The sequence below is a fragment of the Triticum urartu genome, chromosome 3A, assembly GCF_056163025.1.
Source record: "Triticum urartu cultivar PI428250 chromosome 3A, HENAU_Tu73, whole genome shotgun sequence".
Classification (NCBI taxonomy): domain Eukaryota; kingdom Viridiplantae; phylum Streptophyta; class Magnoliopsida; order Poales; family Poaceae; genus Triticum; species Triticum urartu.
In genome coordinates, this window is record NC_141875.1 from 274507673 (window position 1) to 274579761 (window position 72089).

Here is a 72089-nt window from a genome sequence, read left to right on the forward strand (position 1 = left end):
TAGGAGCCCTTCCAAGTAGTAGGAGTAGGAGAGAAGGAAGGAGGGGGTGCAGCCCTCCCCCCTAGTCCAATTCGGACTAGGCCTTGGGGGGCGCGCGGACTGCCTCTCTCTCTTTCCCCTAAAGCCCAATAAGGCCCACACACTCCTCGGCGAATTCCCATAACTCCCCGGTACTCCGATAAATACCCGAATCACTCGGAACCTTTCCGATGGCCGAATATAGTCGTCCAATATATCGATCTTTACGTCTCAACCATTTTGAGACTCCTCATCATGTCCCCGATCTCATGCGGGACTCCGAACTACCTTCGGTACATCAAAACACATAAACTTATAATTTTACCGTCATCGAACTTTAAGCGTGCGGACCCTACGGGTTCGAGAACTATGTAGACATGACAGAGACACGTCTCCGGTCAATAACCAATAGCAGAACCTGGATGTTCATATTGGCTCCTACATATTCTACAAAGATCTTTGTCGGTCAAACCGCATAACAACATACGTTGTTCCCTTTGTCATCGGTATATTACTTGCCCGAGATTCGACCGTCGGTATCTCAATACCTAGTTCAATCTCGTTACCGGCAAGTCTCTTTACTCGTTCTGTAATACATCATCCTGCAACTAACTCATTAGTTGCAATGCTTGCAAGGCTTAACTGATGTGCATTACTGAGAAGGCCCAGAGATACCTCTCCGACAATCCAAGTGTCAAATCCTAATCTCGAAATACGCCAACCCAACAAGTACCTTCGGAGACACCTTTAGAGCACCTTTATAATCACCCAGTTACGTTGTGATGTTTTGTAGCACACAAAGTGTTCCTCCGATAAACGGGAGTTGCATAATCTCATATTCATAGGAACATGTATAAGTCATGAAGAAAGCAATAGCAACATACTAAACGACCGAGTGCTAAGCTAACGGAATGGGTCAGGTCAATCACATCATCCTCCTAATGATGTGATCCCGTTAATCAAATGACAACTCATGTCAATGGCTAGGAAACATAACCATCTTTGATCAACGAGCTAGTCAAGTAGAGGCATACTAGTGACACTCTGTTTGTCTATGTATCCACACAAGTATTATGTTTCCGGTTAATACAATTCTAGCATGAATAATAAACATTTATCATGATATAAGGAAATAAATAATAACTTTATTATTGCCTCTAGGGCATATTTTCTTCAGTCTTCCACTTGCACTAGAGTCAATAATCTAGTTCACATCACCATGTGATTTAATACCAATAGTTCACATCACCATGTGATTAACACCCATAGTTCACATCGACATGTGACCAACACCCAAAGGGTTTACTAGAGTCAATAATCTAGTTCACATCACTATGTGATTAACACCCAAAGAGTACTATGGTGTGATCATGTTTTGCTTGTGAGAGAAGTTTAGTCAATGGGTCTGCCACATTCAGATCCGTAAGTATTTTGCAAATTTCTATGTCAAGAATGCTCTGCACGGAGCTACTCTAGCTAATTGCTACCACTTTCAATATGTATCCAGATTGAGATTTAGAGTCATCTGGATCAGTGTCAAAATTTGCATCGACGTAACCCTTTACAACGAACCTTTTTTTTCACCTCCATAATCGAGAAAAATATCCTTATTCCACTAAGGATAATTTTGACCGCTGTCCAGTGATCTACTCCTAGATCACTATTGTACTCCCTTGCCAAAAATAGTGTAGGGTATACAATAGATCTGGTACACAGCATGGCATATTTTATAGAACCTATGGCCAAGGCATAGGGAATGACTTTCATTCTCTTTCTATCTTCTGCCATGGTCGGGCTTTGAGTCTTACTCAGTTTCACACCTTGTAACACATGCAAGAACTCTTTCTTTGACTGTTCCATTTTTAACTACTTCAAAATCTTGTCAAGATATGTACTCATTGAAAAAACTTATCAAGCGTCTTGATCTATCTCTATAGATCTTGATGCTCAATATGTGAGCAGCTTCACTGAGGTCTTTCTTTTTAAAAACTCCTTTCAAACACTCCTTTATGCTTTGCAAAATAATTCTACATTATCTCTGATCAACAATATGCCATTCACATATACTTATCAGAAATGTTGTAGTGCTCCCACTCACTTTCTTGTAAATATAGGCTTCACCGCAAGTCTGTATAAAACTATATGCTTTGATCAACTTATCAAAGCGTATATTCCAACTCCGAGATGCTTGCACCAGTCCATAGATGGATCACTGGAGCTTGCATATTTTGTTAGCACCTTTAGGATTGACAAAGCTTTCTTGTTGCATCATATACAACTCTTCTTTAATAAATCCATTAAGGAATGTAGTTTTGTTTATCCATTTGACAGATTTCATAAAATGTGGCAATTGCTAACATGATTCGGACAGACTTAACCATAGATACGAGTGAGAAACTCTCATCGTAGTCAACACCTTGAACTTGTCGAAAACCTTTTGCAACAATTCTAGCTTTGTAGATAGTAACACTACTATCAGCGTCTGTCTTCCTCTTGAAGATCCATTTATTTTCTATGGCTTGCCGATCATCGGGCAAGTCAACCAAAGTCCACACTTTGTTCTCATACATGGATCCCATCTCAGATTTCATGGCCTCGAGCCATTTCGCCGAATCTGGGCTCATCATCGCTTCCTCATAGTTCGTAGGTTCGTCATGGTCAATTAACATGACATCCAGAACAGGATTACCGTACCACTCTGGTGCGGATCTCACTCTGGTTGACCTACGAGGTTCGGTAGTAACTTGATCTCAAGTTACATGATCATCATCATTAGCTTCCTCACTAATTGGTGTAGGAGTCACAGAAACAGATTTTTGTGAACTACTTTCCAATAAGGGAGCAGGTACAGTTACCTCATCAAGTTCTACTTTCCTCCCACTCACTTCTTTCGAGAGAAACTCCATCTCCAGAATGGATCCATTCTCAGCAATAAATATCTTGCCTTCGGATCTGTGATAGAAGGTGTACCCAACAGTTACTTTTGGATATCCTATGAAGATGCACTTCTTCGACTTGGGTTTGAGCTTATCAAGATGAAACTTTTTCACATAAGCATTGCAACCCCAAACTTTAAGAAATGACAGCTTAGGTTTCTTGCTAAACCACAGTTCATACGGTGTCATCTCAACGGGTTTAGATGGTGCCCCTTTTTAATGTGAATGCAGCTGTCTCTAATGCATAACCCCAAAATGATAGTGCTAAATCAGTAAGAGACATCATAGATCGCACCATATCTAGTAAAGTACGGTTACGATGTTCGGACACACCATTACGCTGTGGTGTTCCAGGTGGCATGAGTTTTTGAAACTATTCCACATTGTTTTAATTGAAGACCAAACTCGTAACTCAAATATTTGCCTCTGCGATCAGATCATAGGAACTTTATTTTCTTATTACGATGATTTTCCACTTCACTCTGGAATTCTTTGAACTTTTCAAATGTTTCAGACGTATGTTTCATCAAGTAGATATACCCATATCTGCTCAAATCATCTGTGAAGGTCAGAAAATAACGATACCGGCCGTGAGCCTCAACACTCATTGGACTGCATACATCAGTATGTATTATTTCCAACAAGTTTGTTGCTTGCTCCATTGTTCCGGAGAACAGAGTCTTAGTCATCTTGCCCATGAAGCATGGTTCGCAAGCATCAACTGATTCATAATCAAGTGATTTCAAAAGCCCATCAGCATAGAGTTTTTTCATGCGCTTTATACCAATATGACCCAAATGGCAGTGCCACAAATAAGTTGCACTATCATTATTAAATTTGCATCTTTTGGCTTCAATATTATGAATATGTGTATCACTACGATCGAGATCCAACAAACCAATTTCATTGGGTGTATAACCATTGTAGCGACCCGGCCTCAAACGGTCAAGCTTCTGTGTATCCGTGACATCCCTGGATCGGTATGCTGGCACACACAGTACATCAATGTATATATCAAAGTGCAATCACATGTATAAATAATGTAAAACTGATATATACCTCATAAGTCTCAGCGGAAACCAACATAAGGGTGTGGAGTCCATCAGCGCCAACGGCAAGTTGAGTGTAGACCGTAACCCTACAACGTAACTCTTACTCGTCGTAGAAAATTCCTGCAACATAAGACGTTGCAGCCCTGTAGGTCAGTACATTGAATGTACTGGCAAGTCACATCATAAGAATAACGAACCTATTTGTACATGTAATTTGGCTGGTGGAAAGCTCTAAGTTTAGTTTTTTGCATAAAGCTAGTTTTTTTCCCTAGAATAAAAGATATTATTTAACCACTACTGTATAGTATAGGATGAGTTGGCAAGCCCAACTCAATCCATTCCCAAAGTTTCAATTAAAACCCAACTGTTTAATTAAGAGTGATGAGATCTCCCAGCATTTCCAGTACGATGCTCAAGTTGCCCGTAACCGGGGACACAGCTAATCGATTAGGTTTTAACACTTTGCAGAGGTTTGCGCACTTTTCCCCACAAGACTCGATCGCCTCCCTTGAAGTTCTCGCACTGCCTGGCGTTTGAGAACAGGATGACCGAGACATAGTCTTTCGAAAATGTTCCCCCTTAACCCACGGATAGGCCGGTACACCTAAATCATTCTACATCTGCTAGCCCATCCTGGAAGGGGTCACACTAACTACTCAACTAAGCCAGAGCCCAAATTGGCTGGTGGCTGCACACGTAAGCTTCTAGACATGAGAATACGATTGATCTCTTTGAGCCTGGGCGGCCGACCACTAGTGGTGCACCACCATGGGTTAACCATGCATGCTCCCACTGTACTTCGCCGCCATTCAAACCAAATACCGCCCAGGTAGTTCATTTACAAGTCTTGGCCCGGATTACTACTTTGTCACTCATGTCTCGCCATGTTCGCTTCCCAAACCACGTCTACAATTAGCAAGGCAAAAATAAACTTACACGGTGGTGACAAGGATGTATAGATCAGACCTACCTCAAATGAACTACTAGGTAACGGCATAGCCATCTGACAACAATAAATCCTACCATGCAATCCTACCACAAAAGGACTAAGTGCATAATATAAACATAGGTAACTGGAAGAATGGTCAAATGTGAACTTGCCTAGTAATAGTTGATGAAGATTATATCGCTCTCAGAATTGTACTTAATAGAGCTATTCGTCACTCTCCGATGAAAATCTATAAGGTCAAACATTGCATTCACATAAGCAATCATTTAGGAGAACCAAATAAAATGCAACATGAAAAGACTCAGAAAATCCAAAGGAACACACGACACACTTAACTATCGAAAGTAAATACTAAGTGCAAAACAACATAGGGCATGGGTGCCAAAAATTGTGACGTAGACCATAGTGGCTACTAGGCATACGAGTAAAACTACTATGGACAGATCCTAATGTGTGAAAAAATATCGTGAGATAGGTCCGAGTGATAGGGTTTGGCAACGGTGACACGGTGCAAAAAGAATCACATCAATCGGAGCTACGGTTTAGGAGATATGGTCAATTGAATTTGAATTCAAATCTGAATAAAGTTCAAATTTGAATTTGGCCAAAAGTTTTCAAAGTTGGTTTTCTGGATAAAGCTATTCGAGACGAACATTTTGCCGCTGGTTTCGTCGAATTTGGAGTTACGGTTAAAAAGATACAACCATTTGAAGTTTAGGGGCTAAACTGAAATTTACAGGGACTTGACTGTGAAAGTTTTATTAGCGACTAGGTCCCTGGCCACGTGGTGGCTCAATACTGGCCGAGCAGCATTCGCTGCGGAAACTATTCAGCGAACGGTCGAACTTAGGTGAAACAGCGGCGACGGCTAGGAAAAAAAATTAAACCGGAGATCGGTTTGACTAAACCGAACGGTTTACTAAACCCCACGGTTAACCGATTTAACACACAAAAAAATGAACCAGGCTAACGGATGCTTACCGACGATGACCACGACAGGAGACGGCAGCGCGGGCGTCGGGCGGCAGACGGGCGGCGGCTCCGGCGGTCCTCGATGGCGGCGAAGAGGTCGGGGAGATCGGGCGTGGCATGGGCGGCGTGCTGGTGGGGTCGGCGGGCGACGGGATGGCAGCGACGAGCGGAGGGAGGAGGCGGAGCTCTGGTGCTCCAGCGAGAGCGCAGCGGCTCCGGTGACCTAGAAGCAAAATGACCATGTCAAAACGGAGTGCGCGGATGTGGCCTTTCAAGTGATGAAGAGAATGGGGGCCGGGGTGCACCACCGGCAACAGAATCGACGGTGAGATGGCTCGGCTCCGACGAGATCCGAATGGGTGGGACGGTGGCTACAGGCGATGTGGGGAGCAGAGGAGGGTTGGGATCGGACGAGGGCGTCCCGGGGCTTTTATAGGTGAAAGTAGGGCGTCGGGGAGCAGTGGCATAAGCTCATTCGAGCGGAAGGCGGCCGATGGTTTCGGGCAAGCGCGCTCGCGAGCTCATCCCGAGCGGATTGAGCGGGAGGTTGGGGCGACCCGGGGATGGGCCCCGCTGGTCAGCGGCAGCGGCGGGAAGCGAGCGAGGGGGAGGCGCGGGCGGTTGAGCGACATGAAGGCCTTCGGGCGTTGGGGCTCCGCGTCGGGCCGAATTTGGCCATGGGCCGGTTGGGTGCTCCTGGGCCGAACAGTGTTTCGGTCCAGGCGGTTTTTTTGTTTTTGTTTTTATAGAACAAAAACTACAACAGAGCAAAAATAATAATAAAAAAATTACATAGGCATATTATATACCAAAATGTTCAGAAAAATACCCCAAATAAGATGAACTATTTTACAAGTTCAACTAAATACCATGAAAATTCATAAAAGTCAAACACTGCTACTGTTGCATTCAAAATCAATAAAAATCATTTTTAATATAGCAAAATGATTTCAAATTTATTTTCTCCTCATTTTACATTGAAGGGAATCATTTTACCCTTATTTCCATTTATTTATTTTTAGGAGAAAAATAATTTGAATTAAAACTAAATAACTCCCAAAAGGATTTGAATTTGGAATTTCAAACAACTTCAAATGGAAAATGAGTTTCAAATAACTTCAAAGTGACTTCCAATTTATTTCTTTGAAATTTCCAACTCTCTTTCTTCAAATATGAAGAAGTCATTTTATCTTCCCTCATGAACTCATTGAGTTGCTTAAAGTTTCTAAATCTAAAATATTTCAAATGGAAATTCAAATCATTTTCGAACCCCTTTTCATTTCTTTAAATGGAAGAAGTCATATTATCTTCACTCTAGGGTTTTGTAATGAATTTGAACTAAGGGAGATCAAAATGCAAGATGAAAGTTTTGGGAAAGTCCTTTTATTCCCTCTCATTCGACTTTCAAAAAGTTTCAATTTCCACTCAGTTTCACACAATCAATCACACAAAAATCAAACAAACAATCACAATTATTTATTTAATATAACATTCCAAAATTTAGAATTTTGGGATGTTAAAAACTACCACCCTTAAAATGAATCTCGTCCTCGAGATTCAGAGAGGCTAGAAAGAAGGTTAGGTTTGGGGGGTCTCCTTGAAAATCCATTAATCAACACATGGTATGGGGTGCTACCACCCTTAGAAGTATGATCACGGTTCCAACAAAACTCATGTACTCCATCCTTGGTGTTAACGGTGTCGGTCTTCTCATATTCTTCGAGATAACTCCCTCACTTGTGTTCTTCTGGTAAGGGCATGGCCTTTTCCTAAAAATCAGGAGTCCTTTCATCAAAATAGGATCCTTATGAGACTTGACAGGTCTGGCGCCAATGCTAATCAACTATCGAAATCTCATGGTGGTCAACAAATTTTGGTTCCTCCCGCAGGAAATGGGTCTGGGTTGAATCTCACCGTAGAACCTACGATTGGCAACGATTGCTTGTAAATGGTTCCATCGTCCTAACATTCTATGGTTGTATGGCTTATCGCGCCGACACTCTTCAAAGGATTTCAAGTCTCTCTGATTTTCTATCAACATATGATAGCTCATGATATAAGTCTTCGGTATGGGGGCCAATCCATCCCGCACTTGAATCATTACCACATACGCAGATAGTGAATCACGTATTCTAACACTTGGGCATCCTCACAAGCATTGCAGAACTTCTCTTCTCCATGATCTGGGTTCGGATAAATCCATTTGTTCTGCAAGCCAAACATAATCTCTATCGCTTCTTCACAACTCTCAGGTTTTACGTAACCTCCAATGAAACGTATGATGATGAAATCATAGCTTCTTTCAGAATTATTTTCTTCCACAAGATTGTGCTTGTTTCCTTATCAAATCCTGGGTCCTGTGGGTTATGGCCCACTTCAACACTTGTATATCTTTAACTCATCCTTGGAGTTACTATTGCTCCATATTCCAACATTACATCTCCTTTAAATCCAATACTACTTCATTACTTCATACTCTTGGGGTAACCATCATAACTAAAACAAAACTCCAACTCATTTGTCCAAACTCCAACTTTATATGGAACAACATTTTCCTTACCATCGGTCAATTGTTCACACAGACAAGTGTCGCCAAAAAAATTGCACTGGTTCATCCATAATTCATATTCTCTTCATATCAAATCCCTTATTACATCCTTAACCACTACTCAAAACTCAAATTTCAAAAGTACTCTATTACAAAAGCTGCCATCCACATAGTTTGGTATGGTCAAGCATTACTTCCATTTTTATTCATTTGCCCTTCTTGAAGATGTTTTAGTCCCATCGAAATTGTGCGATGTGATCCTTGAAATCATCAACCTTCTGCTTCATCATGGTGGCCATGAGCTTCATCTCCATCATCTCTGCATGGACCTCTCTCAGGTATTCCTGAGTGTGATGGAGTCTTGCTTCTAGTATTTCTCCAATCTGACGTATGGCTTCCATAGCAGCTTCACGAACAGAGTCGAAGAATGTTGCTCGTGGTACTCGAGAAATAAAAAAGTATTGCCCCATAGTCTTTGGGCAAACTCCCCTCACACGGTGGAGGTGTACCTCCACATACCAAAGTTCAACTCCCTTCTCCATGAAAGGATAACCCTTGTAAACTGCATCTCCTTCAAGATGAATATGCTTCATCATGTCCTTCAGGATTTTTGGGTAATCTTGATCACTTGTCAGGGTCATGATCGTTTCCGGGCCCTTGAGAAAAGACTCGTAAAGGGTTGTCACCTGCAGGTATAAGATAGAAGGGGTACTCAGGATACTGTATGTATTTCCTTGGGTGAAATGTGATTGTTTTCTGGAAAAGGTTTGGGGTCAGCTTGTCCATGGGTTCAAGGTTTTAGTCTGGGTGAGATAATGAGAGAGGCACTCACATTCAACAAACAACTCATAACATTTCATATGAGATTCCAAACACCTCAAATTTTATTGCTTCATGAGCTATTACAATTTCCATTTCACAAGTCAACTCAACATCCCCAACGAAAATAAAAGTGTATTCCACATTTATTACATGCTTTATTCCAATATCAAGATCTCAACTACCCTGCTCAAGCTTTCCTCGGGTCTGAACATTCCCTGACAAAATGTCCTACTCCTTTGCAGCGTAAAAAGATGGCGTCAGACAAATCCAGGGGCTTCCTGGTGGTTATCTTGGCTCCTTGGGTTCTTGGCTTCCTTGCTGGGCATTTGCTAGCGTAATGACCTAAATCCTTGCACCTGTAACAAGTGATTTGACTCAGGTCCTTTTCTACAGAAATTGGGTTGTTCTGGGGATACATGCTCTTTCTCTTCCTGGACTTCTTCGTTCCGATCAATTCTTCTATCTCATGTGGATCAAAATCCACTTCTTCTGTCGGGAAGTCTCCCAGATACTCTTGGCTTTGCTTCGTGCAATACAATGAAAAATGTCCTTCTTCTCCACATGAATAGCAAGCGTTGGAGTAAAATCTGTTTAGGCTTTCTCCATCAGGGTCTTCAACATCTTCCTTCATCACATGTTCTTTCAAACTTTCCCTGTGGGCTTCTTTCATTACTGCCTTCTGCTACTTGGTAATTTATTGTACCTTGGGGTAAATATGACACTGGGCAGGGTAGTGCGTAATTCCTTCACACAAGAAACAAATAACCTGCCTAGTTGGGCATTCTTCAGCTTGGTGATTTCCTTCACAATGAGGGCACCCATCCTTGTGTTCTTCATGGGTATGTCCTATCTCACCACAAATCTTGCATGCACAAGGTTTCTTCATTTTATTTCCATATGGCTTTTGAATAAGACGAGACCTCAGTAGAGTCATCTTGAATTGCTCCCAAGTTTTTGCTCCGTTACATCCTTGTATGGCCTGATGCATTTTCCACCAGGTTGCGGCACTTTTTGTAAAGTACTGAAGAGCGTACTGAACCTCATACTTCCTTGCAACCAAATTGCTCCCGAAGTGATTCTCCATGTTTTGAATCCATAGCTCTGCCTCTAACTGAGTGATCGGTCCAGAGAATACAAGTCCATCTTCATTCATCATCTATTGGGCCCAAGTGTTTTGGGATGAGATAAGAGGGTTAGAGGGAGATACACACAATACAAACAATATAGTTTTGTAAATAAGTTTTATTTGTTGATGTCGGAAAACACACACCAAATATGACAGCTCACAAATCATCGCATCTAACGTGAGTATACAACAAGGGTTTGGTCTTCTAACGGTCATATAAATCTTGGAATTTGTCGGTGTCTTCAAATTCTTCAATTCTTCAAAGGCTTCGACTGTTGTAGCTTCAATTCTTCCAGTGTATGGTGAAGTCCAATATCTTGCCCTTCTCGGAGTGGTCTCATTAGTTGATCCTCCGTGTGGTCAAAGGGAAAAGGGGTATTGTCTAACTATTTGAGGTAAAAGGAAAGATTTGATAAGGCCCAGAAAAGAAGAGAGGTAAAGGATTTTTTTTAAAATAAAGTTTAAGAGAAATCCTTTCCTAAGGGCTTTCTAGTTTCTAGGGTCACGTCCTACAGTCAACATGTGCTCTGATACCATCTCTGTAGCGACCCGGCCTCGAACGGTCAAGCCTCTGTGTATCCGTGCCATCCCTGGATCGGTATGCTGGCACACACAGTACATCAATGTATATATCAAAGTGCAATCACATGTATAAATAACGTAAAACTGATATATACCTCATAAGTCTCAGCGAAAACCAACATAAGGGTGTGGAGTCCATCAACGCCAATGGCAAGTTGAGTGTAGACCGTAACCCTACAACGTAACTCTTACTCGTCGTAGAAAATTCCTGCAACAAGACGTTGCAGCCCTGTAGGTCAGTACATTGAATGTACTGGCAAGTCACCTCATAAGAATAAAGAACCTATTTGTACATGTAATTTGGCTGGTGGAAAGCTCAGTTTAGTTTTTTGCATAAAGCTAGTTTTTCCCTAGAATAAAATATATTATTCTACCACTACTGTATAGCATAGGATGAGTTGGCAAGCCCAACTCAATCCATTCCCAAAGTTTCAATTAAAACCCAACTGTTTAATTAAGAGTGATGAGATCTCCCAGCATTTCCACTACTAGATGCTCAAGTTGTCCGTAACCGGGGACACGACTAATCGATTAGGTTTTAACACTCTGCAGAGGTTTGCGCACTTTTCCCCACAAGATTCGATCGCCTCCCTTGAAGTTCTCGCATTACCTGGCGTTTGAGAACAGGATGACCGAGACATAGTCTTTCAAAAATGTTCCCCCTTAACCCATGGATAGGCTGGTACACCAACATCATTCTACATCTGCTAGCCCATCCCGGAAGGGGTCACACTAACTACTCAACTAAGCCAGAGCCCATATTGGCTTGTGGCTGCACACGTAAGCTTCTATACATGAGAATACGATTGATCGCTTTGAGCTTGGGCGGCCGACCACTAGTGGTGCACCACCATGGATTAACCATGCATGCTCCCACTGTACGTCACCGCCATTCAAACCAAATACCGCCCAGGTAGTTCATTTACATGTCTTGGTCCTGATTACTACTTTGTCACTCATGTCTCGCCATGTTCGCTTCCCAAACCACGTCTACATTTAGCCAGGCAAAAATAAAATTACACGATGGTGACAAGGATGTATAGATTAGACCTACCTCAAATGAACTACTAGGTAACGGCGTAGCCATCTGGCAACAATAAATCCTACCATGCAATCCTACCACAAAAGGACTAAGTGCATAATATAAACATAGGTAACTGGAAGAATGGTCAAATGTGAACTTGCCTAGTAATAGTTGATTATGATTATATCGCTCTCAGAATTTTACTTAATAGAGCTATTCGTCACTCTCCGATGAAAATCTATAAGGTCAAACATTGCATTCACATAAGCAATCATTTCGGAGAACCAAATCACAAGCAACATGAAAAGACTCGGAAAATCCAAAGGAACACACAACACACTTAACTATCGAAAGTAAATACTAAGTGCAAAACAACATTGGGCATGGGTGCCAAAACTTGTGAGGTGGACCACAGTGCCTACTAGGCATACGAGTAAAACTACTATGGACAGATCCTAATGTGTGAAAAAATATCGTGAGATAGGTCCAAGTGATAGGGTTTGGCAACGGTGACACGGTGCAAAAAGAATCACATCAATCGGAGCTACGGTTTAGGAGATATGGTCAATTGAAGTTTGAATTCAAATCTGAATAAAGTTCAAATTTTAATTTGGCCAAATGTTTTCAAAGTTAGTTTTCTGGATAAAGCTATTCGAGACGAACATTTTGCCGCTGGTTTCGTCGAATTTGGAGTTACGGTTAAAAAGATACAACCATTTGAAGTTTAGGGGCTAAACTGAAATTTACAGGGACTTGACTGTGAAAGTTTTATTAGAGACTAGGTCCCTGGACACGTGGCGGCTCACTACTGGCCGAGCAGCATTCGCTGCGGAAACTATTCAGCGAACGGTCGTAACGTAGGCAAAACAGCGACGACGCCTAGGAAAAAAATTAAACCGGAGATCGGTTTGACTAAACCGAACGGTTTACTAAAGCCCGCGGTTAACCGATTCAACACACAAAAAACGAACCGGGCTAACGGCTGCTTACCGACGATGATGACGACAGGAGACGGCGGCGCGGGCGTCGGGCGGCGGGCTGTAGATGGGCGGCGGCTCCGGTAGTCCTCGATGGCGGCGAAGAGGTCGGGGAGGTCGGGCGCGGCATGGGCGGCGTGCTGGTGGGGTCGGCGGGCGACGGGATGGGAGCGACGAGCGGAGGGAGGAGGCAAAGCTCCAGTGCTCCAGCGAGAGAGCGACGCGTAGGGGCGGCGGCTTCGGTGACCTAGAAGCAAAACGATCATGTCAAAACGGAGTGCGCGGATGTGGCCTTTCGAGTGATGAAGAGAATGGGGGCCGGGGTGCACCACCGGCAACGGAATCGACGGTGAGGTGGCTCGGCTCCGGCGAGATCCGAATGGGCGGGACGGTGGCTACAGGCGATGTGGGGAGCAGAGGAGGGTTGGGATCGGACGAGGGCGTCCCGGGGCTTTTATAGGCGAAGGTAGGGCATCGGGGAGCAGTGGGATAAGCTCATTCGAGCGGAAGGCGGCTGGCGGTTTCGGGCGAGCGCGCTCGCGAGCTCATCCCGAGCAGATTGAGCGGGAGGTTGGGGACGACCCGGGGATGGGCCCCGCTGGTCAGCTGCATTGGCGGGTAGCGAGCGAGGGGGAGGCGCGGGCGGTTGAGCGACGCGATGGCCTTCAGGCGTTGGCGCTCCGCGTCGGGCCGAATTTGGCCATGGGCCGGTTGGGTGCTCCTGGGCCGAACAGTGTTTCGGTCCAGGCGGTTTTTTTGTTTTTGTTTTTACAGAACATAAACTACAACAGAGCAAAAATAATAATAAAAAAATTACATAGGCATATTATATACCAAAATGTTCAGAAAAATACCCCAAATAAGATGAACTGTTTTACAAGTTCAACTAAATTCCATAAAAATTCATAAAAGTCAAACAGTGCTATTGTTGCATTCAAAATCAATAAAAATCATTTTTAAAATAGCAAAATGATTTCAATTTATTTTCTCCTAATTTTACATTGAAGGGAATCATTTTACCCTTATTTCCATTTATTTATTTTTAGGAGAAAAATAATTTGAATTAAAACTAAATAACTCCCAAAAGGATTTGAATTTGGAATTTCAAACAACTTCAACTAGAAAATGAGTTTCAAATAACTTCAAAGTGACTTCCAATTTATTTCTTTGAAATTTCCAACTCTCTTTCTTCAAATATGAAGAAGTCATTTTATCTTCCCTCATGAACTCATTGAGTTGCTTAAAGTTTCTAAATTTAAAATATTTCAAATGGAAATTCAAATCATTTTCGAACCCCTTTTAATTTCTTTAAATGGAAGAAGTCATATTATCTTCACTCTAGGGTTTTGTAATGAATTTGAACTCAGGGAGATCAAAATGCAAGATGAAAGTTTTGGGAAAGTCCTTTTATTCCCTCTCATTCGACTTTCAAAAAGTTTCAATTTCCACTCAGTTTCACACAATCAATCACACAAAAATCAAACAAACAATCACAATTATTTATTTAATATAACATTCCAAAATTTAGAATTTTGGGATGTTACAACGATAAAAGGTTTTATTCATGTAAACAGAACAACAATTATTCTCTGATTTTAAATGAATAACCGTATTGCCATAAACATGATCAAATCATATTCATGCTCAACGCAAACGCCAAATAACATTTATTTAGGTTTAGCACCAATCCCGAAATTATAGGGAGTGTACGATGATGATCATATCAATCTTGGAACCACTTCCAACACACATCATAACTTCAGCCTTAACTAGTCTCTATTTATTTTGTAAGTCCTGTTTCGAGTTACTAATTTTTAGCAACCGAACAAGTATCAAATACCAGGGGCTACTATAAATACTAGTAAGGTACACATCAATAACCTGTATATCAAATGTACCCTTGTTCACTTTGCCATCCTTCTTATCCACTAAATATTCAGGGCATTTTTGCTTCCAATGACCCAGTTCCTTTGCAGTAGAAGCACTTAGTCTCAGGCTTAGGTCCAGACTTGGCTTCTTCACTTGAGCAGCAACTTGCTTGCCGTTCTTCTTGAAGTTCCCTTTCTTTCCCTTTGCCCTATCCTTGAAACTGGTTGTCTTGTTAATCATCAACACTTGATGCTCTTTCTTGATTTCTACCTTCAACGATTTCATCATCATGAAAAGCTCGGGAATCATTTACGTCATCCCTTGCATACTATAGTTCATCACGAAGTTCTACTAACTTGGTGATTGTGACTAGAGAATTCTGTCAATCACTATTTTATCTAGAAGATTAACTCCCACTTGATTCAAGCGATTGTAGTACCCAGACAATCTGAGCACATGCTCACTGCTTGAGCTATTCTCCTCCATCTTTTAGCTATAGAACTTGTTGGAGACTTCATATCTCTCAACTCGGGTATTTTCTTGAAATATTAACTTCAACTCCTGGAACATCTCATATGGTCCATGACATTCAAAACGTCTTTGAAGTCCTGATTCTAAGCCGTTTAAGCATGGTGCACTAAACTATCAAGTAGTCATCATATTGAGCTAGCCAAACATTCATAACGTCTGCATCTGCTCCTGCAATAGGTCTGTCACCTAGCCGTGCATCAAGGACATAATTCTTCTATGCAGCAATGAGGATAAACCTCAGATCACGGATCCAATCTGCATCATTGCTACTAACATCTTTCAACACAATTTTCTCTAGGAACATATCAAAATAAACATATGAAAGCAACAACGCGAGCTATTGATCTACAACATAATTTGCAAAATATTACCAGGACTAAGTTCATGATAAATTAAAGTTCAATTAATCATATTACTTAAGAACTCCCACTTAGATAGACATCCCTCTAATCCTCTAAGTGATCACGTGATCCAAATCAACTAAACCATGTCTGAGCATCACGTGAGATGGAGTAGTTTCAATGGTGAACATCATTATGTTAATCATATCTACTATATGATTCACGCTCGACCTTTCGGTCTCTAGTGTTCCGAGGCCATATCTGCATATGCTAGGCTCGTCAAGTTTAACCCGAGTATTTCTGCGTGTGCAAAACTAGCTTGCACCCATTGTAGATGGACGTAGAGCTTATCACACCCGATCATCACATGGTGTCTGGGCACGACGAACTTTGGCAACGGTGCATACTAAGGGAGAACACTTTTATCTTGAAATTTAGTGAGAGATCATCTTATAATGCTACCGTCATAACTAAGCAAAGTAAGATGTATAAAAGATAAACATCAGATGCAATCAAAATATGTGACATGATATGGCCATCGTCATCTTGTGCCTTTGATCTCTATCTCCAAAGCATCGCCATGATCTCCATCGTCACTGGCATGACACCATGATCTCCATAATCTTGATCTATATCAATGTGTCGTCACATGGTTGTCTCGCCAACTATTGCTCTTGCAACTATTGCTATCGCATAGCGATAAAGTAAAGGAATTATTTGGCACTTGCATCTTATGCAATAAAGAGACAACCATAAGGCTTCTGCCAATTGCCGATAACTTCAACAAAACATGATAATCTCATACAACAACTTATATCTCATCACGTCTTGACCATATCACATCACAACATGCCCTGCAAAAACAAGTTAGACGTCCTCTACTTTGTTGTTGCAATTTTTGTGTGGCTGCTACGGGCTGAGCAAGAACCGTTCTTACCTACGCATCAAAACCACAACGATAGTTTGTCAAGTTGGTGCTATTTTAACCTTCGCAAGGACCGGGCGTAGCCACACTCGGTTCAACTAAAGTTGGAGAAACTGACACCCGCCAGCCACCTGTGTGCAAAGCACGTAGGTAGAACCAGTCTCGCGTAAGCATACACGTAATGTCGGTCCGGGCCGCTTCATCCAACAATACCGCCGAACCAAAGTATGACATGCTGGTAAGTAGTATGACTTATATCGCCCACAACTCACTTGTGTTCTACTCGTGCATATGACATCTACGCATAAAACCTGGCTGGGATGCCACTATTGGGGAACATAGTAATTTCAAAAATATACCTACGCACATGCAAGATCATGGTGATGCATAACAACGAGAGGGGAGAGTGTTGTCCACGTACCCTCGTAGACCGAAAGTGGAAGAGTTAGCCCAACGCGGTTGATGTAGTCATACGTCTTTACGGTCCAAACGATCAAGTACCGAACGCACGGCACCTCCGCAATGATCTCAAGGATACTATCTACCAGATTTGTGGGCGCCAAGATGAGCAATGGGAGATGATCAGCACCAGGAAGGATAGATCAATTGTCGCTTTCATCCAGGAGTTAAATCAGCACATTCGACGCCAGGAGAACCAGATGTGTGTAGGCATGATAGATCTAAAGAAGGTGATGACAAGAATAACAGAGCTGGAAGAAGAACTCAAGTCTATGCGCCATGGATATGAGGAGGAAATAGCAACACTGAAGAAGAAGCTAAAACTGTTCATGGGATTTCCCGCAACTGGAGGAGAAAATGATTGCACTTGCCTGGAGAACTACATCATCATCGACGACACCGACTCGGATCCAGATGACAGCTGTAACACCCTCGATGCGACTATAGCTCCCACGTGTCGAGGCACGACTTAGAGACATAATCGCATTGAAGGCATATGTCGCAAGTGAGGTAATCTTCACACAACCCATGTAATACATAAGGAAAAGGGATACATAGTTGGCTTACAATCGCCACTTCACACAATTACAGGAATAAACATTACATCAATCAAATACACTCATGGTCCGACTACGGAACCAAAATAAAAGAAGAACCCCAAATGCGACAAAGGTCCCCGATCGACCCCAACTGGGCTCCACTACTGATCAACTGGAAACGGAACAACACAAAGGACAAGATCTTCATTGAGCTCCTCCTGAGCTTGGTTGCATCATCTGCACGGACTCATCGGCACCTGCAAGCTGGTTTTGGAAGTATCTGTGAGCCACGGGGACTCAGCAATCTCTCGCCCTCGCGATCAAGACTATTTAAGCTCATGGGTAAGGTAAAGGTATGAGGTGGAGCTGCAGCAAGCGACTAGCATATATGGTGGCTAACATACGCAAATGAGAGCGAGAAGAGAAGGCAAAGCACGGTCGATAAAAGTATGATCAAGAAGTGATCCTGGACTACCTACGTCAAGCATAACTCCAACAACCGTGTTCACTTCCCGGACTCCGCCGGAAAGAGACCATCACGGTTACACACGCGGTTGATTCATTTTAATTAAGGTCGACTTCAGGTTTTCTACAACCGGACGTTAACAAATTCCCATCTGCCCATAACCGCGGGCACGGCTTTCGAAAGTTCAAATACCTGCAGGGGTGTCCCAACTTAGCCCATCACAAGCTCTCACGGTCAACGAAGGAATAGACCTCCTCCCGAGACGTTCCGATCAGAATCGGTATCCCGGTACAACAAGACATTTCGACAGGGTAAAACTAAACCAGTAACACCGCCCGAATGTGCCGACAAATCCCGATAGGAGCTGCACATATCTCTTTCTCAGGGCACACTCAGATTGTCTTAGGTACGGGTAGGCCAGCCCAGAGTTGCCCCTGGTGGTCACCGGCAGCTGACAGGTTGGACCAACACTCAGAGGAGCACTGGCCCGGGGGGGGGGGGGTGGTAAAATAATGATGACCCTTGAGTCCGCGAAACCCAAGGGAAAAAGAGGCTAGGTGGCGAATGGTAAAACCAATGTTGGGCATTGCTGGAAGAGCTTTACTTAAGGCGAAATGTCAAGGGGTTCCCATTATAGCCCAACCGCGTAAGGAACGCAAAATCCGGGAACATAACACCGATATGACGGAAACTAGGGCGGCAAGAGTGGAACAAAACACCAGGCATAGGGCCGAGCCTTCCACCCTTTGACCAAGTATATAGATGCATTAATTAAATCAGATATATAGTGATATCCCAACAAGTAAATAAATGTTCCAAATAAGGAACGGCCTCCAATCTTCACCTGCAACTAGCAACGCTATAAGAGGGGCTGAGCAAAGCGGTAACATAGCCATTCAACGGTTTGCTAGGACATGGTGGGTTAGAGGTTTACATGGCAATTTGGGAGGCTGACAAGCAAATGGTAGGCATCGTAGCATTGGCATAGCAAAAGAGCGAGCATCTAGCAAAGCAAAGATAGTAGTGATTTCGAGGGTATGATCATCTTGCCTTAAATCCCGCAAGGAAGAAGAACGAGTCCATGAAGAAGACAAACGGACGAAGTTGAACGGATCCTCACAAACTCGACGTTAACGGAACCAACCCGAAGAAGCAACACCGGAAAGAAGCAAACAAACATGGTAAACAACCTTCACATAATCATGGCAAGATGCACAACCAAGTATGATGCATGTCCGGTTTAATTATGCATGGCATGGCAAAGTGCACAAACAATACTACAAATTAAGTGGAGCTCAATATGCAACGAGTTGCATATTGACGGAACACCACATCAATTATTTAGTTCATCTTGGTTAGGTACTCAACAAAGTTAAATGTTGGTTAACATGGCAAGGGGTGAAGCAAATGAAAACTACCTATCTAGGCAAATTTAAATGAGGCCGGAAACAACGAACAACATTTCCGGAAACTCCTCATGTGCATATATTAGGTTTGGTACTGTTCTGCCCTAAACATAATTTTAGAGTTGTTAAGCATGCAAAATAAGGCCAACATGTTAAACTAGGCAAAATTCTACCCCATTTACATATAAAGTTTATTAAAATCGGAGTTACGGTTAATTAGTTATGAATTAAATCATTTTAGCATGGCATAGGAGCAAATTAATGCAAACAACATTTTAGACATTTCAAACATAGATGAAAGTTGGCTATTATTAATCTACACAAAATTCTGAGCAAGTTTCATATATAAATCATTTTAATCCGATGCACCATTTGTGAGTTATTAAATGCATGAACTAGGGGGACTATACTGCAAAACTGCTGTCTCAGGAATAATAGACAAATTCGCAGGACCCGAACAAAAACATATCGGGCCGAATCTGAGGCAAGCCCACAGCAGGAAGGGAAAAAAAACAGAGGCGGGCGCTGGGGTGTGGCTCATCCATTGGGCTCTTGGCCCGAACGTGGAGAGGAGGCAGGCCGAGGCGGGGGCGGCGCGATCTGGGCCTGGGAGGCGGTTGAGGCCTGGGCTCGTCCCGCTCCTCGATCCCGCCTGGATGAGCGAGGGGGTGCGGGGGCCGCGGTCAACGGTGGAAGAGGAGGCGGCCCAGGTGCGTGCGGCGGCGGATCCAGGCATGGGGAGAGGCGTGATGCAGGCGGGGCGGCGCTGCTTGGTCTCCGGCGGCGAAGGCAGTCACGGATCTGGTCGGCGACGGGGTCGAGGAAGCCTCGGGTGGTGGCGGTTCCCTACTGCGGCAAGTCACAGAGAGAGAGAGGCATGTGAGGGAAGGAGGAAAGGAGAAGGGGAAGAAGGAGGACAGGGGCGACGAGGGCGTCCTGCTAGTGCTCGTCTGAGTCGGCTCGCCAGCCAGCGCGGCGGTGCTCGGGCGGACGAGGGGCAAGCAGAGGAGGCGGGGTCGGCTGGGAGGCCTCGGGCATGAGGATGGATCGAGGAGCTCGGCTCCTAGACGAGGGGAGGTTGGAGAGGAAGGGCGCGGCTCTGCTGGAGGACGCCGACGGCTCGACGGGGATGGCTGGAGGCGTGAGCTGCGCTGGTCTCCGGCAAGGCCGGTCCGACGAGGCACGGTGGGCGAAGGCGGGGTGCACAGGAGGAGCTGCGTGGTTGGGTTGATCGATGGATTTGAGAATATGGTGGTGGCTGATTGGTGAATCGGGAGGAGGCTGCGGGATTGGTCCAGTGAAGAAAACGAGGGAGGTGGGTGGCGCTGCGGATGCACGGATTTGATGGGTGGCGGAGGCTGATCCGAGGAGGGAGGAGGCTGCAGGAAACAAGGTGGATCTGGATCAGGGAAGAACACGAGGAAGAAAGGTAGGTGGCGGCGCAATGGGACAAGAGGGCTAGAATTTAGGGTTGCTGCCTAGGGGATTGGTCTATATATAGAGCGCTGGATTTTTGGATAGGGGCATTTGGTCCCTCCGATCTTAAACGGACGGTCGCGAAATAAAAGCTTAGGGAAACCAAATGAGAAAACGGTGACGTTTTGCAGATGTTCGGGGATGATCCGGACACAACGGTAGCGACAGCCTGAGTCGGGTCCGGGACAGCTTTCGGACGTGCGCGAGGAGGGCCGCGGTCTGACGAGAGAGGTTAGGTTGGACCTGGCGGTAGGTAGTGAGTTGTGTAGACGGTCTCGAGCTGAGAGAAGAGAAGAGAGGGAAAACCCGACAACAGTTTCCGGAGACCGAAAACGTCCGACGTTAAACCGGCTACTATTGCCGCTATATTTAATCGTTGGGGCATCAAACGAACTCCGAATGCGATGAAATTTGACAGGTGGTCTATCTACACTATAATAAGACCACACGTCAAATCTCATCCCATTCCGAGAACATTTTCCGGCCACTTATAAAATAATATTTCGGACATGCCGCGGGCGCGTGCAAGTGTGGTTGGGCTCAGAACGGACAATAGAGAGAACGAGGAGACCGGAACAAATGCAAGTTTTAAAAACATGATGATGCAGTGCACACGATGACATGATATGCAATGCATGACACGCAAGCAATGACAAGGCAACAACAGCGAATAACTGGACGACACCTGGCACATCGGTCTTGGGGCGTTACAACAGCGATGATGACTATGTCGACGAAGCTGGAGCGGATATCATGGAGTCTTCATCGGAGCAGTTTTTCTAGTCGACCGCCATAACAGTAGTAGTGTTCCACCATGTATATAGCATAGTCCAAGCACTTTTATAACGATAGTTCTAGACCGATTGTATGCCCTTATTTGATTGAATGAAGTGATTTTGTGTGCATTGCCTCATGTGCATTTGGGTAGTGTTTTCCCATTAGACCTCATTCTATTATAATCTCTCCCATCTAAACCCATCAGATGCCTCTGAGACGTGACCCCGGATTTACCTTCCCACTGGAGCTCACTCAGTTGATCCAGCAGCAGAATACGTTGATGCAGTTGCTAGTCTAGAATCAGAATCAGGGGAACAACAACAACAACAACAACCCACCACTGCCACCACCTATTGATCACTTAACCCGTTTTCTTAGGCTGAATCTGCTGGTGTTCTCTAGTAGCACCGAGCCGATTGTTGCAGATGATTGGCTCCGCAAGACAGCAAGGGAGTTGACCACGGCAGGATGCACAGATGCGGAAAAGGTGAAATTTGCCGCACATCAGCTTGAAGGACCCGTAGCATCATCATGGGAGAATTTCACAGCCACTTACCCTATCGACACTGTCACATGGGATCAGTTTCAGCAGGCTTTCCATACTGCCCATGTTTCAGCAGGAGCTATGGCCATGAAGAAGCGTGAGTTTCGCAACTTGCGCCAAGGAGGACGGACAGTTGGCCAGTATGTGGATGACTTTAGTAAGCTAGCACGTTATGCCCCAGATGACGTTGCTACGGATGCAGCTAAGCAGGAGAAGTTTCTGGAAGGACTGAATGATGAGTTGAGCATGCAGTTGATGGTAGCAAGCTTCAACAACTACCAGGAGTTGGTAGATCACGCACTTATGATTGAAGGGAAGCAGCAGCAGATTGAAAATCGTAAGCGGAAGTATGGACAAGGGAAGTACAATTCTGGAGCTCAGCAAAAGCCGCGTTTTACTCCTAAACTGGGAGGACCTTTTCAGCATACCCATGGGGGAGGAAGCTCGCACAATCATAATGGCCCCAAGAATGGTAATGGGAATGGAGGAAGCAACGGCCAGAACCGTACCAACCCATCAACACCAGCCAAGAGAGACTTGAGCCAAGTCGCTTGCTTTAAGTGTTAGAAGACTGGACATTACGCCAATGAATGTCCTGAAGCCCATAATGGAAATGGTAATGGAAGCTCTGGGAAGAAGCCGAACCCTTTCAATAGGGGACAGGTGAACCACGTTAACGTGGAGGAGGTTGAAGCTCAGCCAGATGCAGTAATAGGTAAGTTTTTGGTTAAGTCATTTACTGCACTCGTTCTTTTTGATACTGGTGCATCGCATTCATACATCTCAAGGGGATTTGTGCATAAGTATAAACTGCCAACCCAAGCCCTTAGGTCACCGATGTTAGTAACCTCGCCTGGAGCAGAGTATATGGATAGTCTATGGTGTGATCGGTTACCATTAAGGATTGGTAACTATGTATTTCCCTCAGACCTAATAGTATTGGAATCTCAAGGATTGGATGTGATATTAGGCATGGATTGGTTATCGAAGTATGAAGGGAACATTGAATGCTCCAGTAAGTCAATTTTTCTTACGACGCCAGAAGGAAGAAGGATCAAGTATGTATCCCGGCATGTGCCGAAGAGGACTCAAGTAAATTCCTTATCATGAGTTGTGCAGGAGGAAGTACCAGTTGTGAAGGATTTCCCTGGCGTATTTCCAGAGGAGTTGCCAGGCATGCCACCGGATAGAGATATTGAGTTGTTAATTGAGCTTTTGCCAGGCACAGGGCCAATATCTAAGAGACCATATAGGATGCCCGCAAAGGATTTGGAGGAGATTAAGAAGCAGATTAAGGAGTTACTGGATAAAGGTTATATTCACCCAAGTTCTTCGCCTTGGGGATCGTTAGTACTTCTAGTGGAGAAAAAGGATGGATCGTTAAGGATGGTTGTTGATTATCAAGGATTGAATGAAGTAACAATCAAGAACAAGTACCCACTACCGATGATCAATGATATGTTTGATCGATTGCAAGGAGCTAAGGTATTTTCCAAGATCGATCTGCGATCAGGATACCATCAGTTGAAGATTCGAGAACATGATATACCTAAGACGACTTTTACCACCAGGTATGGGCTGTACGAGTATACCGTTATGTCATTTGGTCTGACTAACGCACCTGCCTATTTTATGAACATGATGAATAAAGTGTTTATGGAGTTTTTGGATAAGTTCGTCATAGTGTTCATTGATGATATTCTGGTTTACTCAAAGAATGAAGAGGAGCATAAGGAGCATTTGTGTTTGGTACTTGAGAAGCTCAGAGAACATCAGATATATGCCAAGTTTAGAAAATGTGAGTTTTGGTTGAAGGAAGTTGGATTCCTCGGACACGTTATATCCGGAGAAGGTATAGCAGTAGATCCCACCAAGGTTGTCACTATGACAAATTGGGAAGCACCAACAACAGTTGGAGAGATCCGGAGTTTTCTTGGACTTGCAAGATACTATCGGAGATTCATTGAAAATTTCTCGAAGATTGCGAAGCCTATGACGGAGTTGTTGAAGAAGGATACCAAGTTCGTATGGACTGAGGAATGTGAGGCCAGTTTCCAGGAGTTGAAGAAACGTTTGGTTACATCACCGGTGTTGATTTTGCCGGATCAAAACAAGGATTATGAGGTGTATTGCGACGCTTCACGTCGAGGACTTGGAGCAGTGCTTATGCAGGAGGGAAGAGTTGTTTCATATGCCTCACGACAGCTTAAGCCTCATGAGTTGAATTATGCCACACATGATTTGGAGTTAGCAGCTGTAGTGCATGCATTAAAGACTTGGAGACATTTTCTCATTGGAAACCATTGTGAAGTGTACACGGATCACAAGAGTTTGAAGTATATTTTCACGCAGAAGGAGCTAAATCTCAGGCAAAGGAGATGGTTGGAGCTTATCAAGGATTATGACATGAGATTGCATTATCATCCCGGAAAGGCTAACATAGTAGCCGATGCCCTGAGCCGTAAAAGCCATGTCAACACACTAATGACATGAGATTTACCGAAGTAGTTAGCCGAGGACCTTCGTGAGCTATGTTTGGAGATAGTTCCGAGAGGCTATGTAGTAGCATTGGAGATTCAGTCTACCTTGATGGATAAGATCAGAGAAGCTCAGAAGACTGACAAGGAGGTTGCCTCTATAAAGGAGAAGATGAGCAAAGGAAAAGCTAAAGGATTTCGTGAGGATGAGCACGATACCCTATGGTTTGAAGACCGTGTTTTTGTGCCCAATGACCCGGAGATCAGGAAGTTAATTCTGCAAGAGGCCCATGATTCACCATATTTGATTCACCCAGGAAATACCAAGATGTATTTGGATTTGAAGGATACTTTCTGGTGGACCGGAATGAAGAAGGATATTGCGGAGTATGTAGCAGTTTGTGATGTATGTCAGAGGGTAAAGGCAGAGCATCAGAAGCCAGCAGGATTGTTACAGCCATTACCAATACCCGAATGGAAGTGGGATAAGCTAGGCATGGATTTTATTACAGGTTTTCCCAGAACTCGTTCAGGCTATGACTCGATTTGGGTTTTAGTTGATCGTTTGACAAAGGTAGCTCATTTCATCCCAGTGAAGACTACTTACACCAGTGCTAAGTTGGCAAAGATATACATGACCAGGATTGTATGTCTGCATGGAGTTCCGAGGAGCATTGTATCAGATAGAGGAACCCAGTTTACCTCAAAGTTCTGGAATCAGTTGCATGAAACTTTGGGTACCAGGCTAGAGTTCAGTACAACTTTTCATCCACAGACAGATGGACAGCCCAAGAGAGTGAATCAGATTTTGGAGGATATGCTGAGAGCTTGTGCGCTAGATTATGGATCTAGTTGGGACGACAATTTGCCATATGCAGAGTTCTCTTACAACAACAATTATCAATCCAGTTTGAAGATGGCCCCTTTCAAAGCCTTGTACAGAAGGAGGTGTAGGACCCCATTGTCGTGGGATGAACTTGGAGACCGCCCGTTGTTTGGACCGGATTTGATTAAGGAGTCTGAATAGAAGGTGAAATTGATTCGTGACAGGCTCAAGGTAGCCCAGTCCAGGTAGAAGAGCTGCGCAGATTCTAAACGTAAGGAAACAGTTTACGAAGTTGGAGACCGAGTTTATCTTCGAGTATCTCCACTTCGAGGAGTTAAGCGCTTTGGAGTCAAGGGAAAGTTAGCGCCACGTTTTGTAGGACCATACAAGGTTTTGCAGTGTATGGGAGAAGTAGCCTACAAGTTGGAATTGCCCGAAGGATTGTCAGGAGTTCACGATGTATTCCACGTTTCCCAGTTGAAGAAGTGTCACGCAGAGATGGCTGATATACCGCTAAGGGATACACTGCCGCTGGAAGCGATTCAGTTGGATAGTGATTTGACCTATGAGGAGAAACCAGTCAAGATTCTTGAGTATGCCAGCTGAGTCACTCGCAGCAAGGTTATCAAGTTTTGCAAAGTTCAATGGAGCCACCACACCGAGGATGAAGCCACCTGGGAGCGAGAGAAAGAAGTGCTGAAGGACCACCCTCACCTATTTTCTAGCCAACCCGAATCTCGAGGGTGAGATTCATCTTAAGGGGGGTAGGTTTGTAACATCGCAGTTTTTCAATTTGGAATGTTATACATTAGATCATCACTGCATATCATATCTTATTTGCTTGTGGGTTTGATCCTAAGAAATTCTACGCAACTCAAGGACCCTCGGAGAGAGTTGGGGATTTCGTTATTTTCATATTTGAGTTTTCTCAAATTTTGAAAATATGATCATTTGATTTTATTTATTTTATCTTCAATTATTTCTATTATAAAAATATGAGAGAGGGAATAAAATGTCTTTCCCAAAATAAAGAAATATTGAGGATTTAATAATAAAATCAAATAGGATTTTATTTTGGGAGTTATTGCTATTTTATTTGAATGTAGGAAAAATACACGTTTTTCAAAATTGTATTTAGGCCCCAAATAAATGTTCCTCTTGTCCGGCTTGGTTTTAGAAGTCGGGTAAAATTTATTTTGGGATTTTTGGAGTCCGTTTAGTATTTCTTTTATTTGTTTTTCTGCGCGTAATTATTAAAAAACGCGAACCGACTTAGGGCCGTGTTCGGCCAGTACTCCGTCCGGCCGGGCCTTTATAAGGCGCCGCCCCGATCCCGTCAGCCCACCGAGCCGCGCCGCGCCAAACCCTAACCCTAGCCGACTCCGCCAGCCGCCGGAGCCGCCGCCGCCGCCGGACCCCGCCGTCGGACCCCGCTGTCCCGCCGTAGCCGCCGCCCCGCTGAGGTTGATCCCGCCCCGCCGCCGGCGGTTTTCCTCGAGAAAACCGTTTGGTTTTCAGTTTGGTTTCCGTTTGGTTTTTTTAGATTCATTTTTTTATTTAGATCGGTTTATTTCCGGTTTAGTTTATTTAGCGAGCGTTCACTCGTTCATTCGTTTTAACGGACACGTTCACCATTTAGTTCCAGAAAACGAACGTTTGTTCGTTAATCTGTTCATCGTTTTTCTTTTTCTCGGATTTTTCGCGATTATTTCTGATCCGATTTTCGTTCTAGTATAACCTTTCACTCGTTTATCGGAATCAGGCGATTCAAGCGCCTGGAGTTTCGTCTCGAAACCCTCTTTCCGTTTAACCAACTCAAACATGATTTTGCTTCTGTAAAATTTGACTTAGATCCAGATTAGTAAACGAAGCTTGTTTCTTTCGCCGTTTGACTTTCGTTGTTTCGTTCGATTTGATTCTTTTTGCAAACCGGAGTTCTTAAGTTGAACTTTCTGGTTAGATCTCTTATTTGAGTTTTACATGTGCATTAGATGAGTACTTATTGTATTCTTGTTTGTTTGCGATCGAGTACCCGAAGTGCGCCGCTTGCTACTTTGAATCTCTAGGTTTCGCGGATCATCAGCAAGGCAAGTAACACTTTGATCATACATCTTTACTACCCAGTTTTATTGCATTAGGTCAATCCTCAAACATTGCATGATTAGGATCTAATTAAATTGTGGGTTTTGGGGAGTAGATGAGGTAGTACCTATTAGCTGTTTTATTATCAAACCCTTGGGAGTTACTTCTACGTTTGCTTATATTGCCATGCTATGCTAGTAGACGTGGATTGAGTGGGTGTATCCATGACAGATGTGAGATTGTTAAATTAATGGTTTATTTAAGGTGGCAACTTAAACACACATCTAGGTGGATTGAGGCACCTGGGTATTCCAGCAATTGCCTGTTTTCTTTATGGACCTCCACCCAGGCTCAAAGGGATCATGAGATTATTCATACTAGAAACTTCTGTGTGCAGCCACAAGCTACTATGGGCTCTAGCATAGTTGACTAAGTCATGCGAACTCTTACAGTGGTAGACTAGCAGATGTAGGGGATGTAGGTTGGTACTGTCTACCCGATCGTAAGGTGCTAGCGCTTCTGAAAGACTATGTCTCGGTCATCCGTTTCTCAAACATCAGGTAGTGCGAGAATCCCAACGGAGGAGATCAAGTCTTGTGGGCAAAAGTGCGCAAATCTCTGCAGAGTGTATAAACTAAACATGGTTAGTCGTGTCCCCGGTTATGGACGTCTTGAGTATCTAGTACTTGGATTATCATGTGAATCTCATCATGTTACTTTAATTAGTATTGTTGGGTTTTAATGATGATGCTTAATTGGGATTGAGAGGGTGTCTACAATCTCAATGTTTAACAACCACCATTATAGTTAAATAAAATTGTATTCCTTTGTAGTAGGGAAAAACTGGCTTTACGCAAAATTGTAACCATAGAGCTTTCCACCAGCCATATATGCATGTAGTATTGCTTTATTCTTCCATTACTCTCTATGTGTTACATTGCCAGCATATTCCATGTGCTGACCCGTTTTCGGGCTGCAACGTTCATGTTGCAGACTTTTCAGACAACGAGTTAGATGCCTTTAGGTCATGGTTCTATACTCAATGATGCCGTTGGAGTTGATGGACTCGCTTATCTTCCAAGCCTTCCGCTGTTATCGTTGCTAGATGGCCTTAAGCCATATTTATTGCAATAAGTTCTCTTTTGAGACATTCCATGTAATCAGTGTGTGATTGCTACTCTGTTATAAATCCTTCAAGTACTGTGCATGTCAGCATTACTGATCCAGGGATGACACTAATGCACAGAGATCAGACTGGTTGAGGTCTAGTCGCTACATGATTTTAAAAATGCATGAGTTAACTAAGGAAAACATTGAGCGTATGAATGCTAAATATAAACTTGCTGGAGATAAGGGTAGAAAACATTTTGTGTTTGCACCTGGAGATCTTGTTTGGCTACATTTGCATAAGGATAGATTTCCTAATTTGCGCAAATCAAAGCTAATGCCACGTGCTGATGGTCCTTTTAAGGTGTTAGAGAAAATAAATGATAATGCATATAAACTTGAGCTGCCTGCAGATTTTGGGGTTAGTTCCACTTTTAACATTGCAGATTTGAAGCTTTCTTTGGGTGAGGAAGATGAGCTTCCATCGAGGACGACTTCATTTGAAGAAGGGGAGGATGATGAGGACATCAATACCATTGTTACACCCACAGCCCCTGCTGCTATACATACTGGACCAATTACTAGAGCTCCCGCACGCCAATTAAATTATCAGGTACTTTCATTTCTTGGTAATGATTCTAATGTTCATGAGAATATGATGCTGCCTAAATTGGATACATTTTTTTGCTTACAAATGAAGGGCCTGGCATGGATAAGAGGGATGAACACTGGAGCAAGACCAAGCATGGAGATGATGTCATGCGCAAGGGGATCAAGAGCGGAGTTACAAGTGATGATTTCAGGACTTTGAAGCCACCATAAGGAGTGCGTGAAGCCTTGGACGAAATATACAAGATGCCACTTCATAAATTTTGTTCAAAGGCTATTCTAGGTGTTGCGTCACCTTATTATTGGGCCAGGCCCATATATTTTTGAAATACTTAAGTATAGGTTGTTTTTGGAGTCCATATGTGCGGGGAAACAAGAGTTAGGGTTGGTTTCGGACCCCTCCTCTAAGGGCCACGAAATCCTCCCCCCTCTTCCTCCATATATACAGCCCTTAGGGCGTCATTTAGACTTTGAGTTTTGTTTAGATTAAAGTTCACCATAGCTGCAACTTCGCGTACTTCGTTTGTGTTCAACGACGAGATAAAGGCGTCACAGAACCCCACCTTCATCAATAAAGCTTTCCGCTTATATTCGCAATATCTAGATTGCAATCTTAGTTTCTTGCTTGTTCTTCGTTTGCCTGCAGGTAACAGACCTTCGTGGTCAGGTTGATTGTGCTCCGGCATGGTCAATAACCTCTCGGAGTTGGTTTAGCGATTTCTAAGGCGCGACGTCCTCGCACGTTCATTGTCGGATCGTCAAAGTCAATTTCCTCCAAAAATGATAGCCACCACCTCATCAAAAGACGGGACACCTTTGCCTCTATCAAGGTGTCGTCAAACTACTCTCACCACAAATAGTATAGAAGCATTTTTTATGTCGGTGCCCTCTGGTATTTCGAAATTGAATTGATAAACACTATGACAAAAACACCATGGAGCTCAACTCCTCGGGACACTGCCACAACCCCTAAATGTTAGGAGGCACCAAGACATAATCCCCGTCACAATGATATCAGACTGATTCCACAATATCCGCATGATCCGAAAAAAACTTGAGTGAACAAGAGGAGAGTGAAGTCAAAACATCTACGTTAGGAGTCCTCACCAGAGAAACGAAGGGGATAAGGAGTAAAAAGAATTACTACTCTCCGATATAACTAGACTCAAAATAGTTTTTCTCTAGACTCAACAACGTTAGTGGTTTGATCAATCAAGGGGGCTCCTAAGGTCAGTAAGTCTTTGATACCAACTTGTGGCACCCAAGATGCGATTCCATCCCAATCACGTGATGAATTCATGATTGGGGCACAACCACATTTCGAGCGCATAGCAAGGTGGATATCATTACAACATACCACGTACTGAATAGATGAGAATACAAGATAAAGGCTTACACTCGCCACAAGCTACAACATGAATAGAATAGTTCATCAATACATAGCAATCATCATACAGAAGAGCAGGATCTGACTACGGATGAAATCAAACAAAAAGGAAGAATCACATCCACCCTGCTAATCCCAGGCTCCCCGACCCGGAACCTATCCCTTGATCAAAGAAGAAGAAGAACTCCAAAAGCAAGCAAGCATCACTCTCACGTCAAAGCTTCGCATAACCTGCACCTGCAACTATTATTGTAGTAATCTGTGAGCCACGAGGACTCAGCAATCCCATTACCATGGGTATCAAGACTAGCAAAACTTAATGGGTATGGAATGGATAAGTGGTGAGGTTGCAGCAAGAGACTAAGCATTGTATGGTGGCTAACTTACGAGTACAGGAATAAGATGAGAAACTATGCAACGGTCGCAAACTCGTAATGATCAAGAACTGATCCAGAACTACTTACGTTCAACCATAAACGTGTACTCTTGTCGAACGCACCCGAAAAGAGACAGTCACGGCTACGCACGCGGTTGGTGTGTTTTTAATTGAGTTTAGTTCAAGTCCACTACAACCGGATATTAACAAATTCCCATCTGCCACATAACTGCGGCCACGGCTCTCAAAAAATTAAACCCTGCTGGGGTGTCCCAACTTAGCCCATGACAAGCTCATGATCCGCGGAGACAATCCTCCATCGCGGGACCCTCCGATCAGACATGGAATCCCGGTGCACAAGACATTTCGAGAATGGTAAAACAAAACCAGCAAGACCACCCGGTGCGTCGATACCACGATAGGAGCTGCATGTATCTCGTTCTCAGGACAACACCGTCTATGCTAAGTGGACGATAGCCAAACACATCGAGTTGCCCCGAGGTGGCACCACCGACTGCTAGGTAGGTAGACCAACACTCATAAGGAGCAATGGCCCGGGGGGTTGATTATGAGACATCGGTTGTCGGCGGGTCCCTAAGCAAGTTTTAGTCATCATTAGGAAAATGATAAAATCAATGCTGGGCCTTGCTGGAAGAGTTTTATTCAAAGTGAACTGTCAAGAGGGGCCCATAAACCCTCATCGTGTTAGGGATGCAAAATCAAGGAACATAACACCGGTGTGACGGAAACTAGGGAGGTAAGAGTGGAACAAAACACCAGGCAAAAGGCCGAGCCTTCCACCCTTTACCAAGTATATAGATGTATTAATTAAATAAGAGATATTGTGATATCCCATGATATCCATGATATCCATGTCCCAATATGGAACAACCTGCAACTAGCAACACTATAAGAGGGGCTGAGCAAAGCGGTAACATAGCCATACAATGGTTTGCTAGGAACGTGAAAAAGTTAGGGACTGTTTCATGGCATATTGGTAGGCTTGATAAACAAGTGGTGGGTAGCGTGACATAGCGATAGCATCGGGACAAATAGCATAGAAAAGATAGTAGTGATATCCAAGGTGATGGTCATCTTGCCTGAAATCCTGCTAGGAAGAAGACCGAGTCGATGAAGAAGACGAACCAACATAGACAAACAGATCCTCACATCGCAACGTAACCGGAACAATCGACAAGAACCACAACCAGAAAGAAGCAAACAACATGGTAACCAAACAAGCATAATCATGACATGATGCACAATCAAGTATGATGCATGTACGGTTTACAGAGGCATGTCATGGCAAAGTGCAAAAAACCATACTTCAAATTAAGTCGAGCTCAATATGCAACGGGTTGCATATTGACGAAACTCCACGTTCGAAATATTTACTTCACTCTTGTTTGTGTACCCATCAATATTAAATGTTAGTTAACATGGCAAAAGGTGAAGCGTAAGTAAACTAACTATTTAGGCAAGTTTAAATGAGGCCAGAAACAACAAACAACAATTCTGGAAAATCCTCATATGCAAGATTCGAATTTGGTACTGTTCTCCCCTAAACACAATTTTAGAGTTCTTAAACATGCAAAGTAATTCCACCATGTTAAACTACGCATTTTTTACCCCGTTTACATATAAAGATTATTAAATTTGGAGCTACGGTTATTTAGTTATTAAATAAATCATTTTAGCATGGCATTTGAGCAAATTTAAACAAACAACATTTTAAACATAGATAAAAGTGGCATATTATGAAACTAGATGAAATTCTAAGCATCTTACATATACAAAACATTTTAAACCACTGCACGGTTGTCGAGTAATTAAATGCATGAAGTATGAGGGCTTTTCTGCAAAACTGCAATTCCTGGAGATAATAGGAAAATCGCAGAAGGGGAAAAGCATGACACGGGCCGAATCTGGCTGGCCCAACAGGAGCATGCAGAAGGCGGGGGCTGCTCATCGTGGGCCAAGCCCAGTCGGTGGACAGGTAGGCCGGTGAGGAAGCGACCTCGCAGGGGCATGGTGCGGCTGGGCCCGGCGCTGACGTAGCGTAGTCAACGCGTGACTGGACCGAGCGAGCTCCTCTCGCTCGATCTGGATAGCGGGGAGGCACTGAAGCAGGCGCGGTACTCTGCTCGTCAGGAAGCAGAGCGGCGGCAGCGCTGGACGGGAAGGCAGCAGCGGGGTCCGACGAGGCTGGGGACTCCGGCGGGATGGCTGGGATGGAGCGGACAGGTAGCCATCCATGGCATCTTAGTCCTACACAGAGAGAGCCAGAGGGTTGATATAGAGGACTAGAGGAAGAAGGGATATGAGTAAAGGAGGAAGGAGGAGGAGCAGAACAAGGACAGGAGCCGGTGCTCATCTGCTGGCTCAGGTGAGCTGCGGCTTGCTCGAGGATAGAAGGACGGGTGCCACGGGAGGAGTTGGATGCTCGGGGTTGCTGGTGCTGCTCAACGGCGGGAGGACAGAGAGGACGGAGCAAGGCGGCGGTGGAGCATCTCGGGACGGGGAAGCGGCCTAGTGGTGCGGTGGCTCGCCTTGGGAGGAGCTCATTTCCTTGGGTCGATGAGGAGGTAGGGACTCCATGAGGTGCTCGTTGGTGGTCCTTGACTTGGTCGCCGACGGAAGGGCGGAAGCGCTCCAACGGCTTGGTCGCGGACGACGCGACGGACGACGACGATGGGGTTCGGGAATGAGCTCCTTCACAGGATGGAGGTGGGTGCAGGAGGGTGGATCGAGGGGCGGAAGGGGTTGTCCCGGTGCTGAAAACAAGGGGCATGGTCGGGTCGGCTAGGTGGAATGGATGGATTGGATCGGGGAATCCTGAGGAAGAGGGTGGAAGGGGCACGGTGAGGGGATGGATGGGACATGTTGCCTAGGGTCTAGGGTTTGGACTGATATTTATAGCATAAGGTTTTTGGTTATGGGCTATATCTGTCCCTCCGATCACGATCGGATGGTCCGAGAAAATATAGGCTAGAAGAGTCCAACAAAGAACCGAAGATATTTTAGGGATATTGGGGATGATCAGGACTGATCGGTCACGACTGCCCTGGTCGGGTTCGGGTGAGTTTTCGGACGCGCGGGAGGGGTTGATGCACTGTGTAGAGAGACTCCGGTTTTGGCAAGAGAGAAATCGAAGTGTGGTTGGACTTGGAACGTCCAATGAAGGCAAGGGGGACGCGACAACTACGAACGGATGCAAACTTGCGAAAGCATGCGGATGCAATGCTCATGATGACATGAGAAATGCAACAAACAAATAATTAACATAGCTGACACGCAAAACATGGAAGGCCTCTGGAGCATCGGTCTCGGGTCATTACAGGCTGTGGGTGTAGCAATGGTATTGATGTCCTCATCATCCTCCCCTTCTTGAAATGAAGTTGTTCTCGACGGAAGCTCATCTTCCTCACCCAAATAAGGCTTCAAATATGCAATATTAAAAGTGGGACTAACCCTAAAATCTTCAGGTAGCTCAAGTTTATATGAATTATCATTTATTTTCTCTAACACCTTGAAAGGACCATCAACACGTGGCATTAGCTTTGATTTACGCAAATTAGGAAAACTATCCTTACGCAAGTGTAACCAAATAAGATCTCCAGGTGCAAATAAAACTTGTTTTCTACCCTTATCTCCAGCAAGTTTATATTTAGCATTCATACACTGGATGTTCTCCTTAGTTAGCTCATGCATTTTTAAGACCAATTCAACACGTTGTTTAGCATCAAAATTAACCTTCACCGAAGATGGAAGAGGCAACAAATCAATAGGTGCACGAGGTAGAAAACCATACAAATTCTCAAAAGGACACATCTTAATAGTAGAATGCAGTGAATGATTATAAGAAAATTTAATATGAGGCAAGAATTCTTCCCACATTTTCTTAGTATTCTTCAAAACATCCCAAAGCATAGTAGACAATGTTCTATTGACTACTTCAGTTTGTCCATCAGTTTGGGTGTGACATGTAGTACTAAAAAGTAGTTTAGTCCCCAATTTATCCCATAAACATCTTCAAATGTGTCTTAGAAATTTAGTATCATGAACTGAAAGAACAATATTTGGCACACCATGCAAGCGAATAATTTCACGGAAGAACAAATCAGCAACATTAGCAGCATCATCGCTTTTATGAAATGTGCCATTTTTGAAATCTATCCATGACAACAAATATGCTATCCCTCCCCTTCTTACTTCGAGGTAAACATAAAACAAACTCCATAGAGAATTGAGTCATAACCTAGCTTTTTGACATGTAGTGCAGCGAGCAAGAAAACACTCAACATGCCATCTCATCTTTGGCCAAAACAAATGTGTATAAAGTATATCCCGCGTTTCTTCACGCGAAAGTGTCCCATTAATCCTCCTCCATGCGCCATTAGCTCGCAACAACAAAAGACGAACAGAGCTAGCTGGAATGCGTAGCTTGTTAGCACGGAACACAAATCCATCATTAACAACAAAGTTGTTCCATGTTCTTCCTTCTTTACAATTCTGCATTACATCTTTAAAATCAGCATCATGCACATATTGATCTTTGATGGTCTCCAGACCAAATATTTTCAAGTTAAGTTGTGAAAACATAGTTTAGTAACGAGACAATGCATAAGTAAAAATATTTTCTTTACCCTTCTTTTGTTTAATAACATAAGGAAAAGTCTCAATGAATTCAACCAATTTAGTATGTCTACGATTCAGTTTGGCTTGACTTTTAATATAGTTCAAAGATTCATGACCAGAATGTATAACAAATTCTTTAGGCCATAAATAATGTTGCCATGTTTCTAAAGTACGAACAAGAGCATATAATTCTTTATCATAAGTAGAATAGTTTAGACTAGGCCCACTATATTTTTCAAAAAAATATGCAACAGGTTTGCCATCTTGTAATAACACACCTCCTAATCCAATTCCACTAGCATCATATTCAAGCTCAAAAGTCTTATTAAAATCAGGAAGTTGGAGTAAAGGAGCATGTGTCAACTTATGTTTCAATAACGTGAAGGCTTCTTCCTGTGCGGTACCCCAAACAAAAGTTACATCCTTCATTATATGCTCATTGAGAGGTGCAGCAATGGTGCTAAAGTCTCTCACAAAACGCCTATAGAAACTAGTGAGTCCAAGAAAATTCCTCACTTGTGTGACCATTTTGGGCTGCGGCCAACTTTCAATAGCTTCAATCGTGGATTTGTCAACTTCAATTCCCTATGAAGTAACAACATAACCAAGAAAATATACTCGGTTGGTGCAAAAAGTGCACTTCCCAAGGTTACCAAACAAACGTGCATCATGTAGAGCAATAAAAACATCATGTAAATGTTCCAAATGTTCTTCCAAAGATTTGCTATAAATCATAATATCATCAAAATAGACTACCACAAATCGAACAATGAAAGCATGTGAAACTTCATTCGTTAATCTCATGAAAGTACTAGGTGCATTAGTTAACCCAAAAGGCATGACTAACCACTCATATAAACCAAACTTAGTTTTAAATGTTGTTTTCCATTCATCTCCCAATTTCATAAGAAACTGATGGTATCGACTATGCAAATCAACTTTGCAGAATATTGTAGAGCCACTCAATTCATCAAGCATATCATTTAGGCTAGGAATAGGATGACGATAATGAATAGTAATATTATTGATGCCTCTACAATCAAAACACATACGCAATTTACCATGCTTTTCGGCACTAGAATAATAGGAACAGCACAATGACTAAGGGATTCGCGTATATAACCTTCGTCGAGCAGCTCCTAGAGTTGATGCTTAATCTCCTTCGCCTCCTCTGGATTGGAACGGTATGGTGCACGGTTGGGTAGCAATGCACTAGTAATTAAGTCAATCTAATGCTCAATCCCTCAAATAGGTGGTAATCCCGGTGGCACGTCTTGTGGAAAGACGTCAGCAAACTCCTGCAAAATGTTAGTGACGGCAGGAGGCAAAGAGAAAGGCACGTCCTTGAATGAAAATAATGCCACTTTGCACACAAAAGCATAGCAAACAGATTTTCTGAAATCTAGCTCATCAATATCAAATTAGGTGGCAAGTAAACATGCACTTTTTAATTTAATTTCAGAAGCAATGCTAGATGGTTTGTTATTAGGCTTCATTTGTTGCTCAAATTCTTTTGCCACAATCTGATTTTCACTCTTATTTTTCTCATGTTTTGCTTTATTAGCTCTTTTAATATCCTCTTTCAAAATGGAATCAGGAGACATAGTAAGCAACGTAATATGTTTATCCTTATGAACAAGAGTATGCTGATTGTTTCTACCATGGTGTACATAATTTTTATCACATTGCCCTGGTCTACCAAGTAATAAGGAACATGCTTGCATGGGTACCACAATCAGCATATGTAGAGATACGAAAATGCACACGAATAGTATGTGTTATCGTAACATGCTTGCCATTGGATGTAGTAAGGATGTTGATGTTGTCTTGTGGTGAGAGATAGCTTCTCCACGATCTCCATGCTAGCCAAGTTGTTGCAGCTCCCTCCATCTATGATGACGTGAAGAGAATGTTCCCTCACAACTCCCTTTGTATGGAACAAATTATGCCTCTGATTTTTCTTAGCTTGTGTGACCTGCACACTCAAAACACGTTGAGCAACTAAACTTTCATACATGTCAGCATCTTCAATAACTCCTTTGTAACACCCTCGATGCGACTATAGCTCCCACGTGTCGAGGCACGACTTAGAGACATAATCGCATTAAAGGCATATGTCGCAAGTTAGGCAATCTTCACAACATCCCATGTAATATAATAATGAAAGGGGAGATAACATAGTTGGCTTACACTCGCCACGTCAATCAAGTACATAAATAACATTACATCATCCAAACACTCATGGCCCGACTACTGATCAACCCCTCTTGAGCTACTGATCATTGGGAAAGGAAACATAGTAACGTTGAGAGTCTTTGTCGAACTCCCACTTGAGCTCATACGCGTCTCCTGGAGCGGAATCATTAGGCCCTGCATCTGGTGTAATAGTAATCTGTGAGCCACAGGGACTCAGCAATCTCACACCCTCGCGATCAAGACTATTTAAGCTTATAGGTAAGGCAAGGTATAATATGAGTGGAGCTGCAACAAGCGACTAGCAAGTATGGTGGCTAACTTATTCGCAAAAGAGAGCGAGAAGAGGAGGCAAAGCACGAGCGAGAAACTAGAGAACCACCTGCGCAAACATTACTCCAACACCGTGTCCGCTTCCCGGACTCCACGGAGAAGAGGCCATCACGGTAACACACTCAGTTGATTCATTTTAATTAAATTAAGGTTCAAGTTATCTACAACCGGACATTAACAAATTCCCATCTGCCCATAACCGCGGGCACGGCTTTCGGAAGTTCAAATCCCTGCAGGGGATTCCCAACTTAGCCCATGACAAGCTCTCACGGTCAACGAAGGAATAGACCTCCTCCCAAGACGTTCCGATCAGACTCGGTATCTCGGTTACTCAAGACACTTCGACAGGTTAAAACAAGACTAGCAACAACGCCCGAATGTGCCGACAAATCACGATAGGAGCTGCACATATCTCTTTCTCAGGGCACACTCAGATGAGCGCTCCATACAACTAAATCCAAACCTTGAGTTTCCCCGAGGGGGCGCTGCACAGGACTCTAGTTTGGACCAACACTCAGAGGAGCACTGGCCCGGGGGGGGGGGGGTTAAAATAAGATGACCCTTGGGCTCCGGAAACCCGAGGGAAAAGAGGCTAGGTGGCAAATGGTAAGACCAAGGTTGGGCATTGCTGGAAAAGCTTTAATCAAGGCGAATTATCAAGGGGTTCCCATTATAACCCAACCGCGTAAGGGACGCAAAAATCCGGGAACATAACACCGATATGACGGAAACTAGGGCGGCAAGAGTGGAACAAAACACTAGGCGAGAGGCCGAGCCTTCCACCCTTTACCAAGTATATAGATGCATTAAGATAGCAAGATAATATAATGATATCCCAACAAGCAAATAAATGTTCCAACAAGGAACGGCCTTCAATCTTCACCTGCAACTAGCAACGCTATAAGAGGGGCTGAGCAAAGCGGTAACATAGCCAATCAATGGTTTGCTAGGACATGTTGGGTTAGAGGTTTGACATGGAAATTTGGGAGGCTTGAAAGCAAGTGGTAGGCATCGTAGCATTGGCATAGCAAAAGAGCGAGCAAACTAGCATAGCAAAGATAGTAGTGATTTTGAGGGTATGATCATCTTGCCTGCACAGTTGTCAGAGTTGACTGGATCCTCAAAAGCAAACTCAACGGGCTCCTCGTTAGCGAACTCATCTCCCGGCTCTACCCAAACAAGACAAACAAGCAACAAGGATACAATCGACCACGTGCAAACTCAAACAACACAGTGCAAAGATGATATGCTATGCGGGATGCGATGCGGGATGCAAAATGCAAGATATGACAGGAAATGCATAAACCTGGCCTCAACTTGTAAAACAAAGTGTGCCACTGGAAAGATGAGACGAAGTCGCTTGAAAACGATATAAAGAACGCCGGAATCGGAGTTACGGTTTGGAAATGGCAAGCGATTCAAAAATGACACCGGTCTGCGATTTACAGCAAGTAGGCATCTAAATGCAATGAAATGAACATGCTACAGCACCCAAACATGAAAAAAAAATACATGGCAGGGATGCACACAAGATGCTTAACAAAAGTCTAGCACTGAGCTACGTCCAATTCATCCATTAACAGATTCAAACAAGCATGGCAAAAATGCATATGGCAAACAGATCTCAGACTTAGTGAAATTAACACTTGTCTGGAATATCAGATCAGGTAGCCCTCTTTGGAGCATGAAAACTACATGCTACAAGACCTGAACATGGCAAAGTAAAGCATGGAATGGAGCTACTCAAAGAGCTTAACAAAAGTCCCTTAGTGACCTTGAGCCAAAAGGGATCAGAAAATACAATTGCAAGCATGTGAACATAGCAAAAACATAATCAGTTTACAGACTTGGTGAAAACTGGCACATGCTGAAATATAACTCAAGTAGGCATGTTTACGAGCACGATGCACTCACTACATTGCAAGTCATGGCAAGAAAAGCATACACCCATCAAGAAGGCACAAAATGCCAGCTAGACATGGCAAGAACAATAGCATAGCATGCACGGATCAACTACAACATCATCGGCAAAATTGCAAACAAGTTGACAATCTGCCCAGATTCACAAAGTAGCAAAAGTAGAGCTCGATTGACTCAAGCTAGGGTGCTCCATAATTGAAAAAAAAGACATGGATGGATATAGCACTACAATATTAACAAAACTCCCTTACTGATCATCCTCAAAAGAGGCACGGATCACTAGGAAACAACGAGAACATATGACAACATGAGATAAACAGCTCCAGGACTTAGTGAAATCACTAAGTCCCTGAAAACAGACTTAGCAAGTGCACCACTTTGCAAGCTTGCACAAGTCACCACACACATCCTAAAAATACATGGGTTGCACCTCTGGAAAGATGACAAAACCCTTAACAAAACACATGTAGAACTCATGGGCATAGCATGCACACATTAATCATGGCAAAAATGACAAATATCTAAATGTAGCAGCAGATCTGACAAATTATCTCAAGTAGCACTATTCTAACAACATTTCGGGCATCAAGATAAACTCAAATGAAAATGATGCAATGAGATGAAATGATGTACTCTCTGAGGCAAACATTTTGATATGCCCGAAATGTAAACTCAAGTGCTAAATGGAGTAGCAGATCTGACAATTAAGTCAAGTAGCCCTCTTCTAACAGCATTTCGGGCATCAAGATGAGGTCAAATGAAAATGATGCAATGGAACGAAATGATGTACACTCTGAGATGAACATTTTGATATGCTATATGCGTGAATCAGAGCTACGGATGCAAAGTTATGGGGCCTCGAACATGTGCACTTGTACTGAAAATATAGGGACTTAGAGAAAAAAACAACCCCAGATCTAGGGTTTGACCGGAGGCACGCGAACCGAGGCGGCCGGATCTGCACTGTTCACGCCGGAGTTCGTCGCCGACGTCGCCGGAGTGGAGAGGAGAGGCCGGGCCGGGGCCGGCGATGGCGGCGGCGGCCGGAGGCGGCGGCCGGGCGAGGCGGCGGCGGCGGCGGTGGCGGCGCGGGGCGGCGGCGCGAGGCAGCGGCCGGGAGGCGGCGGCGCGCGGGCCGGGAGGGCCGGCTCCGGGCTCCCGCGGGCCGCGGTGGGAGTGGCGCGGCGGCGGCCACGTGGCGCTCTGCCACTGGCTGCGGGCGGCGGCGGCGGCGTGTCTGGCCGAAACGGACATGTCCGGCGCGCGAGATGATTTTTAGGGTTTCGGAGGTAGGAGGAGATCCGAAAATCGGGGGGCCTTTAAATAGGCATAGAGGGAGCTAGGAGAGTCCAAATGAGGTGCGGTTTTCGGCCACGCGATCGTGATCGAATGCTCTAGATGATGGAGCAGAGTTAGGTGGGTTTTGGGCCAAATTGGAGGGGTGTTGGGCTGCAACACACACGAGGCCTTCTCGGTCCCTCGGTTAACCGTTGGAGTATCAAACGAAGTCCAAATGATACGAAACTTGACAGGCGGTCTACCGGTAGTAAACCAAGGCCGCTTGGCAAGTCTCGGTCCAATCCGGAAATGTTTAAACCCCACACACGAAAGAAAGCTAGAAATGACCACCGGAGGAGAACGAAGCGCCGGAATGCAAAACGGACAACGGGGAAAATGCTCGAATGCATGAGACGAAGATGTATGCAAATGCAATGCACATGATGACATGATATGAGATGCATGACAAAGACAACAACACACGGAGACAAAGACCCGAACCCGAGAATATAAATATAACTTAACGCCGAAAATGGCAAGAGCTGGAGTACAAATTGGGAAAGTTACATCCGGGGTGTTACATCCTTACACTCTAAAATGGTCTGAATCTCTCGATTTAATCCACCCATAAAACATGCAAGCATAGCTTCATTATCCTCAACAATACGACATCTAATCATGCCAGTTTGCAATTCTTGATATTATTCCTCTACAAAAAAATTTCCTTGTATTAAATATTGGAATTTGTAAAGTAATTCATGTTGATAATATGGTGGAACCCAACAAGTACGCATAGCAGTGTTCAAAGTAGCCCAAGTATATGGAATAGGATATAATCGACAAAACTAGTGAAAGCACAAACAGTAGCAGCAACACGTCTTTCCTCGGGATATTATAAACATGTAAAACATTGTTTAGTTCCTAACTCCCAAGTACAATATATATAAGGAACATATCTACCCTCGAATGGTGGCATATTCAATTTTAGTTTAGGAAGATGGTCATGATCTCATACCTGAGGTAGTGGTGCAGGCCTACCATTGCGATTATTTGCATGTGGACGACCTGGTGTTGGTGCTGGTGGTTGCATGTAGTTCTGATTTTGATCAACCTCATCCTCATAATTGCTTGCATAATCCCCCTCCTCCGCAGCAGGATCCACACAAGCATCAGCAGTGACACCAAAAGTTTGGCCGGGCTCAATAGGAACAAGACTCGCTCGGTGAAGGGCTGTCTGGCGATGTGGAGGTGGTTGTTGTTGTTGTTGCAATGGTGTAGCAGAGGCAGTAGGTGGAGTTAGACGCACAAGCACCTTAGTGAACTTGGCATCCAACTTGTTGTCAATTGTCTTCTCAATGTCATCAATCCTCGCTAATGTCTTGCCAAAACTGGCCATCACGTCTTCTACCTGTTGACCCAACATTTCTTGGAATTTATCATGAAGCTCCTAGTTCGTCATGTTCTCCCAGTCCAGCTCATCCGCTTGTGATCCTGGCATGGTTAGCAGGAAGAGAAAAACACAAGAATATGCTCCTATAGACTACTAGGAAGTGGCAGTGTTGTTGTGGAAATTCACAAATCCATCAAGCAAATCTCAAATTCTTACCAGTTCTTGGTGATCGGCAACCGTTTTAGTCAAAACTCTCAAAGCTTGGATAGAGCGATTACCAGGGAGAGTCAAACGCATGACGAAGATGTATGTGGAGCTGGGAAGGCTTATAATATGGTAGCCAAAAGGGTCAGTAATAATCAATTCAGAGATGGAAAGTTGAATAAACGCTCAACGACGGTACTGTGCTGGTCCTAGGCTAGATCATACTAGAGACGCAAGCCTAGAACACCAACAAAATTACGGAGTGGTACGGAAACAAGGGAAAATCACACTCTAGAATTTATTTATTTCGCTCTTTTTTGCGCTCCTTTTTTGCGATAAATCACTGTAATAGTGAGTGTCTCAAAACTCTTCCCAAGTCAAAATAAAAGGATAGGCCCGAAAATTTTGACTATTTTTTTCCGGAAAACAAGGCAGCAATGACCAAAAAGTACGACAAAATGTCACTATGATGGCAAGTGTCTCAAAACGCTCCCTGAGACCTAAAAACAGGATAGCGAAAAAATACTTTCCGTCGCTGTAATTTTGGCCTAAAAACTGCCCGGGGTCTCTAGACTCTTTTTTTTCGAAACCTACTCAGACAAGGAAAAACGAATCGGAAAATAGATGGATCTTGAAAAAAAACCTAATATGAAAAGAACTCGGATTGGTGATGGATATATGGTGGTAGGATATGGCAGCGTTGGTGGTATATGGTAGAGGTGGTAGGATATGGCAACGATGGTGGTATATGGCACCGATGGTAGGATATGGCAGCCGTGGTGGTATATGGCTGGGGTGGTAGGATATGGAAGCTATTACAGTACTGATGAAGATGGTGTGGCGGTGGCATGACAAATTGTGATAGAACTCGAAACTCTAAAGGACTAGACGCCAAGACCAGCAACTAGACACGACGATGCAATCGCAAATTCAACAAAGCAAAATACTGAAAAAGCTATGCAAAGGCTCAGACTTGTTCGGTTATGATGAACTAACCCCAATTTTTTGTGGCTTTTTCGTGGACTATAGGTATGAAGAGCAGACTCGATCTAAACTACGAAAAACTATAAAATCTCACCGAGCAACCTAGAAATCTGATACCACTTGATAGAGGCAATGATGTTCCATCTTTCGATGAGATGGTGGCTATCATGTTTGGTGGAGTAGACTTTGACGATCCCAATGCGAACGTGCAAGGACGCCGCGCCTTAGCAATCGCTAAACCAACTCCGAGAGGTTATTGACCATGCCGGAGCACGATCAACCTGACCATGAAGGTCTATTTCCTGCAAGCGAACGAAGAACAAGCAAGAAACTGAAATTGCAATCTAGATATTGCAAATAAAAGAGGAAAGCTTTATTGATAAAGTGGGGTTCTACGACGTCTTGGTCTGGTCGTTGGACACAAATGAAGTACGCAAAGTTGCAGCTATGGCGAACGCTCAATCTAAACAAAACCCAAAGTCTAAACGGTTCCCTAAGGGCTGTATATATGGAGGAAGAGGGGAGATTTCATGGCCCTTGTAGGAGCTGTCCGAAACCAACCCTAACTCTTGTTTTCCCACACATACATACTCTAAAAATATCCTATACTCAAGTATTTTGAAATTACATGGTCCTGGCCCAATAATAAGGTGACGCATCACCTATAATAGCCTCTGGACGAAATTTAGGAAGCGGCATCTTGTATATTTTGGCCAAGCCTTCACGAACTCATTATGGTGGCTTCAAAGTACTGAAATCATCACTTGAAACTTCATTGTTCCCCTTGCGCATGCCATCATCTCCATGCTTGAACTTGCTCCAAGGTTCATCTTTCTTGTCCAAGCTAGGCCCTTCATTTGTAAGAAAAACAAATGTATCCAATTTAGGCAACATCATATTCTCATGAACATTAGAATTGTTACCAAGAAATGAAAGTACCTAGGAAGTTAATTGGCGTGCACGAGCTGTAATAATTGGTCCAGTATGTACAGCAGCAAGGGATGTGGGTGTAACAATGGTATTGATGTCCTCATCAACGTCGTGCCTTAGCAATTGCTAAACCAACTCCGAGAGGTTATTGACCACACCGGGGCACGATTGACCTGACCACTAAAGTCTATTCAATATGAGGCAAGCATTCTTCCCACATTTTCTTGTTATTCTCCAAAACATCCCTAAGCATAGTGGACAAAGTTCTATTGACTACTTTAGTTTGTCCATCAGTTTGGGGGTGACACGTAGTACTAAAAAGCGGCTTAGTCCGCAACTTAGACCATAAACATCTCCAGAAGTGGCTAAGAAATTTAGTATCACGATCTGAAACAGTGGTATTTGGGACATCATGCAAGCGAATCATTTCACGAAAGAACAAATCAGCAACATTAGCAGCAGCATCACTTTTATGACATGGTATAAAGTGTGCCATCTTCGAAAATCTATCCACAGCAACAAATATGCTATCCCTCCCCTTCTTTGTTCAAGGTAAACATAAAACAAAGTCCATAGATATATCCTCCAACGGAATACTAGGTACAGGCAAAGTCATATATAAACCATGAGGATTGAGTCGTGACTTGCCTTTTTGACATGTAGTGCAGCGAGGAACAAAATGCTCAACATCCCGTCTCATCTTTGGCCAAAAGAAATGTGTAACTAGTATGTCCTCCATCTTCTTCACGCCAAATTGTCCCATTAATCCTCCTCCATGCTACTCCTACATCAACAAAAGATGAACGGAGCTAGCTGGGATGCATAGCTTGTTAGCACGAAACACAAATCCATCATTCAGGATGAACTTGTTCCATGTTCTTCCTTCTTTACAATTTTGCATTGCATCTTTAAAATTAACGTCATGCACATATTGATCTTCGATGGTCTCCAAACCAAATATTTTAAAGTCAAGTTGTGAAAGCATAGTATAACGACGAGACAATGCATCAGCAATAACATTTTCTTTACCATTCTTGTGCTTAACGACATAAGGAAAGTCTCAATGAATTCATAGCATGTCCACGGTTGAGTTTCGCTTGACATTTAATGTGTTTCAAAGATTCATGATAAGAATGTATAACAAATTATTATGGTCATAAAAAATGTTGCCGTGTTTCTAAGGTCCGAACAAGAGGGGATAATTCTTTATCGTAAGTAGAATAGGTCACACTAGGCCCACCCAATTTTTTAGAAATGTATGCAACAGGTTTACCATCTGGTAATAATACACCTCCTAATACAATTCCACTAGCATCATATTCAACCTCAAAATTCCTATTAAAATCGGGAAGTTGGAGTAAAGGAGCATGTTGGTACGTCTCCGTTGTATCTACTTTTCCAAACACTTTTGCCCTTGTTTTGGGCTCTAACTTGCATGATTTGAATGGAATGAACCCGGACTGACGATGTTTTTACCAGAATTGGCATGGTGTTATTTATGAGCAGAAACAAAAGTTCTCAGAATGACCTAAAACTTCACGGAACGTCTTTTTGGAAATAATAAAAAAATCCTTGCAAAAGATGAAGACCAGGGGGAACACCCTAGCCACGAGGGTGGGGGCGCGCCCCCTACCTTGTGGGCCCCCTGGAGCTCCTCTGACCTCAACTCCAACTCTATATATTTTCTTTCAGGGAGAAAAAAATAGAGAGAAGAAATCATAGCATTTTACAATACAGAGCGCCGCCAAGCCCTAAAACCTCTCAGGAGGGCTGATCTGGAGTCCGTTCGGGGCTCCGGAGAGGGGAATCCGTCGCCATCATCATCATCAATCATCCTCCATCACCAATTTCATGATGATCACCGCCGTGCGTGAGTAATTCCATCATAGGCTTGCTGGACAGTGATGGGTTGGATGAGATTTATCATGTAATCGAGTTAGTTTTGTTAGGGTTTGATCCCTAGTATCCACTATGTTCTGAGATTGATGTTGCCATGACTTTGCTATGCTTAATGCTTGTCACTAGGGCCCGAGTGCCATTATTTCATATCCGAACCTATTATGTTTTCATCAATATATGAGAGTTCTTGATCCTATCTTGCAAGTCTATAGTCACCTACTATGTGTTATGATCCGGCAACCCCAAAGTGATAATAATCGGGACCACTCCCGGTGATGACCGTAGTTTGAGGAGTTAATGTATTCACTATGTGTTAATGCTTTGGTCCGGTACTCTATTAAAAGGAGGCCTTAATATCCCTTAGTTTCCACTAGGACCCCGCTGCCACAGGAGGGTAGGACAAAAGATGTCATGCAAGTTCTTTTCCATAAGCACGTATGACTATATTCGGAATACATGCCTACATTACATTGATGAATTGGAGCTAGTTCTGTGTCACCATAGGTTATGACTGTTACATGATGAACCACATCCGGCATAATTCTCTATCACCGATCCATTGCCTACGAGCTTTCCATATATTGTCCTTCGCTTATTTACTTTTCGTTGCTACTGTTACAATCACTACAAAATACCAAAAACATTACTTTTGTTACCGTTACCTTTTGCTATCGTTACCACTACTATCATATTACTTTGCTACTAAATACTTTGCTGCAGATATTAATTTTCCAGGTGTGGTTGAATTGACAACTCAGATGCTAATACTTGAGAATATTCTTTGGCTCCCCTTGAGTCGAATCAATAAATTTGGGTTGAATACTCCACCCTCGAAAACTGTTGCGATCCCCTATACTTGTGGGTTATCAAGACTATTTTCTGGCACCGTTGCCAGGGAACATAGCTCTATTGTTTGAGTCACTTGGGATTTATATCTGCTTATCATTATGAAGAACTTGAGAGATCCAAAAACCAAGATTTATCCCTCAACTACTAGGGGAGGTAAGGAACTGCCATCTAGCTCTGCACTTGATTCACCTTCTGTTTTGACTAAGCTTGCGACACCTAAACATGCTTCTGCTATTCATTCTAATATGTCACATGTTATTGATGATGCCACTTCTGCTATGCATGATACTTATGATGAAACTGCTTCTATGCTTGATACTACTATGCCACTTGGTGAATTTCTTGATGAACAACTTGCTAGGGTTAGAGAGAATGAAATTATTGAAACTGATAATATTGATGAAAGTGATGATGAAGACTCTCCCCCTAATAAATATGAATTGCCTGTTGTTCCTGAGGGTTATGTTCTGGATGAAGAATCTGCTAGAGCTCTTTTAGCTTGCAATGATAGATATGATCTAAAGAGGTTATTAGCTAAATGGAAGCAGCAATCCCTTAATGCTAGAATCGAACCTGACCCTGCTTTTGCTACTTCACCTATCTGTATTTCTGATAAGGATTATGAATTCTCTGTTGATCCTGATATAATTACCTTGGCTGAATCTGATCCTTTTTATGGCTATGAATCTTAAACTGCTGTGGCACATCTTAATAAATTAAATAATATAGCCACCCTATTCACTAAAGATGAGAGAACTCGCTACTTTAATATCCTTAAAATATTTCCGTTCTCATTAAAGGGTGATGCTAAGATATGGTTTAATGTTGTTGATCCTGGTTGTGTGCGTAGTCCCCAGGATATGATTTATTACTTCTCTGTTAAATATTTCCATACTCATAAGAAACAAGCTGCTTTAAGGGATATATATAATTTTGTGCCAATTGAAGAAGAGAGTCTCCCACAAGCTTGGGGGAGGCTTCTCCAATTACTTAATGCTTTGCCTGATCATCCTCTTAAGAAAAACGAAATACTTGATATCTTTTATAATGGACTAACTGATGCTTCCAGAGATTACCTGGATAGTTGTGTTGGTTCCGTTTTCAGGGAAAGAACACTGGATGAAGCTGAAATTCTATTGAATAATATGTTGACAAATGAAAATAATTGGACACTTCATGAGCCAACTTCTGAGCCTATTCCTAAACCAACTCCGAAGAAGAGAGGTGTTCTATTACTCAGTCCTGGAGATATGCAAGAGGCAAAGAAATCCATGAAACAAAAGGGTATTAAAGCTGAAGATGTTAAGAATTTACCTCCTATTGAAGAAATACATGGTCTTAATTTACCGCCTGTCGAAGAAATGCATAATTTTAATCCATCTCCTATTGAAGAAATACATGGTCTTGATAACCCGACAGAGGTAGTAAAGGTGAATTCTCTCTATAGATATGATAAAGCTGAAATCCCATTTACTAAGTTTGCTAGCCCATGCTTAGATGAGTTTGATAAATTTATGGTTAATAAAGAAGACTTCAATGCTTATTTTGGTAGAGAATTAAAACACAGTGCTGATATGCTTGAGCACTTGGGTGATTATATGGCTAATGTTAAAGGTGAACTTAAACTTATTAGTAAACATGCTTCTATGGTTACCACTCAAGTAGAACAAGTACTTAAAGCTCAAAATGATTTGCTCAATGAATTGAATAATAAGAACAATGATAATGCTGTTAGAATTATGACTAGAGGTGGTAAAATTACTCAGGAACCTTTGTATCCTGAAGGCCACCCTAAGAGAATTGAGCAAGATTCTCAGAGAAATAATATAGATGCACCTAGTCCTTCTAAAAGGAAGAAAAAGGAAAAATGACAGGACTTTGCATGCTTCTAGTGAACCTACTACTGAAACACCTGAGAATCCAAATGATATTTCTATTTCTGATGCTGAAACACAATCTGGTAATGAACCTGAAACTAGTGATAATGTTAATGATAATGTTCATGTTGATTCTCAACCTAGCAATGATAATGATATAGAAATTGAGCCTGCTGTTGATCTTGATAACCCACAATCAAAGAATCAACGGTATGATAAGAAAGACTTTGTTGCTAGGAAACATGGTAAAGAAAGAGAACCATGGGTTGAGAAAACCATGCCTTTTCCTCCCAAACCATCAAAGAAAAAGGATGATGAGGATTTTGAGCGCTTTGCTGAAATGATTAGACCTATCTTTTTGCGCATGGGATTAACTGATATGCTTAAAATGAATCCTTATGCTAAGTACATGAAAGAAATTGTTACTAATAAAAGAAAGATACCAGAAGCTGAAATTTCCACCATGCTTGCTAATTATACTTTTAAGGGTGGAATACCAAAGAAACTTGGAGATCCAGGAGTACCCACTATACCATGCTGCATTAAAAGAAACTATGTTAAAACTGTGTTATGTGATCTTGGAGCCTGTGTTAGTGTTATGCCTCTCTCTTTATATCGTAGACTTGATTGGAATAAGTTGACACCTACTGAAATATATTTGCAAATGGCTGATAAATCAACTGCTATACATGTCGGTATTTGTGAGGATGTGCCTATTGTGGTTGGTTACTATTTTAACGGACTTTGTTATTCTTGATATTCCCGAGGACGATAGTATGTCTATTATTCTTGGAAGACCCTTTTTGAATACTGCAGGGGCTGTTATTGATTGCAATTAATAGTAATGAGCATACGGTACACTTTTCGAGGAAACAACCTCAAGTACATAGTATTAATTCTATTGGAAAAATTCCATCGATTATTTTTGGAGGTTTTGAATTTCCTCTACCTACTATCAAGAATAAATATGATATTCTTATTGTTGGGGATGTGCATATCCCCATTGAGGTAACCTAGTGTTATTTGAAAATTCTCTGGTTCCATGTTATTCGGAATGAGTTTGTTAACAAGACTTGATCAACCTTGTTAATGGATTCCTTTTGATGATCATGAGATGGATGAAGTTAGAAAGCACAACCCCTTGTACCCTCCTTTTACTTTCTGTTATTCATACTAAATAAAATAAAAATAGTATTTTCTGTCTGTTATCTAAATTATCCGTGCAATATAAAAATACCCTGAAAATAAAAGTTCTCCAAACGCCCTGAAATTTAAATATGATTTTATCTGGAATATTTGAGAATATTTGGCACTGAGAACACAGCACGGGGGGCATCCACCTGGCCACGAGGGTGGAGGGCGCGCCCTACCCCCTGGGCATGCTCCCCTGCCTCGTGGGCCCATGGTGGCGCTCCTCTAGTTATTCCAGCACCCACACACTCCTTCTTCCTCCCACAAACACGATTATCCAGTTCAAACCCGAGTCCAAGCTCATTTTGCTACCATTTTCAATCTCCTTGCTCAAAGCACCTCTCACAAAACTGCTTGGTGGGATTGTTCCTTGGTATGTGACTCCTCCATTGGTCCAATTAGTTTTTTTTCTAGTGCTTTGTTCATTGCAAATTTGTGCTGCCTAGGTGACCCTGTTCTTGAGCTTGCATGTCAAATTTATGTGGTTCCAAGTAGTTTTGATGCATGATATAGGCTCTAGGCACTTGTACGAGTAGTTGCTATCAATTTTCTTGAGCTTGGCTCACTTTTATTTGAAGTTACTAAAAATTTCAGAATTTTTCAGAAACTAATGAAGAGGTTTTTGAGGGGCTCATCGAGCCGAAGCTCGCAGGAAAAGCAAAATGAAAAAGCAGAGAGGCCCAAATATAATCTGCCTCGCACCGCAAAGGTTTGGCAGTGTGAATGGCCTTCCGATAATTTCTTGAGAGCAGCCGGGATTTATGGTGATTTTTATGAATTGGCTGAGAATGCAGGCCTCACCGCCTTCCTCCACGACCAACGCGAATGGTATCTCTTACACACCAATATCTTTGTGCAAAACTTTCATTTCCATGCTAGGAGCTCACCACCTACGGTGGAGTGTTATTTATATGATGAGCATAAGGAGATGTCACTTTATGAATTTTGTTGGGTTTGTTTGATCCCTTTCGAGGGCACAATAGAGGAACCACATCGCGACGATGTGGATAGGTTTATTGATACCATCACTGTAGGGGAAACGAGGAAGGTTTCCGATGCACGAATCACTAGCATACATTTTCCTGTTTTACGCTACTTTGCAATATTTGCTAGTCGTTGCTTAATTGGTCGCAGAAACTGTGGAAACCTTAGTGTTCCTGATATTATTATTTTGTTACTATGATAGCAAGCACAGTGACTTGGCTTTCGAGATCGGACACCATGCAACCTCCGCGTCTCTCCAATGAAAGGCACTCGATGCTTCGGCATCAAAGGGAAGCTTGCCCCGAGATACGTGGGTCCTCTCAAGATCATTGGCAAAAGAGGCGACCTCGCCTATCAACTCGAGCTTCCGTCCAACTTTGCAAATGTGCACGGTGTGTTTCACGTGTCACAGCTTCACAAGTGCTTCAAGACGCCCAAGCGCACTATCAACTTCGAAGATATTGATCTCCGAGAAGACTTGTCTTATCATGAGCATCCCGTTTCCATTATTGAAGAAACCGAGCGCAAAACTCACAACAAGTCGATCAAATTCCTGAATGTTAAGTGGTCTCACCATTCCAACCGAGAAGCCACCTGGGAGGACGAGGATCACCTCCATTCCGAATATCCGGAGTTCTTTCAGTCCTAGATCTCGGGTCGAGATCCTCTTGTAGTAGTGGAGAATTGTAATGCCCCGGATGTAACTTTCCAAAACTGTAACTCCAACTCTTGTCATTTCCGGCTATGTGATATGCTATATCCTTCGTGGTTGGGGTTTTGTCTTTCGTTTTGCATTTTGTTCATGTCATGCATTTCATCTCATGTCATCATGTGCATCTCATTTGTATTCATGTTCGTCTCTTGCATCTGGTCATTTTCCCCGTTGTCCGTTTCGGAATCCGACACTCACACATGCGCCCGTTGTGCCCCTTAGATCTTGTTTCCTGAGTGGGAGAAAATCGTTCTCGGAATGGGTCGAGATATGTCGAGTGGCCTTGGTGCATCACCGGTAGGCCGCCTGTCAAATTTCGTTCCATTTGGAGGTCGTTTGATGCCCCAACGGTTAATCGGGTAACCGCAAAACCCAGCTCTCATTGCATCCCAACATCCGTCCACAACAGCCCACTAGCACATCCAAACCCCATCCATGCTCTTCGTCATTGGATCACGATCGTGTGGGCGAAAACCGCACCCCATTTGGACACTCCTAGCTCCCTCCACCTATAAATATGCCTTCCTCCATCCAAATCCGGGTCCAAACCCTAGTCATCCCACTCCCCCGCCGCCGGACATGCCCGCTCTGGCTAGACACGTCCGCCTTTGCCCCCCAGCGAACCAAGAGGCGCCACATATCCCGTGCACCGCCACCTCCGCCGCCGGCCGCGAGAGGCCCTCCCCGGCCCGCGCTCACCCGCCGCCACCCACGCCTTCGCCGCCTTCGCGCCGCCGCCTATCTCGGCGCCGGCCACCGCCGACCTCGCCGGCGTGCCGCGCGCCTGCGCCTCCGCCGTCTAGCCCCGCCCCACCGCCTCCCGTCGTCGGTGCCCCTCCTCCCCGACCCTCCTCATCACCGGCCGACCCGTGCTCGCCGGAGCCGACCCGTCACCGTCACCAGATCCGATCCGCCACTGCCTCGGGTTCCATGAAAACCCTAGATCTGGAGTGTTAAAATTCATGTCCCGAAAATCTCCATCTCATGTGCCCCTCTTTGACATGTCATATCTCCATGCTCGTAGCTCCGTTTTGCACATATGATATATTGAAATGTCCGTCTCGTGATGCTCTACATGTTAGTGTCATTTTCATGCATGTTACTGTCCATAATGATGTCCTAATCATCATTTCAAAAGTTCTATATGATGTTGTCTGCTGTAATTTATCATAACTTGCTGATTTGTCATTTGCACAAGCATGCCAAGTAGGCCACATGATGTTGCTGATATCAGACACTTGTATTTTTGCTAAGTCTTTTCCTGTTACATTATGTTGCTATGTAAACTTGTTGCCACTAGTAGATCCATGCATATTTTGATGAACTTTAGTAAGAGTGTTTAGAAGATATGGTGATGCTCTATCCATTCATGCCTTTGGTTGTAATTATGGAGTAGTTTAGCTTGGCTTTACCATGCTGTACTTTTGCTAGATATTGTTGCTGGCAGATTGTTAACATGAAGTTCATTTTTGCCATGTGTGTTGCTAGTGATTCATACACCCTATGAACTTGTTATTGCCATGTTTAGCTTCATAAATGTGTCTACTTACTGTTGTTTACCATGATATGCATGAAATGCTTTGTGGTGAGTGGCATGAGCTTGCAAAGTTGCTATCATGAATCTGTTTCTGCCATGCTATATTTTTCTACCAAGTCTGAAACTGATCATATCACTTGCCATGTTTGCATTGACGGTACCATCTTTCCTGTGCATTTTGGTTAAAGTTCATTAACGGATTTTTGTTCTTTGTCTTTAGTAATATGATGCCATGTGTTTTCCATGATATGATCCTGTAGAATGTTGTTTGCTAGCTCTAAACATTGCTACCTGATGTTGTTTATGACATGTTTAGTATTTTCACTAAGTCTGTAAATTTGTTATCATTTGCATTTTTGCCATACTGTTTTAGGCTTGTTCTAGTGAGTTCTAGCAGGAGCTCAGTGTTCATGATTTGTAGAGCTTCACCTGTACTTCACTACCATGTGCTTTGTTGCTATGTTGGAGTGTTGTAGCATATCTTCTTGTTGCAACTTAAGTGATATGATGTTGTTAAGCATAGTTTTTAATCATTCTTGTTTTGCTTGTCATTTGCAAACCGTGCATCCGTTTCCGGTGATCCTTATATCGATTTCGACCAAAATCACTCACTCTTTCCAGCGGCATGCTTGGTTTTCCAAGTTCATGCCTTGATCATCCTTTCCCTTCCAGAGTACCCATATGCATTGCACATCATACCTTGCATTCCATGCCATGTCTTGCATTATGTCGCTTGTGCATTGAACCATGATTGATTGTTGGTTCGTTGCTTGTGTTCTTGCTTTTGGTAGAGCCGGGAGACGAGTTCCTGAATGAGGATCCTGTTGAGTGCGTTTACGAGGAGCAAGCTTACGACAACCCCGAGAACTTTGCGGCAAGATGATTATTACCCCCGATATTACTTCTATCTTTGCTTCCTAGTTGTTCATTCTATCGCTATGTCGCGCTACCTACCACTTGTTTATCATGCCTCCCATATTGCCACGTCAAGCCTCTAACCCACCTTCCTAGCAAACAGTTGTTTGTCTATGTTACTGCTTTTGCTCAGCCCCTCTTATAGTGTTGCTAGTTGCAGGTGCCTTGCAGGTTGTTCCATGTTGGAACATGGATATGTTGGGATATCACAATACCTCTTATTTAATTAATGCATCTATATACTTGGAAAGGGTGAAAGGCTTGGCCTTTTTGCTCAGTGTTTTGTTCCACTCTTGTTGCCCTAGTTTCCGTCATACCGGTGTTATGTTCCTTGATTTTGCGTCCCTAACACGGTGAGGGTTTATGGGCCCCTCTTGATAGTCCGGTTTCAATAAAACTCCTCCAGCAAGGCCCAACCTTGGTTTTACCATTTGCCTTTTAACAACTAAAACTTGCATCAGACTTTCCGGACCCCGTGAACTTAACTAACCCCCCCCCCCGGGGGGGGGGGGCAGTGCTCCTCATGAGTGTTGGTCCAAACCTGTCAACCGCCGGTGGTCGCCAGGGGAAACTCTGGATTGGCCTACCGGAAGTTTGGACAATCTGATTGTGGCCTGAGACGAGATACATGCGGCTACTATCAGGGTGTCGGCACGTCAGGAGGTCTTGCTGGACTAGTTTTACCATTGTCAAAATATCTTGTGCACTGGGATTCCGAGTCTGATCGGAGGGTCCCACGATGGAGGATTGTCTCCGCGGATTGCAAGCTTTTCACGAGCTAAGTTGGGACACCACTGCAGGGTTTAAACTTTTGAGAGTCGTGCCCACGGTTATGTGCGGATGGGAATTTGTTAATATCCGGTTGTAGAGAACTTGACACTTGACTTAATTAAAATACACAAACCACGTGTGTAACCGTGATGGTCTCTTTTCGAAGAGGTTCGGGGTGAGAACATGGTGGGGTTATGTTTGAACATAAGTAGTTCAGGATCACTTCTTGATCACTTCTAGTTTACGACCATTGCGTAGTTTCTCATCTTACTCTTGTACTCGTATTATTAGCCACCATATTTGCTTAGCGCTTGATGCAACTCCACCTCATAACCACTTCCTTCCCATAAGCTTAAATAGTCTTGTTCTCGCGGGTTTTGAGATTGCTGAGTCCTCGTTACTCATAGATACTACCAAAACAGTTGCAGGTGCCGATGATACCAGTGTAGGTGATGCAACCGAGCTCATGTGGGATTTCAACGAGGACCTTGGTCTTTACTATGTTTCATTTCCTGATGATCAATAGTGGTGCCCAGTTGGGACGATCGGGATTTAGCATTTGGGTTTGTCTTCTTTTCATTTGGATCCGTCCATAGTCGGAGTTTGTGTGTACTTTGTATGATATATGAATTATTTGATCGTTGCGTGAAGTGGCGATTGTAAGCCAACTATTTGTCCCTTCCTTGTTCATTACATGGGATTGTGTGAAGATGACCCTTCTTGCGACAAAACCAAAATGCGGTTATGCCTCTAAGTCATGCCCCGACACGTGGGAGATATAGCTGCATCTTGGGCGTTACACACCACAATAGCAACATTCCTTTGGGAAGGCTTTAGGTGAAATATAACCCATATTTAACTCCAATGAAGAGATTGACGGGTTGCAAAGGATCTCCTAAACAAAGAGAAAATGATGGGTTTAAATATCTCATTCTTAACAACTTGTGAATCATGAAACATGAAGGAAATTGTCAAGAATGACATAACACAACCTCAAACGATAAGGGAGCAAATATTTGCACTTCAAAGTTCAAGGAGAAGAACACTTGAGCCCCTCAAACAAGAATATTGACGAACACTTGAAGAACGAATTAAATCCATAATGAAAAACTCCGATAATAAAATGATGATAAAAAGAAAGAGAAGTTGAAACAACAAGGTGAAGCGTTGCAATGATTTAGATGGATCTTTGTGATGATATAATTTATATTGAGAGCTTGATACTCTGGAAAAAAATGATGAAACACTTGATCCTCGAATTTTGACGGGCCTCCGAGATAAGGAATTAAATCACCTCGATGATAAGAATTATGTCATGCTTACCGTTCATCAACTTAAATTGATAACAAGCAACAGAATTGGCATGCCACTTATTCTCCTTGAAGGATTAAGGATAGATATAGCGCAAACTTGAGAAGGTCTTGATGGAACCACCGGTGGGATTTGGAAACAACGAATGACTTGATGTGATAACGAAGGAAGAGAAATCTTGAACGAACCACCGTAAGAACTAAAAATGAAAGTAGCAAAGGCACAATTCACCGGGAAGAATTTAGAAAATGAATGAAGATACTTGAGGGAATTCAGATACGAGAGAATGAAGAGATCATGAACTGGTTAGAGGATATTTGAACGATGCATCGGTAGAATTGAGGAATGAGAATTGAATGCTGAGAATTGGTAATATTCAGAAATGATGGCCTTCAGATGATCAAGAAAGGAAAGCAACTCCTAAAATGCATCAGATGGGTGAAAAGAATTCTCACAATCAAAAACAATTATGAGAGGATGGCATCAAGCTTGAACTATGAATCTTCGAGAGAACGGACCATGATTTGAGAGAAACTCTTCTTCGGTCTTCAAAATCTGAGAATGACGACGAGATAGGCCACCGTGAATTATTGAGGCACTCCGGAATGAAGAATAGATTGGCTGAACCAACGATGAAAATGTTTTGAAAGCGGTCTTGGAGAAGGAATATGATGGATGATAATTCATTCTTGCGTCAACTTTGAACACAATATGAGAATAACTCCAGAAAAATTAGAAGAGTCAGGTGAGATCCTAGGAAAAGACCTGTGGGTTAGGTCCCACTGAAAAGAAACACTATTGAATGATTTTTTAAACAGAGATTGCACCGGTTGAATTAAATGGCTTGAATGAGATAACAACCTCGAAATAACTTGAATGGATTGAGAATGGAAACGAGAATCTTCCAAGATATCTTCAACACTCCGGATATGAACTGGGGAAGGTGAATAAATAAGAGAGCCTTGGATAAGAAATTCACATGGGAAAATATGTGAAACAAAAGCAAGAGATATGATCAACACTGAAGCTTGAAATTAATCCACCGAAGAAGAAAACGAGTGAAGAACGACGAACTTGGAGCTCCCTTAGCATCTTCATAAGAAACACCGGGTAAAACATTAAATGAAAAGAATGAAGAGACTTCACTCAATAAAATTGATACTTGATTAAGGATTCGGCTCCATGAAGAAAAAGGGTGAGGGATGAGGAGACTTTGGCTCTTATTACACATGAAGAACATGGTGGAGAAGATTTTGATCATGAGACGCAATACATGCCCGCTGAAGATGCTGACAGGTATGAATGTTTAGTTGCTCAACGTGTTTTGAGTGTGCAGGTTACACAAGCTGAGAAAAATCAGAGGCATAATTTGTTCCATACAAAGGGAGTTGTGAAGGAACGTTCTATTCGCGTCATCATAGATGGAGGGAGCTGCACCAACTTGGCTAGCATGGAGATGGTGGAGAAGCTATCTCTCACCACAAGACGACATCCATATCCTTACAACATCCAATGGTTCAACAAAAGCGGCAAGGTTAAGGTAACACGTACTGTTCGTGTGCATTTTAGTATCTCTACATATGCTGATTATGTTGATTGTGATGTGGTACCTATGCAAGCATGTTCCTTATTACTTGGTAGACCATGGAAATTTGATAGAAATTATGTACACCACGGTAGAAACAATCAGTATACTCTTGTTCATAAGGACAAAAATATTACTTTGCTTCCTATTACTCCTGATTCCATTTTGAAAGATGATGTTAATAGAGCTAATAAAGCAAAACATGAGAAAAATAAGAGTGAAAGTCAGATTGTGGCAAAAGAATTTGAGCAACAAATGAAACCTAATCATAAACCATCTAGTGTTGCTTCTGAAATTAAGTTGAAAAGTGCATGTTTACTTGCCACAAAATCTGATATTGTTGAGCTACATTTCAGAAAATCTGTTTTCTATGCTTTTGTGTGCATAGAGGCATTATTTTCATTCAAGGACGTGCCTTCCTCTTTGCCCCCTGCTGTCACTCACATTTTGAAGGAGTTTGCTGACGTCTTTCCACAAGATGTGCCACCGGGATTACCACCTATTCAAGGGATTGAGCGTCAAATTGACTTAATTCCTAGTGCATCGCTACCCAATCGTGCACCATTCCGTACCAATCCAGAGGAGACGAAGGAGATTATGCGTCAAGTACATGAGCTGCTCGACAAAGGTTATATACGCGAATTTCTTAGTCCTTGTGATGTTCCTATTATATTAGTGCCTAAAAAGGATGGTACATCGCATATGTGTGTTGATTGTAGAGGCATTAATAATATTACTATTCGTTATCGTCATCCTATTCCTAGGCTAGATGATATGCTTGATGAATTGAGTGGCTCTACAATATTCTCCAAAGTTGATTTGCGTAGTGGATACCATCAAATTCGTATGAAATTGGGAGATGAATGGAAAACATCATTTAAAACTAAGTTTGGATTATATGAGTGGTTAGTCATTCCTTTTGGGTTAACTAATGCACCTAGTACTTTCATGAGACTAATGAATGAAGTTTTACATGCTTTCATTGGACGATTTGTGGTAATCTATTTTGATGATATACTGATTTATAGCAAATCTTTGGAAGAACATTTGGAACATTTACGTGATGTTTTTATTGCTCTACGGGATGCATGTTTGTTTGGTAACCTTGGGAAGTGCACCTTTTGCACCGACCGAGTATATTTTCTTGGCTATGTTGTTACTCCACAGGGAACTGAAGTTGATAAAGCCATGATTGAAGCTATTGAGAGTTGGCCGCGACCCAAAATGGTCACACAAGTGAGGAGTTTTCTTGGCCTCGCTGGATTCTATAGGCGTTTTCTGAGAGATTTCAGCACCATTGCTGCACCTCTCCATGAGCTTACAAAGAAGGATGTGCCTTTTGTTTGGGGTGCGGCATAGGAAGAAGCCTTCACGGTATTGAAAGATAAGTTGACAGACGCTCCTTTACTCCAACTTCCTGATTTTAATAAGACTTTTGAGCTTGAATGTGATGCTAGTGGAATTGGATTAGGAGGTGTGTTATTACAAGATGGCAAACATGTTGCATACTTTTTTGAAAATTTGAGTGGGCCTAGTCTGAATTATTCTACTTATGATAAAGAATTATATGCTCTTGTTCGGACCTTAGAAACATGGCAACATTATTTATGGCCCAAGGAATTTGTTATACATTCTGATCATAAATCTTTGAAACACATTAAAAGTCAAGAAAAACTGAACCATAGACATGGTAAATGGGTTGAATTCATTGAGACTTTCCCTTATGTCATTAAACACAAGAAGGGTGAAGAAAATGTTATTGCGGATGCATTGTCTCGGCGTTATACTATGCAATCACAACTTGACTTTAAAATATTTGGTTTGGAGACCATCAAATATCAATATGTGCATGATGTTGAATTTAAAGATGTATTGCAGAATTGTCAGGAAGGGAGAACTTAGAACAAGTTTGTTCTTAACGATGGATTTGTGTTTCGTGTTAACAAGCTATGCATTCCAGCTAGCTGTGTTCGTCTTTTGTTGTTGCAGGAGGCGCATGGAGGAGAATTAATGGGACACTTTGGCGTCAAGAAGATGGAGGATATACTTGCTACACATTTCTTCTGGCCAAAGATGGGACGGGATTTGAGCGTTTTGTTGCTTGCTGCAATACATGTCAAATAGCTAAGTCACGACTCAATCCTCTTGGTTTATATATTCCTTGGCCTATACCTAGAGTTCCTTGGGAGGATATATCTATGGACTTTGTTTTAGGTTTACCTCGAACAAAGAAGGGGAGGGATAGCATATTTGTTGTTGTGGATAGATTTTTGAAAATGGCACACTTTATACCATGTCATAAAAGCGATGATGCTGTTAATGTTGTTGATTTGTTCTTTCATGAAATTACTCACTTGCGTGGTGTGCCAAATACTATTGTTTCAGATCATGATACTAAATTTCTTAGCCACTTTTGGAGATGTTTATGGGCTAAGTTGTGGACTAAACTTCTTTTTAGTACTACTTGTCACCCCCAAACTGATGGACAAACTGAAATAGTCAATAGAACATTGTCTACTATGCTTAGGGCTGTTTTGAAGAATAATAAGAAAATGTGGGAAGAATGCTTGCCTCATATTGAATTTTCTTATAATCGTTCATTGCATTCTACTAATAAGATGTGCCCTTTTGAAATTGTGTATGGTTCCCTACCTCATGCACCTATTGATTTGTTGCCTCTTCCATCTTCAGAGAAGGTTAATTTTAATGCTAAAGAACATGCTGAATTGATTTGTAACATCCCAAATTTTAAATTTGGAATGTTATTCATTAGATCATCACTGCATATCATATTTTATTTGCTTGTGGGTTTGATCCTAAGAACTTCTACGCAACTCAAGGACCCTCGGAGAGAGTTGGGGATTTCGTTATTTTCATATTTGAGTTTTCTCAAATTTTGAAAATAGGATCATTTGATTTTATTTATTTTATCTTCAATTATATCTATTATAAAAATATGATAGAGGGAATAAAATGACTTTCTCAAAATAAAGAAATATTGAGGATTTAATAATAAAATCAAATGGGATTTTATTTTGGGAGTTATTGCTATTTTATTTGAATTTAGGAAAAATGCGCGTTTTTCAAAATTGCATTTAGGCCCCAAATAAATGTTCATCCTGTCCGGCTTGATTTTAGAAGTCGGGGAAAATTTATTTCGGGATTTTTGGAGTCCGTTTAGTATTTCTGTTATTTATTTTTATGCGCGTAATTATTTAAAAAACGCGAACCGACTTTGGGCCGTGTTCGGCCAGGACTCCGTCCGGCCAGGCCTTTATAAGGTGCCGCCCCGAGCCCGTCAGCCCACAGAGCCACGTGCCAAACCCTAACCCTAGCCGACTCAGCCGCCGCCACCGCGTGCCGCCGCCGCCGGACCCCGCCGCCCGAGCCGCCGCCCACCCGACGTTCCGCCACCTGCCGCCGCCGCAGCCGGACCCCGCCGCCCCACCGGAGCCGCCGCCGCCCCGCCGAGGTTGATCCCGCCCCGCCGCCGGCGGTTTTCATTGAGAAAACCATTCGGTTTTTTTTTGGTTTTTTTAGATCCGTTTTTTAGATCGGTTTATTTCCGGTTTAGTTTATTTAGCGAGCGTTTGCTTTTTCGTTCGTTTTAACGGACGCGTTCACCGTTTAGTTCCAGAAAACGAACGTTAGTTCGTTAATCTGTCTGTAATTTTTACTTTTCTCGGATTTTCCGCGATTATTTCTGATCGCGATTTCTCATCCGATTTTTGTTCTAGTATAACTTTTCGCTTGTTTATCGGAATCAGGCGATTCAAGCGCCTGGAGTTTCGTCTCGAAACCCTCTTTCCGTTTAACCAACTCAAACATGATTTTGCTTCTGTAAAATTTGACTTAGATCCAGATTAGTAAACGAAGCTTGTTTCTTTCGCCGTTTGACTTTCGTTGTTTCGTTCGATTTGATTCTTTTTGCAAACCGGAGTTCTTAAGTTGAACTTTCTGGTTAGATCTCTTATTTGAGTTTTACCTGTGCATTAGATGAGTACTTATTATATGCTTGTTTGTTTGCGATAGAGTACCTGGAGTGTGCCGCTTGCTACTTTGAATCTCTAGGTTTCGCGGATCATCAGCAAGGCAAGTAACACTTTGATCATACCTCTTTACTACCCAGTTTTATTGCATTAGATCAATCCTCAAACATTGCATGATTAGGATCTAATTAAATTGTGGGTTTTGGGGAGTAGATGAGGTAGTACATATTACCTTTATTATCAAACCCTTGGGAGTTACTTCTACGTTTGCTTATATTGCCATGCTATGCTAGTAGACGTGGATTGGGTGAGTGTATCCATGACAGATGTGAGGTTGTTAAATTAATGGTTTATTTAAGGTGGCAACTTAAACACACATCTGGGTGGATTGAGGCACCTGGGTATGCCAGCCATTGCCTGTTTTCTTTATGGACCTCAGGCCAGGCTCAAAGGGATCATGAGATTATTCATACTAGAAACTTCCGTGTGCAGCCACAAGCTACTATGGGATCTAGCATAGTTGACTAAGTCGTGCGAACTCTTAAAGTGGTAGACTAGCAGATGTAGGGGATGTTGGTTGGTACTGTCTACCCGATCGTAAGGTGCTAGCGCTTCTGAAAGACTATGTCTCGGTCATCCGTTTCTCAAACATCAGGTAGTGCGAGAATCCCAACGGAGGAGATCGAGTCTTGTGGGGAAAAGTGCGCAAACCTCTGCAGAGTGTATAAACTAATCATGGTTAGCCGTGTCCCTGTTTATGGAGGTCTTGAGTATCTAGTACTTAGATTATCATGCGAATCTCATCATGTTACTTTAATTAATATTGTTGGGTTTCAATGATGATGGTTAATTGGGATTGAGAGGGTGTCTACACTCTCAATGTTTAACAACCACCATGATAGCTAAATAAAATTGTATTCCTTTGTAGTAGGGAAAAACTGGCTTTACGCAAAACTGTAACCATAGAGCTTTCCACCAGCCATATATGCATGTAGTATAGCTTTATTCTTCCATTACTCTCTATGTGTTACATTGCCAGCATATTCCATGTGCTTACCCGTTTTCGGGCTGCAACGTTCATGTTGCAGACTTTTCAGACGACGAGTAAGGTGCCTTTAGGTCATGGTTCTATACTCAGTGATGTCGTTGGAGTTGATGGACTCGCTTATCTTCCAAGCCTTCCGTTGTTATTGTTGCTAGATGGCCTTAAGCCATATTTATTGCAATAAGTTCTCTTTTGAGACATTCGATGTAATAAGTGTGTGATTGCTACTCCGTTATAAATCCTTCAAGTACTGTGCGTGTCAGCATTACTGATCCAGGGATGACACTGATGCACAGAGATCAGACTGATTGAGGTCTGGTCGCTACAAGATGGTATCAGAGCACACGCTGACTGTAGGACACGACCACTAAGCTAAAGCCCTAGATCACTACTCACTCTTCTCATTTCTGACTTCTCATCTTTTCTACTCTTTAGGATGGCGGATGCAAGGAACAAGTTCACGCAACCGGATGAAGATACACCCTTTGGACGCCACCTGAAGGAAGTCAGTAAGTACCTAAACATCGGAGTACCAAGCTTCACCGGAACCTACAACTCCACTTTACCTAAAGAGGAGCGCTGGATGATTCAAGTTCAAGTTCCAGGAAGGACGTTCATGCCCGTCACTGAGCCCATAGAGTTTTCCTTTGATGCACCAACCTGGAGTCTAGGAAAGAGCATGGCAGCCCACATCACCATGGGACATATTGGAGAAGTTTACCGCAATGATCTCAAGGATACTATCTACCAGATTTGTGGGCGCCAAGATGAGCAATGGGAGATGATCAGCACCAGGAAGGATAGATCAATTGTCGCTTTCATCCAGGAGTTAAATCAGCACATTCGATGCCAGGAGAACCAGATGTGTGCATGCATGATAGATCTAAAGAAGGCGATGAAAAGAATCACAGAGCTGGAAGAAGAACTCAAGTCTATGCGCCATGGATATGAGGAGGAAATAGCAGCACTAGTGGAGAAGAATGATGATCTGAAGAAGAAGCTAAAACTGTTCATGGGATTTCCCGCAACTGGAGGAGAAGATGATTGCACTTGCCTGGAGAACTACATCATCATCGACGACACCGACTCGGATCCAGATGACAGCGATGATGACTATGTCGACGAAGCTGGAGCGGATATCATGGAGTCTTCATCGGAGCAGTTTTTCTAGTCGACCACCATAACAGTAGTAGTGTTCCACCATGTATATAGCATAGTCCAAGCACTTTTATAACGATAGTTCTAGACCGATTGTATGCCCTTATTTGATTGAATGAAGTGATTTTGTGTGCATTGCCTCATGTGCATTTGGGTAGTGTTTTCCCATTAGACCTCATTCTATTCTAATCTCTCCCATCTAAACCCATCAGATGCCTCTGAGACGTGACCCTGGATTTACCTTCCCACCGGAGCTCACTCAGTTGATCCAGCAGCAGAATACGTTGATGCAGTTGCTAGTCCAGAATCAGAATCAGGGGAAAAACAACAACAACAACAACAACAACAACAACCCACCACCGCCACCACTTGTTGATCAGTTAACCCGTTTCCTTAGGCTGAATTCGCCGGTGTTCTCTAGTAGCACCGAGTCGATTGTTGCAGATGATTGGCTCCGCAAGACAACAAGGGAGTTGACCACGGCAGGATGCACAGATGCGGAAAATGTGAAATTTGCCGCACATCAGCTTGAAGGACCCGCAACATCATCATGGGAGAATTTCACAGCCACTTACCCCATCGACACTGTCACATGGGATCAGTTTCAGCAGGCTTTCCGTACTGCCCATGTTTCAGCAGGAGCTATGGCCATGAAGAAGCGTGAGTTTTGCAACTTGCGCCAAGGAGGACGGACAGTTGGCCAGTATGTGGATGACTTTAGTAAGCTAGCACGTTATGCCCCAGATGACGTTGCTACGGATGAAGCTAAGCAAGAGAAGTTTCTGGAAGGACTGAATGATGAGTTGAGCATGCAGTTGATGGTAGCAAGCTTCAACAACTACCAGGAGTTGGTAGATCACGCACTTATGATTGAAGGGAAGCAGCAGCAGATTAAAAATCGTAAGCGGAAGTATGGACAAGGGAAGTACAATTCTGGAGCTCAGCAGAAGCCGCGTTTTACCCCTAAACTGGGAGGACCTTTTCAGCATACCCATGGGGGAGGAAGCTCGCACAATCATAATGGCCCCAAGAATGGTAATGGTAATGGAGGAAGCAACGGCCAGAACCGTACCAACCCATCAACACCAGCCAAGAGAGACTTGAGCCAAGTCGCTTGCTTTAAGTGTCAGAAGACTGGACATTACGCCAATGAATGTCCTGAAGCCCATAATGGAAATGGTAATGGAAGCTCTGGGAAGAAGCCAAACCCTTTCAATAGGGGACAGGTGAACCACGTTAACGTGGAGGAGGTTGAAGCTCAGCCAGATGCAGTAATAGGTAAGTTTTTGGTTAAGTCATTTACTGCACTCGTTCTTTTTGATACTGGTGCATCGCATTCATACATCTCAAGGGGATTTGTGCATAAGTATAAACTGCCAACCCAAGCCCTTAGGTCACCCATGTTAGTAACCTCGCCTGGAGCAGAGTATATGGATAGTCTATGGTGTGATCGGTTACCATTAAGGATTGGTAACTATGTATTTCCCTCAGACCTAATAGTATTGGAATCTCAAGGATTGGATGTGATATTAGGCATGGATTGGTTATCGAAGTATGAAGGGAACATTGAATGCGCCAGTAAGTTAATTTTGCTTACGACGCCAGAAGGAAGAAGGATCAAATATGTATCCCGGCATGTGCCGAAGAGGACTCAAGTAAATTCCTTATCATGAGTTGTGCAGGAGGAAGTACCAGTTGTGAAGGATTTCCCTGACGTATTTCCAGAGGAGTTGCCAGGCATGCCACCGGATAGAGATATTGAGTTTTTAATTGAGCTTTTGCCAGGCACAGGGCCAATATCTAAGAGACCATATAGGATGCCCGCAAAGGATTTGGAGGAGATTAAGAAGCAGATTAAGGAGTTACTGGATAAAGGTTATATTCACCCAAGTTCTTCGCCTTGGGGATTGCCAGTACTTCTAGTGGAGAAAAAGGATGGATCGTTAAGGATGGTTGTTGATTATCAAGGATTGAATGAAGTAACAATCAAGAACAAGTACCCACTTCCGATGATCAATGATCTGTTTGATCGACTGCAAGGAGCTAAGGTATTTTCCAAGATCGATCTGCGATCAGGATACCATCAGTTGAAGATTCGAGAACATGATATACCTAAGACGACTTTTACCACCAGGTATGGGCTGTACGAGTATACCGTTATGTCATCTGGTCTGACTAACGCACCTGCCTATTTTATGAACATGATGAATAAAGTTTGTCGTAGTGTTCATTGATGATATTCTGGTTTACTCGAAGAATGAAGAGGAGCATAAGGAGCATTTGTGTTTGGTACTTGAGAAGCTCAGAGAACATTAGATATATGCCAAGTTTAGCAAATGTGAGTTTTGGTTGAAGGAAGTTGGATTCCTCGGACACGTTATATCCGGAGAAGGTATAGCAGTAGATCCCACCAAGGTTGTCACTATGACAAATTGGGAAGCACCAACAACATTTGGAGAGATCCGGAGTTTTCTTGGACTTGCAGGATACTATCAGAGATTCATTGAAAATTTCTCGAAGATTGCGAAGCCTATGACGGAGTTGTTGAAGAAGGATACCAAGTTTGTATGGACTGAGGAATGTGAGGCCAGTTTCTAGGAGTTGAAGAAACGTTTGGTTACATCACAAGTGTTGATTTTGCCGGATCAAAACAAGGATTATGAGGTGTATTGCGATGCTTCACATCGAGGACTTGGAGCAGTGCTTATGCAAGAGGGAAGAGTTGTTTCATATGCCTCACGACAGCTTAAGCCTCATGAGTTGAATTATGCCATGCATGATTTGGAGTTAGCAGCTGTAGTGCATGCATTAAAGACTTGGAGACATTTTCTCATTGGAAACCATTGTGAAGTGTACACGGATCACAAGAGTTTGAAGTATATTTTCACGCAGAAGGAGCTAAATCTGAGGCAAAGGAGATGGTTGGAGCTCATCAAGGATTATGACATGAGATTGCATTATCATCCCCGAAAGGCTAACATAGTAGCCGATGCGCTGAGCCGTAAAAGCCATGTCAACACACTAATGACAGGAGATTTACCGAAGTAGTTAGCTGAGGACCTTCGTGAGCTATGTTCGGAGATAGTCCAGAGAGGCTATGTAGTAGCATTGGAGATTCAGTCTACCTTGATGGATAAGATCAGAGAAGCTCAGAAGACTGACAAGGAGGCTGCCTCTATAAAGGAGAAGATGACCAAAGGAAAAGCTAAAGGATTTCGTGAGGATGAGCACGATACCCTATGGTTTGAAGATCGTGTTTTTCTGCCCAATGACCCGGAGATCAGGAAGTTAATTCTGCAGGAGGCCCATGATTCACCATATTCGATTCACCCAGGAAATACCAAGATGTATTTGGATTTGAAGGATACTTTCTGATGGACCGGAATGAAGAAGGATATTGCGGAGTATGTAGCAGTTTGTGATGTATGTCAGAGGATAAAGGCAGAGCATCAGAAGCCAGCAGGATTGTTACAGCCATTACCAATACCCGAATGGAAGTGGGATAAGCTAGGCATGGATTTTATTACAGGTTTTCCCAGAACTCGTTCAGGCTATGACTCGATTTGGGTTGTAGTTGATCGTTTGACAAAGGTAGCTCATTTCATCCCAGTGAAGACTACTTACACCAGTGCTAAGTTGGCAAAGATATACATGACCAGGATTGTATGTCTGCATGGAGTTCCGAGGAGCATTGTATCAGATAGAGGAACCCAGTTTACCTCAAAGTACTGGAATCAGTTGCACGAAACTTTGGGTACCAGGATCGAGTTCAGTACAACTTTTCATCCACAGAAAGATGGACAGACCGAGAGAGTCAATCAGATTTTGGAGTATATGCTGAGAGCTTGTGCGCTAGATTATGGATCTAGTTGGGATGACAATTTGCCATATGTAGAGTTCTCTTACAACAACAATTATCAATCCAGTTTGAAGATGGCCCCTTTCGAAGCCTTGTACAGAAGGAGGTGCAGGACCCCATTGTCGTGGGATGAACTTGGAGACCGCCTGTTGTTTGGACCGGATTTGATTAAGGAGTCTGGACAGAAGGTGAAATTGATTTGTGATAGGCTCAAGGTAGCCCAGTCCAGGCAGAAGAGCTGCGCAGATTCTAAACGTAAGGAAACAGTTTACGAAGTTGGAGACCGAGTTTATCTTCGAGTATCTCCAGTTCGAGGAGTTAAGCGCTTTGGAGTCAAGGGAAAGTTAGCACCACGTTTTGTAGGACCATACAAGGTTTTGCAGTGTATGGGAGAAGTAGCCTACAAGTTGGAATTGCCCGAAGGATTGTCAGGAGTTCACGATGTATTCCACGTTTCCTAGTTGAAGAAGTGTCACGCAGAGATGGCTGATATACCGCTAAGGGATACAGTGCCGCTGGAAGCGATTCAGTTGGACAGTGATTTGACCTAGGAGGAGAAACCAGTCAAGATTCTTGAGTATGCCAGCTGAGTCACTTGCAGCAAGGTTATCAAGTTTTGCAAAGTTCAGTGGAGCCACCATACCGAGGATGAAGCCACCTGGGAGCGAGAGAAAGAAGTGCTGAAGGACCACCCTCACCTATTTTCTAGCCAACCCGAATCTCGAGGGTGAGATTCATCTTAAGGGGGGTAGGTTTGTAACATCCCAGTTTTTCAATTTGGAATGTTATACATTAGATCATCACTGCATATCATATTTTATTTGCTTGTGGGTTTGATCCTAAGAAATTCTACGCAACTCAAGGACCCTCGGAGAGAGTTGGCGATTTCGTTATTTTCATATTTGAGTTTTCTCAAATTTTGAAAATATGATCATTTGATTTTATTTATTTTATATTCAATTATTTCTATTATAAAAATATGAGAGAGGGAATAGAATGACTTTCCCAAAATAAAGAAATATTGAGGATTTAATAATAAAATCAAATAGGATTTTATTTTGGAGTTATTGCTATTTTATTTGAATGTAGGGAAAATACGCGTTTTTCAAAATTGTATTTAGGCCCGAAATAAATGTTCATCTTGTCCCGCTTGATTTTAGAAGTCGGGTAAAATTTATTTCGGGATTTTTGGAGTCTGTTTAGTATTTCTTTTATTTGTTTTTCTGCGCGTAATTATTAAAAAACGCGAACCGACTTTGGGCCATGTTCGGCCAGTACTCCGTCCGGCTGGGCCTTTATAAAGCGCCGCCCCAAGCCCGTCAGCCCACCGAGCCGCACCGCACCAAACCCTAACCCTAGCCGACTCCGCCGCCGCCACCACCCGCCGCCGCCGCCGGACCCCGCCGCCGTCGCAGCCGCCGGACCCCGCCGCCCCGCCGGAGCCGCTGCCGCCCCGCTGAGGTTGATCCCGCCCCGCCGCCGGCGGTTTTCCTCGAGAAAACCGTTTGGTTTTCAGTTCGGTTTCCGTTTGGTTTTTTTAGATCCATTTTTTATTTAGATTGGTTTATTTCCGGTTTAGTTTATTTAGCGAGCGTTCACTCGTTTGTTCGTTTTAACGGACGCGTTCACCATTTAGTTCCAGAAAACGAACATTTGTTCGTTAATCTGTTCATCGTTTTTCTTTTTCTCGGATTTTTCGCGATTATTTCTGATCCGATTTTCGTTCTAGTATAACCTTTCGCTCGTTTATCGGAATCAGGCGATTCAAGCGCCTGGAGTTTCGTCTCGAAACCCTCTTTCCGTTTAACCAACTCAAACAAGATTTTGCTTCTGTAAAAAATTGACTTAGATCCAGATTAGTAAACGAAGCTTGTTTCTTTCGCCGTTTGACTTTCGTTGTTTCGTTCGATTTGATTCTTTTTGCAAACCGGAGTTCTTAAGTTGAACTTTCTGGTTAGATCTCTTATTTGAGTTTTACATGTGCATTAGATGAGTACTTATTGTATGCTTGTTTGTTTTTGATAGAGTACCCGAAGTGCGCTGCTTGCTACTTTGAATCTCTAGGTTTCGCGGATCATCAGCAAGGCAAGTAACACTATGATCATACATCTTTACTACCCACTTTTATTGCATTAGATCAATCCTCAAACATTGCATGATTAGGATCTAATTAAAATGTGGGCTTTGGGGAGTAGATGAGGTAGTACCTATTACCTGTTTTATTATCAAACCCTTGGGAGTTACTTCTACGTTTGCTTATATTGCCATGCTATGCTAGTAGACGTGGATTGGGTGGGTGTATCCATGACAGATGTGAGATTGTTAAATTAATGGTTTATTTAAGGTGGCAACTTAAACACACATCTGGGTGGATTGAGGCACCTGGGTATTCCAGCAATTGCCTGTTTTCTTTATGGACCGCCACCCAGGCTCAAAGGGATCATGAGATTATTCATACTAGAAACTTCCGTGTGCAGCCACAAGCTACTATGGGCTCTAGCATAGTTGACTAAGTCATGCGAACTCTTACAGTGGTAGACTAGCAAATGTAGGTGGTGTAGGTTGGTACTGTCTACCCGATCGTAAGGTGCTAGCTCTTCTGAAAGACTATGTCTAGGTCATCCGTTTCTCAAACATCAGGTAGTGCAAGAATCCCAACGGAGGAGATCAAGTCTTGTGGGCAAAAGTGCGCAAACCTCTGCAGTGTGTATAAACTAATCATGGTTAGTCGTGTCCCCGGTTATGGACGTCTTGAGTATCTAGTACTTGGATTATCATGTGAATCTCATCATGTTACTTTAATTAGTATTGTTGGGTTTTAATGATGATGCTTAATTGGGATTGAGAGGGTGTCTACACTCTCAATGTTTAACAACCACCATTATAGTTAAATAAAATTGTATTCCTTTGTAGTAGGGAAAAACTGCCTTTACGCAAAACTGTAACCATAGAGCTTTCCACCAGCCATATATGCATGTAGTATTGCTTTATTCTTCCATTACTCTCTATGTGTTACATTGCCAGCATATTGCATGTGCTGACCCGTATTCGGGCTGCAACGTTCATGTTGCAGACTTTTCAGACGACGAGTTAGATGCCTTTAGGTCATGGTTCTATACTCAATGATGCCGTTGGAGTTGATGGACTCGCTTATCTTCCAAGCCTTCTGCTGTTATCGTTGCTAGATGGCCTTAAGCCATATTTATTGCAATAAGTTCTCTTTTGAGACATTCGATGTAATCAGTGTGTGATTGCTACTCTGTTATAAATCCTTCAAGTACTGTGCGTGTCAGCATTACTAATCCAGGAATGACACTAATGCACAGAGATCAGA

The 72089-nt window shown here is 43.0% G+C and overlaps 1 pseudogene; it reads left to right on the plus strand.

The window, feature by feature from the left end:
• Positions 1-22000: 22000 nt before the first annotated feature.
• On the plus strand, positions 22001-53388 carry LOC147979444 (uncharacterized; annotated as a pseudogene).
• Positions 53389-72089: the final 18701 nt, after the last annotated feature.